The 55,275-nt window shown below is 36.8% G+C and overlaps 2 protein-coding genes across 8 annotated transcripts; one reads left to right on the top strand and one right to left on the bottom strand.

The window, feature by feature from the left end:
* Positions 1 to 4,545: 4,545 nt before the first annotated feature.
* On the top strand, positions 4,546 to 11,882 carry LOC143463533 (F-box only protein 16-like). The gene is made up of 13 exons (XM_076962048.1): positions 4,546 to 4,657; positions 4,738 to 5,053; positions 5,312 to 5,347; positions 7,391 to 7,478; positions 7,717 to 7,835; positions 8,072 to 8,236; positions 8,538 to 8,758; positions 8,836 to 8,941; positions 9,050 to 9,304; positions 9,503 to 9,626; positions 10,750 to 10,809; positions 10,894 to 11,028; positions 11,112 to 11,882. Exons 2-13 carry the CDS (start codon positions 4,961 to 4,963, stop codon positions 11,171 to 11,173), a joined length of 1,464 nt encoding a protein of 487 aa, XP_076818163.1. The 5' UTR covers positions 4,546 to 4,657; positions 4,738 to 4,960; the 3' UTR covers positions 11,174 to 11,882.
* Positions 11,883 to 12,250: 368 nt separating this feature from the next.
* On the bottom strand, positions 12,251 to 52,642 carry LOC143463532 (ryanodine receptor 2-like). 7 transcript variants are annotated; one of them, XM_076962042.1, is made up of 114 exons: positions 52,464 to 52,642; positions 51,022 to 51,135; positions 50,867 to 50,956; positions 50,573 to 50,629; positions 49,843 to 49,920; positions 49,652 to 49,730; positions 49,407 to 49,519; positions 47,074 to 47,270; positions 46,370 to 46,503; positions 46,016 to 46,113; positions 45,713 to 45,832; positions 45,565 to 45,609; positions 45,341 to 45,462; positions 45,047 to 45,241; positions 44,607 to 44,860; positions 44,407 to 44,525; positions 44,104 to 44,237; positions 43,654 to 43,895; positions 43,384 to 43,576; positions 43,105 to 43,315; positions 42,892 to 42,996; positions 42,636 to 42,823; positions 42,377 to 42,536; positions 42,182 to 42,255; positions 41,989 to 42,077; positions 41,805 to 41,899; positions 41,511 to 41,615; positions 41,294 to 41,390; positions 41,008 to 41,144; positions 40,847 to 40,911; positions 40,634 to 40,738; positions 39,302 to 39,433; positions 39,144 to 39,196; positions 37,699 to 37,842; positions 37,434 to 37,588; positions 37,108 to 37,286; positions 36,819 to 37,002; positions 36,628 to 36,714; positions 36,327 to 36,537; positions 36,093 to 36,252; positions 35,724 to 35,843; positions 35,478 to 35,639; positions 35,241 to 35,393; positions 34,962 to 35,092; positions 34,590 to 34,753; positions 34,370 to 34,488; positions 34,061 to 34,193; positions 33,754 to 33,984; positions 33,225 to 33,373; positions 32,774 to 32,898; positions 32,530 to 32,667; positions 32,307 to 32,410; positions 32,096 to 32,231; positions 31,745 to 31,925; positions 31,504 to 31,627; positions 31,304 to 31,412; positions 30,911 to 31,086; positions 30,584 to 30,804; positions 30,398 to 30,488; positions 30,085 to 30,225; positions 29,804 to 29,967; positions 29,489 to 29,657; positions 29,230 to 29,376; positions 28,857 to 29,150; positions 28,603 to 28,716; positions 28,194 to 28,340; positions 27,524 to 27,645; positions 27,349 to 27,398; positions 27,193 to 27,253; positions 26,832 to 26,933; positions 26,593 to 26,726; positions 26,434 to 26,515; positions 26,183 to 26,242; positions 25,747 to 25,877; positions 25,525 to 25,675; positions 25,098 to 25,309; positions 24,857 to 24,972; positions 24,663 to 24,704; positions 24,229 to 24,356; positions 24,067 to 24,154; positions 23,821 to 23,925; positions 23,459 to 23,683; positions 23,276 to 23,386; positions 23,083 to 23,195; positions 22,807 to 22,900; positions 21,888 to 21,997; positions 21,650 to 21,776; positions 21,356 to 21,535; positions 21,166 to 21,242; positions 20,952 to 21,028; positions 19,813 to 19,893; positions 18,913 to 19,058; positions 18,690 to 18,761; positions 18,177 to 18,366; positions 17,780 to 17,996; positions 17,490 to 17,651; positions 17,177 to 17,302; positions 16,876 to 17,005; positions 16,701 to 16,795; positions 16,471 to 16,531; positions 16,260 to 16,366; positions 15,992 to 16,124; positions 15,800 to 15,900; positions 15,443 to 15,659; positions 15,092 to 15,370; positions 14,832 to 14,918; positions 14,555 to 14,743; positions 14,243 to 14,416; positions 14,034 to 14,158; positions 13,737 to 13,944; positions 13,383 to 13,517; positions 13,083 to 13,239; positions 12,840 to 13,005; positions 12,251 to 12,720 (listed from the first exon to the last, which is right to left on the bottom strand). In XM_076962042.1, the coding sequence occupies exons 1-114, from the start codon at positions 52,512 to 52,514 to the stop codon at positions 12,570 to 12,572; spliced, it is 15,321 nt and encodes a 5,106-aa protein (XP_076818157.1). In that variant the 5' UTR covers positions 52,515 to 52,642; the 3' UTR covers positions 12,251 to 12,569. The 7 variants fall into 7 exon arrangements, with proteins under 7 accessions (XP_076818157.1, XP_076818155.1, XP_076818159.1 ...); XM_076962040.1 differs by lacking the exon at positions 22,807 to 22,900 and adding an exon at positions 22,550 to 22,649; XM_076962044.1 differs by lacking the exon at positions 22,807 to 22,900 and adding an exon at positions 22,550 to 22,649 and having other exon boundaries at positions 15,092 to 15,322.
* Between the last annotated feature and the right edge of the window lie 2,633 nt (positions 52,643 to 55,275).

Here is a 55,275-nt window from a genome sequence, read left to right as displayed (position 1 = left end):
ACATCCATTCACATACGTGAAACAAATACTGTACGATAATTATAAACATAGTTCATAGAAATAAATACTTTCGCGATAAACTACGAATGCGTTCACGCATTGCAAACGTGTACACCTTTTATGAACCTTTCTACTAGGCAAAATATCATGAATACGCGTACGCGATTACTGGGATAACATTAGCGGGCTGAATTTTTCTCTCAACTAAAAAATTTAGAATTCATGTTTTGTCTCTTTGCCGAACTCAGTATTTTAGTCTGTGTCGTGTTTTCTTTTCCTAAACGGCAATACTCATACGATGTCTTTTTATGACACAAAAGAGATCTCTTTCAAACAAGGTAAGTGTGCCGAGCGCTGAATCATTGCATGTAGAGTGCTATACTAATTGCGCTCGGGCAGCATCAAGTGGCCAACTGTGATTTTGGCTCAATGCAGTTCTATGCATTATACCAGTGGTGGGCAAACTGCGGCTCTCCGGCATGTTTTTTGTGGCTCTTCTAGTCGAATCGTAAAATTCCAAAAAAATTGTAAAGGTTGCCAAGAGTACTGTTTATGAACGTTTCTCTTTTTTTCTTTTCTTAATTTAGGTCAGCATTTTGTTTAACGTAACAATAGACATAGAATCCGAAGAGTTAGTTAACAGCAAGTCAACGCAATTTCATTGCTAAGACAGTAAGGTTTACCTCAGTTTAGTCTACTTAAATACACTGCAAAACGAAAACGATGACATCTAATGCTAATGCATTATTTACCGTTTTTGTATTGAAATAATTTTGAGGCTCTCTGGTACTTGTATTTTCTGCAAATGGCTCTTCCATTGAATACATTTTCCCACCTCTGCATTATACTATTCACAGAGCCTAGGAGCGGTATTATCGTTAAAGCTTTAACGCAAAGTACTGAGTTACTATAAAGTGATTATTAGCCAATCATCATCACGGTATGAATTTGGAGGAAAAAGCTAATATAATTACGTAATAACTCATTGACTATAAATTCCTAAGTTTGGTATTATTCGCTCTCTTCGGCCCTTGGTCTATGTCTATAAATCTATTCTAATGTACTAATTCGGTGTGTTTCAATCATTCAAGTTCAAGTGGGGTGCTGTGTGATAATATAAGGTATATCATGTTGATCAGAGATTAATGTTGTGATGTATTACTAGAGGTAGGCTACTATAGCTACGAGGGCAATCAATACTTTGAGTCATATATTTATATCAGCAAATATCGTATCCTTCCGATGAAGTATTTGTAAAGTTTAGATCAGGGGTGGGGAACCTAATCAGTACTGCGGTGCCGCGTGAATTGCACTACATTTCGAGCGGGATGTTGATTATATAAATGGCGAATAATGTCAATGTCATCTCAAGGAAATTTGTACGTAACCATTTAATATGTTTGATGCTATGTTGTATACTTTAACAAAATCCTGACAGGGCTATATTAAATAGGCAAGTGGGCCGCAGGTTACCCACCCCCGGTTTAGTATAGTTGCTGCAATATAAAAGATGAATCTATTTTTGATGATTAATCCGATTTTAATTTTGATTTTTCACAAATTGTGTTACGAAGAGAAACAACCCATATAAATTGAAGGATCATAGAGACAACACTGTCAATACTCGATTAACACCCTGCTTTGAAGAGTTTCTTTTGGCTTATGAAGGTATCTTAACTTAATTTACCTGTTCAATTATTATCTGACTCTGTTGTAGCGTGCAATTAGAATACTCTAAACTTTTTGTCGGCCGAAAGGTTTTAATATTAAAACAGAAATAATTTACAAGAAAAGGTTTTTGTTGTAGGGGCATTTTCTTAATATTACGAATAACCAAGTACAGAAGTACAGTAATACTACCGCGTGTAAGATGTCTAATTGGCTGCAATCACCATTGCTAGCTTAGACGACTCATCTGTTGATTTCGATGATTCTCTCGGCTAAGTCTGTTCGCCGGTAGAAGTGCGAGCTTATCTTATCACAATAGATGTTAGAAAACAAACTGGGAACGTACTAAAAGGAGTGTTCATACGAAATTATTCAGAGTAAATTTCCAAATATCAATCGACAGTTGAAGTATTTAACTAAAAACAAATTTATTCAAACTTCAATCAATAACTAGAAAACATTTTTCCAAGAAATGATGTAATAGTATTAAAAATAACACCCAGGCCGCTGCAGGTCAAGTGCTACTGCTAGTCGACGTCACTTTTATCCATACAATGTCCGATAGACCAGACGTTACCAAACGTTTTTCACAAAGTCAGATAAGTATTAGAACAGAAAATATCGCGGATCGCATTTCCGCTTTGTTTAGTACCATACAATGCCATGAGCTTATTCGTGGCACAGTGAGGCGAGCCGGACCAACTAATCTCGCGGATCGTAGTTTGGTGACCCCTGTAATAGACAGTTGCCGAGTGGTTTAAGCGCTAGTCTCGTAGCCTAATAATGTGGTTCGTGTTCCATTTTCGATGTTCAGTGGCGCTATTTTTGTAATGCTCTTGGGCAAGGCGTTAACGTTAGGCCTGATCGACGGTTATAAATTCGGGCAATACAGTTTAAACAAAAAAAGCAAAATAAAAAGTGTGTAACAATCGGAACTTGCACAATCGTCAATCAGAACTAGCTTGGTAACCGGGGCTCGAGTGGTGAAAAATCTTCGCTGAGTTTAAGCCGTCAAATACTTTCCTCAGATCAAGGATAAAAACTACTTTTTCTTTATTTTGATTTTACTATTTTCGCCCACAGTAAAAAACTGTTATTTTAAAAATAGAAAAAGGATATAGTTTGGCCCTCTTAAGGTTAACTGTATAAAGTTACTTTCAGAATAAGCTACACCTGAAGAAGCAAGCTTATGCTTGCGAAAGCCCTTGTCGAAAAATATAACATTAACCTTAAGAGTGCCAAACAATATCCTGTTTCTTATTTTACTTTAAAATTTGGTTAACACGGTTCAGACAATGTCAACTTTAAAAATAGATTTATATTTGGGGATTTCTCAAACATGCTTGATAATACAGTATATTAATTAAAATTATTTACTGGAAAATAAAAACGTTTAGCCCTGATTTTGCTTTTACACAGTACTTTCGTTTCGTTATTTATCTGACACGTTTAAGTTGACTATTCTTATAAATAATTGAGTGTCATAGCTATTACGTATCGATGTAGGTACTATGTTTTGATTATTGGATAACGATGCCGTTATACATACTAAAAGTACTGTATATTATTGATTGAATTATGCTGATGTATGATTGAAGCACAATAACAGCTTGATTTAACATACTTTAAAATTCGTTTTGCTCACTCTACCATTGAAAAAAACTAGTGATGAATCTATCGGCATTGAACTACTGTATTTTGAGTTGTGTTATTTATTTTTCGCCATTATAACTGTGCGTAGGGAAAGTTAGGATGCTAACCGTTGTAATTATAGCACAATAAAGCACATGCCGACGAATAATTAACGCGCAAGAAAAAGTGGCAAAGCCCAAGGGCTTAAAACATGCAAGATAGCAATAAGAGGATCTTGAGTGTGCCAAATAAATAAAAATGACAAGTGCTGTACGCAAATTATCAGACGTAATAAAATTGTGCACTTAGGTGTGCAATTACACAGTAATGCACACGATCTGACCTAATGCGCTAATGAAAAGCAGTATTGAGTGTGGATATGGCAAAGTCTGCAGTCTGACATTTTAGCATTGAAGTGTGGTAATTAGTAAAAGCCGGATGACCGGATCTCCCAGAGGTAGGAATAAATGTACACATGATTGCATTTTAACCGAGCATGCTATGGGGTTGTGCTTGAATAGCAGTGGAACACAAGATTATTGAGTATTAAAAATTGAGAATGCAAAACCTAAAGCTTTCCAAGCTATTGTTTGTGCTTGTTGCCATCAGCTATATGAACCTGCCCGGATCCGGATTTTGCAGATTGAATCACACACACAGTAAACCTAAGCAGACTGTGCAGGCTTTTTAAGCCCCTGTTTATTACGTCCTGCACTATTGAGCTGCATAGACGTCATACTCTGACAGTACGAAACAACAAAATGTGTTTTACTCTACAGTAGGGCTTCTTAAACTGTGAGTTACGACCCTGTTTGGGGTCGCAAAATGTAATTTTAAAGTCGTGAAACAAATTTAATTTTATAAATTGATTTTTTTTGTTTATTTTTTATTCGGTTTACTGTTCCCATTATGAGATTCTTTTATTACTGTAGACTAAAGTTACTATACTTCGGTGGATTGTTGCCACTTGTATGATTTTGCCAGAGACAAAAATACCACTTGAGATTTGTATATTGTATTATCATCATTAACGTGTAGGCTACCCCTCAAGGGGTCGCATAGAAACTTTTTTTCTAAATTGGGGTCACAGAACCAAAAAGTTTGAGAAGCCTTGCTCTACAGTATGTCCCTGTCAGCAGATTGCTACAAAATCAAGCAGTTTTGCAACGAAGTTGTTTGTTCTATTTCCTATTTTTTGCCATACTAATTTCTTTTCAAAATTATTGGATCAGTTATATATTAGATCATTATTTTATACAGTACTGGTATTATATACATAAGTCAGAAACAAGTTTATTATAATTGTTACATCTCCCAAGGACTGGAGAACTTAACCATTATAACAGAGCTGTTACAGGTAAGGTTGAATGCATTAAAAGAATAGTTCTATCCGAACCTGTATTTTCATCTGACCTATGTGATTTATATGTTGTATAGGCTTCCATTATATGCGAAGTCTACTGTATAAGAAAATCGAGTTGTATCATCGGAAAACAGTTGCCAATAAGTCAAACGCATACCATTGTTAAGCAGCTAAGCTATGTGATGTGTTAAGTTTCTTAGCATGTGATTAGTTAATAAAATGTTAATTTAATGTTTATTATTCCTTAGTACTACCTAATCGTGCATTTCATATCAAAAATAATAAAATTTGGCGAAAATGGCCTTTGCTCCTCCAATGAAAACCAAAGCCACAACCAATCTTGCAAAAAGCACATGGACTCCCATGAACCATCCTGAAGCAAATCTTCAAGTAAGCTAACATTTGATGAAAAATTTTGCATGTGGCCTCAGGGGTCCTCAGATCAAGACCTAGAAAATTTTTTCTAGAAAGCTTAGCCTGAAATGCAGAAATTTATTAATTTTCAGTTAAATTTGGATATTGTGTGGCTTTATTTTAGGATAGTTTTAGGAAATAGTTTGTATATTGTATTGATGAAGAAGTTGAAAAAATTTTTCTTTTTGATCATAATTATAAGTCATTTAGTTCCTAATTTGTTTCTTGTTTCAGGTTTTTGAAGAAAGAAGAGAGATCATAAAGAAATGGGTAAGTAATTCGGGTTTTGTTTGCTGCACTGGATTCGGATAGTTATTTGCATGGTTTGAAATACAGAATAGTTTTTGTACTATTCTTCCATTAATCTAATTACCTATCGTTGAAAGCATGTTGATTGGGTGACCTTTTAGATAACCATTTTAAACGAGAAAGTTGTGTTACACTGTTATAGTTAAATTGTTACAGAAAGCCGCCTCCTGTAGTGCTTTCTACTTCTTTGTCTGTTCTTTTTTCTTGGCTGTTTTCAAAGCAAGCACAAGTGTTACTTTCTTTCCCTCGTTTCATTTTGTACCTGTTGGATTCTCGAATTGGAATTGCACCATGGGTGTGCATAACATTTATCAATGGTACAATTATTGCAAACTGGCAAAAAGAGATGCAAAAACAATTCCAAGCAGGAACCGCCGATGAAATAAAACTGCAATAATTATAGCAATAAACATCTGCAAATCCACTGGTGTTTGGCGAGCGTTGACTTTAAACAAACAATCTCTCGTGTGTACATTAATTAGATCAAAGTTTATCTGGAAGCTAGCGTGTGGCACTAAAAGTACCCTCAGTTCACCTGAATTTTGTACTTGGAGAGACAAGGCATTCTTGTCCCCCCCCCCCCGGGAATCGACGCCAGTAGTGGACATCCAACTTCTGTTATTTTGTTTACACACTTCAACATGTCAGTATTTTTATGTGGAGTTGTTAAACTAAAATTATCAAATGGATTCCAATGCAATATTTCTAATTCACCAACTACTATGGTACTTACACATGTACAAACCTTGATGATTTAGACGCAATTTTCAACTAATAAAAATATGGACAGCTTTTGCATGGAATTTTAGATGTAAATTTTTCTTTACTTCTCCCCACATTTAAAATGTCTTTTTTGGTTAAATTCTTGGCCTTTTTCGTGTGAGCATTTTTTATGACCAATCTTGTACAAAAATGCGATTAGCCTATGCAATCGATGTTTTCTTGCGTAAAATGTCTTTTTGTCTATTCTAAGCACTGCAACGTTTCTTGGCAATAAAATGCAATATTTTACTGAATCAAATGATGCTAATTGTAGTTGCTGTTATGACATTAAAATGCAAAAAACTTATCAGAGAGAAACACAATGCAATGCCTAAATTATCACAAAACATAAAGGTTTATGGCCCTTTAACACACATGTAGAAATACTTTAAACTTAGGCCGCAAGCATGCCACACTATGTGGCATGAAGATTTGTGCCTGCCACTGACAACCATGTAATTGAACGCTAAGCAAGATGGACGTCATAAAGGCGAAGATGGTTTGATTTGTGACATTGATGTCTTGTTATCATATTAATTATAATGCTAGTAGTGTGACAGCTTGATCAAATCGACTTGTAAGGCTAGACCAGTGCTTGATTCACAGCTGTTTGGTACTAGGTATCATGATATGTTAGCAACTATTAGTTTGTATGCTACTTGTAGCTGACTTGAATTAATCAGTATGGTACTTGAAACTGACTACACAGTCTAAGACAGTATTCCCTTATTAATCCCTTTCATGTGTGTAATACAAGAATTAGTGGCAATCAGTCAATTTTACTGTTATATCAGTGGTTCAGAAAGCATGGGTCGTGACCCAAACCAATGGCGCAAAGAGTCAAAAAATGGGTCGCATCGAGGCAATGCAAATAATTATGTTTCTAATAAAGTATTTTGTTTCATAATGAGCGAACCACACTACCACGGCTTGTCTGTGTCTGCCTGTATTATAGGTACTTAAGAAAAGAGTTGATTGCTGACACTGAAAACAAGTTTTGCAAGTTACTGCCAAAAATCATCCATGCAATCAATTTTTTTGTGTTAAAATATGCTGTTTGAGGCTTGGGTTGCGAGATGTTCACCAAACTCAGAGTTGGGTGGCATTAAAAAAAAATTTAGGAACCGCTGTGTTCCCTAACTACAGGATCTACAAGATATTTACAGGACTTAACCAGATTCGACTGCTAGAAATACATTTTCCCAACTGACCCATTCTTTGTTTTACACAATATGTATACAGTTTCAGAAATGGCAAGATACTCAGAAGCGCATAATTGTTGATGACATTTTACGAAACTTGTCAACTAAACATTTGGTGTCTTTGAATGGTAAATATGTAACAATCAATGCATGTTATCTTAGGATAATATATATTATGCGGCATGTGTATATTATTATACAGTAAACACAGTGTTAATATATTATATAAGATATTATGTTATACTGTATCATATATGTAAATGTAATCAACCTTGATTTTGACCCATATTTTGTGTGCTAATCTTTATTCTTCTGTGTTTGTTAAATCTGTTTGTGCGCATATTCTAAGTTTTTAGCTCTCTCTAGAAACACTAAATGCCAAATTTCCACAAGAGAAGTTTGATTTTACTAGGATCATGCCTCGGGTGCTGACACTTTACATATTTTCTTTTCTTGATCCCAGAACATTGTGTCGCTGTGCACAGGTTAGCAATGGCTTGAATGTGTATTTTTTATCAAGTTACCATAAGTATTTCTAATTACAGTGCCAGGAAATATGTGTTATAATTACAGAAATTCCTTACGAGTGCTATCAATTAATGGAATTTCAAAATGCAGAGTTAAAATAGCAAAACCTTCTGAATTTTAACTCAGTGCGGTTAAAATTCATTTTTACTTTGTACGTTAATGAATCATTATTTTAATCAGGCAGTTGTTACAGGTCTCCTGGTACTGGAACTATCTGACAGAATTAGATTGTCTGTGGAGACCAAAGTGTTTAAAATTTGGGTGGTATCCTACTTACCAACCATCTCCATTTGAAGAGAAAATATGGAAAAGGTTTTATGTCAACACTGTGCATGAACTGAACTATGTGAAAGTAAAGGTGTGCATCTTATTTTGATCTGACAGTAACAAAAATCCATTAAATCATAAAACATACATCATGGCAAATCTGGTACTTTGTAAAATATATCTACTATAAGTGTAGTATTATTGTGCTGTCTATATTGTGTAATCAATAGCATGATTGCTGAACATGATACTTTTTTTCAATTTCATGTTAGTACTTTTTGAGTATACCTGCTAGGTTGCTTTGAATATACTTTTAGTATCTACATATTGTTTAAAGTAGAAGGATATCAAACTATTTACCATAAGTATAAATGAACATCACTGTGCATTAGGCTGTTGAAGCACAAAACCAGCTTTCACTTGAGGATACTAAACGACCAGACACTGCTAGAAGTAATATGAGCAAAATATCTGTGGCAAGGTCAAGTGCTTCGTCAATGTTAGGAATAAAGAAAGGACCAACAACTCCATCTTCAAAGAAACCATTGTCAGGACCTAAATGGCAACCACCACCATGGAAGGGTTCTGATCCACATCCGATAGATACAATGCGGTGAGTGCTACAGTGGAGTACATGTATTTCTTTCTGTGCATTGTGGATAAATGTAAATTTTAAATCATTGTTTGCAGATACAATTATCTGGACAACATGTCCAAGGGTAGAAAGAAGAAACCTTCAGGATTGCCTGATAGCAGACCATCTTCTAAGCAGAGTAAAAGACCTCAATCGGCCACAGTAATTTTTAATATATCATTGATGATGTAATGGTGCTAAATACAGTAACTTAAACTGTAAAATACTTCAACAATGATCTCAGTTTAGTTTCTTTTTTGTTTGTTGCAGGGCTCTGCTCAGCATAGCGGAAACAAAACAGAATCAATTTCGGTACATAATGGGGAAGCAAACCGTATGAACTGCAGCACAGACTTCAATATAACCTCGGTGTTTCCTGCCAAGTTAACAACTAATCACAGCATTGCTGGTGGCATTCCATCACCAAGGCTTAATCGCGATTTTCATCTTCCACAGTATAATGGACCTGATACTAATCGTTCAGCACGATTAACTGCATCTTCAGCCTTTAATCAAACATCACAGGTAGAACTACCAGATAAGTGCAAGTAGTATATGTTGTGCATATGTTTTTGTACTTAATTTTCTTAATGTTGGTTATAATAGAAAGGTTAAACAAAACTGATTAACAAAATGATTTGTTTTAAATGTTTCCTTGCTTAATGTTTATATCACTTTGTGTCTGCATATATGCAAATTAGTAAATTTATATTATTTTTGGAGTATGGAACAACTATAGCCAGCCAAGTAAATCGGCCCAATGCAAGATCATCTTATGATCCCAATATGACTGTCATTACTACAACTCAACCTGAACCTTCTTACACAAGACAATCAATTGATAAAGGTATCAAGCATTTGACTGACTTACTAACTTTATAGTGCATTTTTCCTGAAATAAGGCCTATCTCAAAAGTAAGGTTAGAAGGATTCTTAAACGAATAGATTGGCAGACAGATAGATTGATAGATAGATTGACATAGATTGTGAAAGTAATCTGCATTACCTTTGCTGAGGTCTGCACTTTTCTGAATGGTTTCGGTTATGTTTAGTTTGAGTTTGCAGTATTACTCCCTAAAGTATGGCTGTGATGATTACTATTACTATTTTAATTTATACTGTAAAGTATTTAAACACATAAAGTGTATTATTATTATTAGCAAGTGACGAGTAAAGGTTTAGTTTACAATGTTAAAAGCAAACAAAGATTTACTTAAGAATTCCAGTTAAATTTTAGGGGGACCCCCTTTAGCAGGTGGTGGCCCCTGGGCTGTAGCCCATAACGTTCTTGCCTAATTCTAATTTGAGTTTCATTACTTGACCATGCCTACTACAGTGCACAAACAATGTTAATGCTTAGTAGCTTAACTGATACAATTTTCACAACAGTGTTCAAAAGAAGCATTCTGTTTAAAACATACTTTTAAATAAGAATAACATACTTTAATGGGCAATTTCGCCAATCCTGTTGTTCATGAATGCATTTAAATAATTTCACTGTACCCACCACAATATTCTAATGGTGCCTCCCTCCACTGATCAACACTGACTTAAACCCAAACCGCAGAGTGAATTGTGAGTGATAATAGTAAATGGGACTGTCTATCATAGAGTCACTAAAATTTAGTTTTTGTGGTACAGTTTCAGATGTGATTTTGGTAAACACAAACAGATATTAGAGTAAAACTTGCTAAATGTATTATTTTTGCTTAACTCAAGGAACTTCACTTAGTCAGAGTTTAGTTTCACTGTCAGGATTTTGACATAAACTAGAATTGATATTGGTATTTCAATATTGTTTTTGTACTTTTGCTTTTTGCTGAAATAAATAGTTTCTACTGTAAGCTCCCAGTTTTATTGCCAAGAGTTTAATGGTGCTCGGTCTCATTTTAGCAAAACAACTTTGTGACTAAGATTTTACTTTTGCCAAGTGAGTTGTTGAATATGTATTTTGTTTTTTTCCACTCAAGCACCAGTATCTCAATCCTCAAAAACTGCTCCTGATATGACGCAGCTATCTATAGATGCTGGTAAGTGGTAAGGCCTTACGTTATGTGAAAAATGCGTTTTAACACAAGCCCTTTATGTACTAATATTTCCATACTTCTTTTCAGGAACTCGACCACAACCTGTGGCAAGACATTCTCTTGAAAAACGAAAGAGAGTGAAAGATGTCAAAGTAGAGTCAGAATCACCTGAAATTATCCCTGCAAAGAGCAGTGAAGCAATTTCAACATCCGATGCAAACGGTAAAAATGTAATGTAAAATGTCATGAAAAAAGCAATTGAAATGTTCTTGGCATTTCTCAATGTTAGAAATTTATTTTGGCAGATCTGAAAGGGAACAAATGGGTTGCTCCAAACAATTCCAACTCAGACGACGATGACAACTAGTCATTTTAAACTCATTAAAACACGCTGGTTACGATTATTGCTTAGTTGCTTTAGAAGTTGTTTACGAGAGAAGATCGATGTGATCATTCATTGTGTTAGAGCAGCGTTTCTCAAAGTTACCCATGTTATGCAGCCTTGAGGGACCCAATGGTCTTTTGTCGATCGCTAACAATTTAGATCACAGGGAAACGATTAAATATTTTCTTTTATTTCTGATTTAGTTTTAATCTCCAATTTAGTAATTACGCAATGGTGTGCAGCCTAACATGGCTTATCATTGTCATTGATAGTTGTAAATGCAATTGGAATAAATATTTACATAGATAAAAATGCTTGTGGAGCCCGCAGACGACTCTCCGCGGGGACCACTCGGAGAAACGTTGTTTTATATTATAATGCAATGTAGACCATAATATAGTTTCACTTTTTTCATTCTTCCTATTTCAGATACGCAGTAACTACTAAAAGCTGCTATTTTTTGTATTTTTCATTCTTTTTGGTTCTCGACGTACTAGTGCATTTGATTGGCATTTTCATTTTTCATGTACAAACCATTAGTGTGCGTCAATTGCAGCAAGTTACCAGTGTTGGATGACTGAGCGGTATATATTATATAAATTATTATTAAAGGTGAAATCCGGGCAAAATTCATACTAAAAGCATATCACTTGTACAATTGGGAGTATAATTGAACAATCACTGCTTTTTTTTTAAAATGTGCTTGTCTGTGTATGTGTCATTTTTTAAATATTTTCCCATTTTAATAATACCCAAGATGGCGGCGGGCATGTTTATATGATAATTATGTCTTCCTGCTGAATGCGATGGTGGCCCGCCGTTTTTATTGTACTGTAGCTAGTAAAATATATTTTGTAGGTTATATAAACCATACATTTGCTAATAATTTACCTTTTAATAATGAGTACTTTTCTGTTAATACATGATTTTTTATTTTCTATAAATGACTAAATATTTGCACTACAGTAAGTCGTGTTTTGTTTTTGTTTCTATCACTTTTTTAGAAAATAAAGCTTGTGAAAATGTAGTATTATCAAACGTAAAATATAATTACTTAAATGCTAAACAGATGAGGACACCTATTAGGTGAATAACCTTTATTTGGCTACGAGACAATTCGAATCTTTTGAATTGCTGCTATGAAAATACATAAGACTTTAAAATTACATTACACAACATGCTAATCTTTGACACAAAACAAGCAATAAACTATGATAATATAATTTTAGTAGTTAATTCATTCTAACATTCCCTTATATCAGGTACCTAGTGACTTCCAAACGAATACACATGATTCCTTTCCAAAAGCATTTTTAAGTACAGTACACTTAACTTTTGGGGATCTACAACCACACAAATATGCAGACATTGTGTTAAATTATCCAGCTAATTCGTTTTCATATTGTTTTCTGAAACAGTCTCCAGCTGGGAAAAATTCCCAACATCGTTCCTGATACTGCTGCCACACGTACGTCTCTTGACCAGTGTATTCCGTCTCATCTTTGTTAATTAAATGCATCAAGAAAAACCTAAAATGACCAATAATTATTATTATATGCAAATGTCATTTCACTTGTTGGGACCGCAACTAGGTGTTTTCTAAAGCCGGTTGAAATAAAGCATTTCTTTGCAAATTTTATAGGCTTACATGTAATTGGCTAAGTTATGTTCTTGTGTAGTGTGCGTTTCAAAGCCATGCGGTGTCTGATCGAAGTAATCTATTCCGATGGTGCATATGAAGCATTTCGTGTCCATGTCTTCTTTCACTTGTTCTTGCTGATCACGAAGCTCTCCAAAGGCGTCAATGATCAAACCTGATCACCAAAAACTTATACTTTACAGAAAGTCTATGGTATCCAACTCACGCATAGCTCAATTAAAATGCACTTACCCTGTATAATGGCCAATAGGATGACAACCACAAAGAAGAAAAACGATATATCAAACGCGATGCGGTAGAACTCGTAATCATCTCCAGATGGATCATCCAACTCATCACCAATTCCACCGCCGGCACGTACACCGGCGTAAAAGTGAAACTGGAAGCACTGTGAGAACCAACCTCAAGTTAAGTATTGACATAGCTGACGTTGTCGGCTTTCGTACGAATAGACGTCGACTCCGAAATGGCATCGAAAAAAATGAGCAACATAAACAATTAATTGTACAATGAAACTCAATAAAATCATACCGAAAACATGTCGTGGCATTTCCAATCTTCGTCGCCATCACTCTCGCCTTTGTTGTAAAACTTTTTGAAGAAATTGAAAGCTAGCACAGTGTAAAGATATACCACCACCGTAAGAAGGCCAATTGTCAGTAAAAGCTGGAAAAGAAGGAACGCGATAACAACGACTAGACTATAGTAGTTTAGTGGTTGCGATATGAACAAAATCGACAAGAGCTACTAATTTTGCATTTCCAGTAGCAGAGGGCCTACCACAATTTATAAAGAATATCCAGCACAGGATCGAAACTGTAGGCTACTTTCGAACTCAGGCGGTAGGTCTACCAATTTTGCTCTTACTACTTAGTATTATTATACCTGCTTGCCGTTATGGGTTACTGATGTCAAAATTGTCCTTAACCCTTTGGAACACATGGCTATGTCGAGAAGATGAAGAGAAAAGAAGAAGCGGTTATACTGTCCCAGAACTGACATGACGAAGTACCAGAGGAGGTAGAGAAATGATTGGTCATTAAACATAGCGCCCATTTTCCATATAGTATATCTCAGATCTAGATTTCCCACACTAAAGAAATGGTATTATCTGTCAAACGATTTATGATTTGTCATTTCATAATCCGAAGCAATGCAAATGCATGACCTAAGCAGACTTACAGCTGCAGTAATAAGCTTTCCGGAGGTTTTTCATTTTCAAACAAAAAGCTGGTGCTAGACCTGTCCATTCCCAAAAGTTCCTGAACCTTTTCCTGACCGACTTGTGGACCGAATTTGTCCAATACCTGAAATATATAATAAGCAATTTTCTGTTTTACACTGCCATTAACCAGATGGAAATGCGTCGTCAAACGAGGTCCAATGCATGCCTTTTTCTTTATGAATTTGTCCCAGTAGTTCGACGGAAAAGATGGGCAGGAAATGACTAGCCTGTCCCACTGACCAGCAACGTCATTATCACTAGGCTCTTCGATAACATACAATCCATCAAACTCCAACTTACGTGCGATTTCTTTCTCGCGTTTGAAAATAACCAACGGCACCTGATAAAGTCAAAATAATTGGAAATATTCAACTAAAAGTGCTTGTGGTTTGTACAATGTAACAAAAGCAGTTTTATAGTTAACCAGAACTACGCATGAAAGGTAAACAAAGCAATAACTGTAACTTGATTAATGCACCTTTAATCTGTAGTAGGATATCAACATAGACAAGCTTAATATGACATGACCGATTGCAAGAATCATGAGTCCCGGCTTCATGTAACCGGTATCTTCCTCCAAAACTATCTGTTCATTTGCCTCATCATTGATTTCCATGTCATTTGCAACATCTTCGTCGCCGGCTAAATCTTCGTTTAGAGCTTGCCACTAATTAACATGAAAATCGATTGTTTCTTTTTGACTAGTAAAAGTTGTCATCAGATACCCGATCTGAGAATTTAAACGTTGCACAAACCTTGCAGAATAGTAGAATAAAGTTTATTATAAATGTTACGGCCAATGCAAGAATCTTGAAATTGTAAAAGTTTCTGGCAAACATCCCCTGAAAATTGACATATAGGATTATGATGGAAATGTATACGTCTGACTACCACATGCTGCATAACAATCAGACGTCACAACTTTTCACAACATTGTTGTTCTTCGTACAACTTGCAGCATACTTTCGTCACCTGCAACCAAGACTTTCACGCATCATGATCAGCAAATACATACCATAATTCCATTGTTAAAATTATTGACTTGATCCCAAAATGCAGCCACTTTGTCATCAACTTTCTCCTGTGTTGTATAGCGTTGTGGGCGCCCGCATAACTGCATGCAATGCCTCCATGGTGATACCGCATCAGGTTCCCAGTCTATGCTCTGTGATCTGGCCATGTCAAATGACATGCTTTTGATGTCGTTAAGAGGTTGAGCATGGTGAGATCGATCGCCAGAAAGGGTCTGGACAAATTTTGTTTGAATCTCAGAAATTTCAAAAGTTGACTTTAGCTGAAATTTTATTTTGGATTTAAGTATGCTCGATGGAATCAATATATTAAACGACTAATTTTTAAAAATTACCTCAGCTCTACTTATGTGATGAGTGCGTTCAATCGTTTTACTTCTGGTCAACGTCTTACGCCTTTTCTGGGATGAATCGATACTCGGAGTAGAATATCCGCTCTCAATATCTGAAGCAAGCATGCTAAATGTATTGGCAGCTTCATCCACGCTGAAATCGCCAAACCCTGCATCTTTCTTCTTGTGCGCAACCGCTTTTATTAAATCGTTGCCTTTTCTGGAAAAGTTTGACAAAACGTTAATAAGTTATGTTAATAATAACAAAATAACTAGTACTTCGAATAACCTAATCACAGATTTCAGGAAACCAGCGGATATAGCCTACTGTTTTGTATGAAGGAAAATGCAAGTTCATACTTAATGTTAACGCCAAATATATTCGTAATGAGCTCATCTTTGTCACCAGCAGCCATATCTCTTTGAGAGTAGTTTCTTTCGTGTTTATTTGATGAATGTGTCTGCATTATATAGATGACGACAGGAAGACATATTGGTCAAAGAGTTGCAAAAGTTTTGTAAAACACTTAAAATCGCAACAATCCAACTTACAGTGATTTCTTCTTCAACTCCTTCCTGAGTTGGATGAGGCATATCTGCCAGTATTTCGTACATTGTAGCTTTCTTAGCGGCGACTACAAGCGAATTTGAGAAAAAAAGACTTTTGATCAAATTTCCACAGCCCCTGTACAAAAGTCGAGCACTGTAAATGTTGGTAAATAGCCGGCATCCAATTTCATGCATTTTAGCATGAAAAATGGCCTTAAGTCCAATAAAAAATGAATTGTTAAATCAGGGTGTCGTAGCTACATTAACATACTTGACAAGTACAACTGTCACTTTGAAAGACGTTGTAAAGAGAGCAAAGATTAACCAGACTAATGAAAAGACAATCTCCATCCAAGACATTGACCTTAAAACCTTCGCCTAAGAAAAACCATATAAACAAGGACGATCAGAAATAGGGGTGGACATATTGCGAAATTGCTTATAATGTAAGGAAATTATGCAAATATTAAGGAATTCCATACCCTTTTCTTGATATTTTTGTAACTGAAAGAACTTGCAATATTTCCAATAACGTCGTCTGGGCTGAAAAAACATAAATTGACATCATTTACCTTAACGCTGAGGTGATGATTGAGATATAGCAAACGACATAGTAGTTCGATGCTTACAAAAGTCACTGCCAGGAGCAGTAAAGCTTTTTAAGTGTTCAAAATGCGGCAAATAAAAATAGATCGTATACTGCATAGCTTACTCTGTGAGAGCCGGTTCTTCATCTTCTTCTTGGCTGTTATTTCCTTCTTGTAAACTACCGAATCCAGCTTCACTAATTTCTGCCGCTAATTGCATCTGTTATAAGCGTACAGATTTGAAAACATCTAACAGCTAATCAGTACCCGCCTTTCCATGGATCTACTTGTAGGACTTACCTCAAAAATAGTGTCCTCGCAAAAATTAATGAACTCCTCCATGCGTCCTTTGTCTCCATCTTCATTGATGACGTCAAAGAAAAACTGACGCTTCGACTCTTGAACCTGGGGTTTCTGCCACTGCTGCAGGCTGGATGGACCACATTATGTAAAACAGAAAAATTAATTAAAAGCTACAAAAGTTAAATACTTTTAGTTCAAACTTTTTTTACCCAACCCCTGTTGGTTAAGTAAATTATTTTACGTAGTGCGTATATTCTAAACATTTTTGTGGATATTTTTGATCATTTGGAAATATTACCTTGAGTCTCGGATATTAAAATAAACCCGCTCAATTCGTTTTGCTCCGCCGAGAATCTCTATGCGTCCCAGATTTGGCTTAAAATAATCCAACATTGCTTCCGCCATCTCCAAAAATTGTTTCAATCTACAAAAAAGCTTTTTTATTTCAAGGTAATGTAGACCTTTCTCCGCAGACAAAGCTAAATTAAATATCTGGGCTACTTCGTATAGTTTGTTGTGATTGCAATCTCCGATTGAGCTTGTTAACGCAGCAAAAACTCAATCCAAAGAGTCATATTTCGAAACTAGAAGTATGATTCATTTGCAAAGACCTGCTATCTTGAGGCATATGTTCGGAAAGGTTGGTTAGTAACACAGCCATATTAAAACCAATATCAGCGGCGGGTTCGTGAAATCTTTCCGTAAATTCCTTGTAGTTCAGATAATCTTCATCCGGGGAAAGGCCGCAGCTCAACAGGAATTCTATTTCTTTGCTGTAAAGCAAGGAACCCATAACAGACCAATGTCTTTGGTTAAATTTAGTTTCGATGCCCTCGTCCTTGTCTGTTAACAACGAATACAGATTTGTAATAATATTATGACAGTAATTTCGGCCGAATACCTTGTATAAACTTTGGATGCCACCATTGCCCTTTGAAAATCTCTCCTCGAAACGATTCCTTTATTTTCTGGGTCGTATTCAGTAAACCGTTCGGAAGACGTGATGTCCTTAAGGCGGAGAAACATGTTGAAAAATCGAAGGATGAGTCCAACATTGTGCGATGACTCAATCAAGGTGTCGACCAACTGACGTCCAATTGTCCCATCGACCACGTTACCTAAAATACCAATTGGAATACTTGACCATGCCACTATTCGGCCCTAAGTTATTATCAAATTATAAGTTAGTTATTACAGTATACTGTGCAGTAATTACAGTATGGTATACTATTAGCGTTGTATGCTTTGTATGAAAGATTATCCGGACCATAAAGCCGACAACAGGTAGGGGCATATACCTTCCAGCATGGAGAGAAGCATGACGACCATATCTTGTTGCAAGTCAAGCAGTTCTTTCAGCAGGGAAAGTTGTCGACCGGAATCTTGGGACAGTTTCATTTGCATGTTAGCAAATACATGAAGAAATCCTACAACTGCATCCCATAAGCGGCTGTGTGCAAGTGCTTGTTGATTACCTTCGCAGGGTCCCTGTGTTCAGCGAAAAGCATTACTGGTTTGCAAGAAGCGTACAATAGAACACCCGAAAAACACACGGACGCAAGGTTTACTGCTGCGCAAGAACGTGTTTAAAATAACAACGTAACAACATCTGCAATAACATCAATACTCAATACCCATCAGAAAACTATAATGAGAAAGGTAGTAGGATAACACAGAAAGCGACTTAACATGCATCAGATTTACCTATAGGCTAAATACGTGAAACATTTTCGTATCGTATAGTATTAACTGAAATTCTCATTTCAGCCCAGAACAGTAGAGTCTAATCGAACTAATTTTGAATGACTTACCTGTATATATTCAGTGAGGGAATTAAAGACCTGTTTTGCAACCGCGATTGCCTTGGAAAAGTTTTCCTGACCCTGTACATAGAAGTATGTTGTTATCCGAACAACATGTGTAGCATAAGCATTATACTTTGGATATTTTCTGCCGCATTCAATATTAAAGAAACTTTGCTACATATAGAGACTAGAAAATCGAGCAAAATCCTGGTGTAAAAATACGTCTTACTGGTGCATCAATGGTTTCCTTTCCAGAATAATACCAGTAAAAATCGCTGATGGACTCCTGTAAGCGCAGGAGATAATCGACAGTTGATACGATGATATTAACTGTGTGATTGTTTCCCGCTTGAGAACGAAGGTAATTTTGAAAAGCTGGATAAAAAAGGAACAGATGGTCACAAAGCAAGCTTTTTTCGTTTAAACTATAGCCTAACAATAATTGGTACTTAAATTATCCTTTTATCAGGCATTTATCCAACTGGCTTGATGTTGTTAGCATTCGTTATTCATATAGTTTAGATTTAGAGCAGGGGTGTCCAACCTTTTTGGCCAAAGGGCCACATGCGATTTACGAATGATTGCGCGGGCCACTTGAGTGTTTACTGCTAATTTCTAATTAAAACCCACGCACCAAAATTCTAATCTTAGAAATACGTATTATCCTCTTTTACAATTATAAGAACAATAAACATACTAAGATATAGTAAAGTCAACAAAGTTTTTACTACACGTCGACTTTTCAATGTGAAGTTTAGCACTATTTTCTCTAACAAGTTCGGCAATATTCGGCGAGATGGACGATGTAGCAATGGGAAGCGAGTTTTCCATATGGCTGTCAGAAAGTAGTAAACAAACAATAAATGCCAAATTCTCGGAATGTAAGTTCGCCATAAATTACGTCATTTCGAAAAATACCGCGCGGGCCACTGAGAACATTCCCGCGGGCCAAATGTGGCCCGCGGGCCCCGGGTTGGACACCCCTGTAGAGCGACTTCTGACAACATTCTATGACGTTACATTTAGAACAAAAGATACAAACTACCATGTTTTGGAATAGTGGTATATTGTAGAAAGGTTCAATATAAAATGATCGGCTAGCTAACCCAGGTGAAAATCTTCGAAATACCTTCATTATGGCCTTCACACAGCAATTGGAGAAAACGGAAGAGGGCACAGGTCAATTCATCATCATGCATTGTTTTGATTCCTGGTGATATATGACATACCAAGATATAAATAACATATTTTTATAGTTTCTTTACATTCACATCAATGAGACTAAATAGGACGCACTGTTTATGGCAACTATTTGTCGCAATACAGCGTTTCTTTGCTGTGCATGAGCGCCAATAAAGAAACGAAAAGAATCTATATTGAAATTAAAAAAATTGTGGACAAAAATTTAAAGAAACAAAAAAATTCAATCGCATTGAAATCAAGTAATTCTATAATAATCAATCATTTTAATCAAGCAATTGGATACATTAAGCTAAATCGGAATGAGGTCATCAAAATGTGAAATAAAAATAACACCGTATATTCATAGTTCAGTATGAAAAAGCTACGACAACTTGATTGCGTTGATGGAGTTATTTCGGACGTTTTGAACTTATCACAGCGATCTCATTCAAATTCTCTTCTTGATATAAAAAAACTCGTCCCTGATTAATTTTTATGCATTGCATTCTACTTACAAGTAAAGAATCACACGCCTGTATCAGGATCATATGTAAGGGGATGTTACGTCACAAATCCTTTGCAACTGTTTAGTGGCCCTTGAAATTCACGTCGGACTGTACACATTTTTATACGCATAAATCGCAGCCTGATCAAAGCCGTAGCCAGGGTTAAATTTTTATGGACGTAAATACGGTAATTATTCCCGATTAGGCATGTTGTTAAATGCAGCTTGGCACTTAAAAATGTTAAGAGCCAGAATTCTAAAAAAAACTTACGTAGGGAAGTGTCTCAATGTAGCTAGGCTATACGATATAGCTAATGTATGGTTAATGGTATGTGACGTCTTATGTCCTATATAGGGTATAAGAATACGCGCTGGTTCCGTACTATAGGCCTATGAACAGTAGATTACTGTACTTGTAAAGTGGAATAAGATAAATATGTTGGAAATTCGCGATGCTCGTTATGATCATCACACAACATCTTAGTGATTTAGTCAATATAGTGCATCACCATGACGCATCGTTTAGGATCCTCTTCTTTATGGCGATATCGTTAAATTAACACACAACACATCAAACCTACCAGCAGCATTTCCATCACTGACTGTTCCCATATTTTCTGCTTTCATGCATCTCTCATAGGCATTTAAATCCAACACACTGTAACGTTGTACATGAGCCGTATTAAATAATTTATAGCGGCTTCAAAAAGCATGGCAAAAATCACATATTTAGTTTGTTATCTTTTGGCTAACTAGGCATCTAAAACGTAAAAACCAACACGTATATGTCTTCACCTGCATTGATTCATCAAACCTGCAACACTTGCAAAGAAACTGGAATCTTTCTTTGTTTGCAAGTGTTCGAGCATTATCTAAACAAGATATAGACGACATTTCAGCACAAAATGCGAACTTCTATGAAGGCGTATTTGATTGAACTTCAACCCATTGAAAACATTTATCTTTAGGGCTGCATGAGGCTTACTTTTTGAACCAGTTGATTTCCCCCAGTAAGCAAAGCAATGCCAAGCTGTAATGTTGCCATTATTGTCTCCGACACTTCGCCACCACTGGCGCTCACAGTGTGTAATACCATCTCAGCCGCACCGCGTATCGCCAAACGTTTTTGTTCATAGAGCAAGCGCTGTTTTTCCTTTTCTTTTTCCTACAAGTAATCACAATTTAATGCGTATGATAATTATAAACGGATATGATTGTATCTGCGGCTTCTTCAACACAATGTGAGGTAGTCACACAACCAAATCAAAACACAATTGACCTTGAAAGATTTTCCTGCATCTGCATCTTCTTCTTTCTCAACTTCATCTGTCTCATCATCTCCCGTATGACAACTCTGCGCCATGAGATCGGCGTATGACAAATACAGTTCGTCATCTTTTAACCGACTGTAATACAAATCTTTGTTACTATAATGTAAAACAATTGTGGTATGATTTTTTTGTGAAATCTAGTAACCAGCAGCCGATTTGCTGAGGGATGAGCTAGCATAGGCCTACCCATGAGCTGTGACGGCGCCTATGTTGAAAACTAAGATCAGTTGCTGCAGAGGATCCCGTTGGGATGAATTAGCAATTTTGTTGTTGTCATTTTCTTCCATTCCTGCAGGCTGTAAAGTAGGAAGAAAGTTTTCTTTTTGAGTTGTCATTGATTGCGCAATGATCAGTTTCCCATCAAGCATGACATGCACGACAAAACCTTCATATTCATGATCAGTTCAGTATATTTCGTTTAGGCGTATACGTTAGGGAAAACAGTAGAAATTATATACGACATGCAAATGTGCAACAAAGTTTTAGTGCTGTGAATGACATAATGGTGCACAAGTTAATTATTGCTAAACGTTATGATTATAAAGTTAAATTTTTGTGCCGCATGCTGACTGTGCAAAGCCAGTTGAAACAAGACTAAGCTGGTAAACTATTCTATTGCAGTATACGTGAGTCACAAACCGATTTAACAAACGACAGAAGGGCATTTACACCGTGAAATGAGCCTATTTTGATCTATGTTGCAAAATTTTGTAGTAAATGCAGCGAATATTAGGTATCCTCCTTTGACTTCATAACAAAATCAAAAGCGTCAGTAATGATGCAAAGTGTGGAGCCCAGTGTGAGATTTGACAGTGAGGTGGCGAAAAACTGTAGCAAAGGCAGACTACCTTACAAATGTTCATAAACATTTCTTGCGCAAAGTTTCTGTTTTCACTTGCAACCCAATACTGACCATATGACGGTGTAAACTCCGAAATTGCCTTGTGCCTAACACAAAACACACAAATATAACACACGTTTCAAAACACACAGAAAAGTGAGAAAATAACAATACCGACTTCAGTTAGGGACAAGCACATGTTTTGAGCTGTCAAGGATGCAAAACTCGTGCTTTACAGGAACATTTCATGGACATCAGGTTTACCGTTATTATATTAATCATCTGGCACTTGTTTTGTTCTTCGGTAAGGAGCCAAATGTCCTTGTAATTTATTAAGAAGCAATTGGAAACGCGGTGCCTGTTTCAAGTTTTGCTGAAGTTGAATTTGTCAATTTCCTGTCCTTATCACTTAAGCTTAATTACCGGTATTTTCAGATAACTTTAAGTTGTTCATTGCTTGTTCGACTGCTGCTACACTTACAGTCTATAAATATGAATAACTAGCAAGCTGTATACATCGATGTAGTTTAGCAGACTCACAGTGGTAAATTGTAAAGCGGTACCATTCGGAAGCAAGACACCACAGCACGTTTTCTTTGCTTTGACATCAGTTTTTTCCAAACAGCACGACGGGACTTAGGAGGGTGTTCAACCTGCGGCACCAACTTATTTGTGCTACTGTATAATTCACAACATCATTTGTGAACATAAAAATTTGTTTTCAGGTGCTTACCGTATGCAAATGGTATTGAACACGTGACATTTCTAAAAGCCAATCGACCCGCTTATTTACATTAGAATCCAAGGCTGGAATTGGATTTATACTTGAGTTGTTGTTGTTATCCTGTGGAACATGAGAAGAAATTTCAAGCAGATGTTTGTTGGCGACATGTACATTCAGACGTTCCTAAGTTACCGCTGTAGTTGTGGTTTCTGCCAACACACTCGAAGTCAAGTATTCCTCGATGTCAACTTCTGTATCTCGACGAAGGAAACGATTTTTTGCCTCCAAGATAAACCTGTAATCCCCTACAACACCCATGTTGAGACCGACAGGTAGCAATCGTTTCACACACGCCACGATGAGCGAAGTTGTGGGCGAGTATCTGTCGCCACGCTTTCTTGTAAGCCTTTGGCTAGACTACAATGTAAGAGCAGAGTTATTGTTATTGAGGACAGCTGTTTCTTTTTCAGGTGAATTATTATTGGTCAGATGCACTAATGGCTATATCTACGAGTCAGCCCTATTCAAAGATATTGAAAAGCTTTTAAACTTACAAGTAAGGAGGCAGCGTTTGGTCTTGCACTTTTATCTGCAGTTAACACAGCCATGTTGTCAAGTTGATTTTGAACAACAAAGTTTTGTTCTTCCCGACGAAAGTTCTACAGGGATAAGTGTCATTTATTCAATGATAATAAATTTCAAAGCTTAAGCTATAAGCTATAAGCTATATACCTCGATAATTTTAAAGTTTTATATTTTCACTACAACAGAATTATCTTTTCACAAATCATGCAACTTACCATGGATTTGGTCCAAATGTAGAAAATCTCCGATACCAGATGGAATAGCTCCACCGCCGTTGAATTCTTTTCTTTTATCCATTGAGACCTATAGGGAAAAAGTGAAAAACGCTGAAATGTTATAAGCGATTTCGATAGATTGCGCTTTTCAAGGCCACTTACTTGCCAATGTCGATGTAACGAACCAAGAGAGGATAAAATGCATATAGATCACGTGCAATGATTGCGTAATCTTCCAACATCATCAATTCCAAATCAGAAACGTCATTTACTCTGTGATCGTACTTTACCTTTCGTGAAAAAGCATACATTATGCAAATCTTCGACTTTTTGGTTAACAGATTTCATACGGAAAAAACTAAAGTTTTTACAAAGCCACGTTAATTTATGACCTATAATTTATAACAAAATACTAAACTAAGTTAAGAATTTATTCATGCGTTGCCAGGTGTAATTAGTTGAAATGCTGAAGCGGATTTTTCAATTTATCATACAATGCAAAATACATTATACTCAATTCCTTAACATGTTTATAGGCATTACACGAGCATCATTTTAAAAAGCACATTTATAGCATTTTTTTAGTCTTTACTTACAATGTTAAGTAAATCAGCCATCGTGCCTTTGCTACCTGCCAACTGCAATAAGAATATGGACAATGACGTGTGAGTTATTAGAAAAGTTTCCATGCAATGAAAGCATATTGTGATGAAATTGAGCTTACTTTGGTCAATAATATACCGGTTGTTAGGCTGCCCTGCAAACCATCTTCCTAATAATGTTTTAGTACCTGTTCTTCCATATCACGATTTTGCCGGAGTTTTTGTAAGCTCTTTGTTAGAATGGGAAGAAAATGTGTGGCAAGTAACTTAGAATCGTCGCAGATCATGATAGGTTGTGCGTAAACTGAAAAGTAAAGAATCATTGTGTAAGATCAGAAAATCGAGTTCAGTAGTATGATGGACGGTCCATGTTAATTTATTAAACAAAATTATTTCTTCTTTGAAAACATGGAAAAGCAAAGTGGTAACCTGCTATCCTCTTCATCCACACTGCATCTTCCGTACCGAGATTATTGTTAATTAGTTTTAGAACATCTTTAAGAACATTGCTGAGTATTTCGTTTGACACGCTGGTACAAAAACTTGCAGAAACACCCTCACTCTCATCTATGTCACTTTTGCCAGTTTTTGCAATTACTCTCCCGCTGTCAGGCCCCTGCTCCAGCCATGGAGGTAAGTAACTGCAACACAAGGCTTTTCAACTGTTTGATCAACATCAGGTTGGTGTGGTAAATGGGCGGTTATTGGTCTGTTCACTTGCTATACGGTAATACATCTTTCTATTAAAATTTTGTGCTTCTTAATTTTTCTCGTAAGCCACGACATGATAAACATGTGCAGTACTACTGTAGCTTGGCAGAATAACCAAAAGGTACTTTATGGTTATGCTGCGTACTTGCATATCATGGGGAGAATGATATCGATCATTTCGGGAGCGTCTTCGTACTTGGCACCAGATTCAGCTAATCTGCTAATGTCTGCCAGAAGGGTTTTCAAGGTTGGCAACAGTGGCGTAAGCTGCTCCAATTTAGGGGGCAATCCAAGCTCTGAAATTGAAATTGAAAGAATGTACAAAAAGCTCTTTTATTGGCTAATAACTCTATCTATTCGAACTTACGTTTTCTGTCTTTAATGCTCAGGATGTTGTAGATTGAGTAACTGTTGAATTTATTCAGATTTGGTTCTAAAAACGAGACTGGGAATGAACTTGCGAAAGCAGCAAGACATTCCCCGACATGAGCACGGTGCCTGAAATCGTGAGATAGGTTAGTTTAAGTAAAGCAAAAATTAAAAAGACATATATTAAAACCAATATGATTAATCACGTTCTAAAGCACGATAACGACTCAGTTCAAAACAATCAACCACTGTTGATAGCAAACCGCAGTCAGATAGCTTATAATAAGGCGACAAGATGTAATGTAATGACGAAAAACGCATTCAAAAAATGAAACCGATTTTTCAAGAGTGAGACAACGGCTCATAAACGCTTGATAAAACCAACATAGTTTTTCAACACATACTTGCTCTTTAGTGGAAACGAAAACACTTACTCTTCAAATATCGTTTGAGTGGCTTGGATCGAGATTCGGCGACGACCGTTTTCATCCAGACTGATCATATTAATGACAATACAAATGATACTGACGTTAGATGGCAATGATATCAGCAAATTTATGTTAGCAGAGGTGAATATGAAGCGATTAAATGGAAAATGTACCGATAACAAATGCCAGGGTCGTCAATAGGACTTGTTTACAATTTTAAATTAATCGCTACTACGCAATACAAAAAATTTTTTTACCTGTTCACAAATGCACCTTTGCCTGTACCCAGACTATAAAGACCGTTTAGGATCTTATAGCAAGAAACTTGAATCTCGTCCACTAAGATAAATATCAAAACAAGCAACGTCAGCAAACCAAAAAGAGCGCTTGCAGGGGGAAAATACAAAGAAACTCACGCAGTAAATCTTGCCCATAACGGTGACGTCCTAGATGACGAAACAAAGTTGTCAGAACCGGAAGTAAACAGTAAGTGACGTAATTCGTATTCTGTGCACCAATCATGATAGAGCCCAACTGATTCTTGCGACCACTGCAAAATTAAGTCAAAGTAAAATACTCTAAAACGAATTACTTCAAGTTGCAACGGGGATTTATTTTGCTTGTAAGTGACCAGTAACAGAGATTATGAGAAAACCTGCTAATATGTTCTAGCATCCGTTTCAGGTCTTCAGCGGCATTGTTAAAGAAAGTGATGAGAGATTGTTTGATGTGTTCCGGACAAGATTTTGTAACCGTACTTCATAAAAATGATAGTGAAATACATGGTATTGAAACACCGTTTTTTTATTAAGGTACCAGTATCCTTGCTGTTAACCTATGTAGCACTACACGTCATGAATTTGATTTTGAAAATTCGTTTCTACAAAAATTATAGATTGTCTAATTTGAACAAAATTGTTAAACTGAATATTGCTCAACAACGGAAGATCACATTAAGCTTGTTACGCTTTGCCGGGTCACAAAAACACAGCAGTAAGAACCTAAATCAAACTTACGAAGCATCGATGCATTCAGCAAGAGCCTTCAAACAACTTATACCACAAGCAGCATCAACACCTTTAAAGCAATTGAAAAAATAGATTTAGGAAATCATGTATATTTAGGTAAATGCTAAGGTTTCGTATACTGTTTCTATAAACTACAGCTCTTACCAAACAAGCTAGTGTTTTGCCTCAACAAAAGTGACATCTTGCAAAATAACCTAAAACATAAAAGGGGTAAATGTCTTAATACAAAACATACTTATTATATATGGGATAAAACAAACACTCTACTAAAAAGATTTACTGTAATTGCAGACGCTGAAACCATTATGTCTTTACGTACATGGTCACCAATTCTTTTTCCTTGTTAGAAGCTGTTGCCATTCCTTCATTTAAACTTCCTTCCAAAGACACATAATAAATTTTTTGTGTCTTGAAATACGACTCCATGAAAGGCAAACAGATCTATAACAAAGACAAGACAATAGTTATAGGCCTAATATCCAAACTCAAATTTTAGCTTTCTTTTGTCCAAACAAAAATAATGTTAGACAATATCAAAAGTATTGTCTAACATCATTTACACCAAAGATGGAAGTCGGGGATACGACTTAAATTTGTGAAAATTAGAGTCTGTATTACTTTTCGTTGCAGTTCAGCAACAACTTTTTTTCAATAAAAACAAAAAATCCACAGTGTAAGGTTGTGACTTCAACCACAGCAGGGTCTCAATTGAAGTATTTTTATTTTGTTGCGCCTTTATCCCAAGGTTCGACTTTACGGTCTTCAGGTAGTCCAAGATGACTATAGATTTTGCGGTAGGGAAGCAAGTCAAAGACAAAGGCAATTTTTTGACTTTTGACTAACGAAGTTCCAAATACCGGTCCAAAGACATATCTTAACTCAGCTAGCTTATTTTCCAACTGCAAAATCTCAGAGAGCTCGAGCATATTTTTGACTCATTCGTTAAATTAAACTTTCGAACCTTTTCGATCTTAATCGGGCTTACTCACCTTCGCAAAGAACTTGACATCGTCGGACGGTGTGTGATCTGTCAGCCTATCTGAGTTGTGCGAACCAGCCCCAGTAACCATGCACTCCACTCGCTTCTGTTTTACAGCATCGATCGCCTGTGTAAGTGTGTTGACGTAGATGTTTGCCTATACAAATATGGGTTAGCAAAAATTTGCGAATATTCAAATTGCAATTAATGTCATTTTTTTACAAAAACTTTAAGTGATCCAGTGCAATGAAAAAGAAACGAAAACCATTCATACAAAATTGCCCAAACAACTGCTGCAACTTAGAAACACATGAGTTTACAAGAAGGTCCGGAAGTACACCTTTAAATGTTATACTTTACCAACTTGAAAGGTATGCGTCATAATAACATAAATGTAAAGCAGTGCCATCATTGTTAACCTGATCAACATAGCTAAGCAGACGAGCTAGAACCATCGATGAGAAACGCCTTTCAACTGAAGATTTTATTTCCGTGTCATCTTCCTCTTCTTTAGTTAGAACGTAATTATGGAACTGCAGTGCGTAATAAGTTTGGTTTGGTATTATTTTCGCTTACTGAATAATGAGCATGCAATGTTTAAACTACTTATTCAATGTTGAGGGTCCATTATCTGACACTTTGCAATTGCAATATAGAACAATATTGACAATACCTGGAGGAATTTCAGCAGATCATAAGCTTTATTTCGATCTTTCTCTTTTTCTTTTGCTGTCAATCTGTCATAAGGAACCAGCATCGCATTCTGAGAGAGTGCAGCAGTGACTTGCTGAGTGTTCATCACACCGTTTGTGGAGGCTTTTGTTTCAATTTCTAACATTTTCTTTTTAGCCCATACTAAGTGGAAGTTTTCCGCCAACATCTCAGCAGTGGTCGCCACTTCTCGGCTAAGTGTTATTCCAGTGAGGTCATGTGGTTTTGGATTATACCTTTGTCCAGTGTCAGAGTTCTAATACAGAATTACAACCTATGGCCTTAGACACGTGTTTCAATTGATTTAATTAAGGGTAAAAGTCAACATATCATACCAAATTGCTTTGAGAAACGGATCTTATTTTGTTGGGTGGTGCAACAGCGTATGGGTCCAAGGTGTCCCTGGCACGTTGGATATTCCAACCCCATGCAATGAGAGCTTTCAACCCTTCTCGCACGGTGGGGCGGTAAACGTCTTTTTCCTAAGAATAAATTTACCAATCTCTTTCATTTAACTATACGGCACTCAAGAACTCAAACATAGCAAGACCAAAACGGCTGAAAAATAAGATGCATGACTTTACTAAGACTTACTCTTTCGCTAAGAGATTTATAAGCCTTGATCAATGGATGTTGCTTGAGTTGGTCATTATACTGCGGACCATACGACCACCCTGACTGCATTTTCTCCAGAGCCCATGCATCGTGCCACTGCTCCGAATATTTTGCGACAAATATCTCCAACTTATCCGGTAATAGTATGCTAGTAACAAACACGAAAATTGCTTTGCCTTTAATTTCTATTTGTTTTACTTGCCTAACAACCCCAATTAATCATCCAATTCTTTTAACACTGGTAGGCCTAACCTCGAATGAAGGTACCTTAGCCTTTTGTGTTTTGCTACTTACTCTTTTGTGTTAACCGGTTTTGGAAGGAATTTTCCATCAGCGTCGAACGATGGCTGCTGACGCAATTTTTCGAGAGCTGGTGATAGGGCATAGTCGGATGGCAAAGCATTAGCAATGGCACAAAGACAAGGTAAAACTCTCGAGAATAAATCGGGATTATAAATCTGAAAGCATCAATTACATTGTCGGTTGGTTTTCCTTCGCTCACACAATTACTTATTTAAGCGCGATATATAAAATTAATTAATCATTGAAAAATCTACGTTATAGTGACGCAGAACCTCCTTAACAAGTGAATCAAATATTCCCCAGAAGAGAACCATCGTCAAATGTTTTTCTTCATCTGTAGCTGCTCCAAATTCTACGCATCCGTCATGTAAATAGTAATATTTCCAACATCGTGTGTAGTGTTTTGTCAGCAACTTTGTTTTAACAAACGCAAAAAAACTTAAGTTAAATTATCAATTAATTTAATTATTTACATTACTATCAACAATGTATTATGCTATTAGGTACAGAGAGTACGAACTATGCTTAATACTGCTTAAAACAGCACTGAAACAATAATGCTTCAAGTTCATCAATAGTCATCACCCTGATAGGCACAAAAGTATCCTCGGTTAGCGTTGGAACGTCAAACGTCAGTTTTTTGAGGAGGCTCTGTAGTAAGAACGGTCGCAAAACGCTGCAGAGATGAAGGCAAAATGAAACACATTAAGATGTAAAACTGTATGTTTGATACCTGAACTTGAGAAAAGAGATTCTTGAGCTGTGAAATACCTTGCTACGGCGACTAAACATCCACTTATCATTTCCTTTTGTGCTTTAGTAAGAGCTTTCGCACGAGACATACGGTAGATGGTGTGCAAGAGCTGGTCAAGCAAATTGACTCTGTTTTGGCAACTTTGGAGTAATTCGACATGTTTTACTATAAGGGGCAGCACGCTATGGCACATACATCTGTTGAGCGCCAAAGCCATGTCGGTGTCACTTAGATAAGGCTGGTAAAACAAAAGAAAATTCAGAAAATATCTGCCTGTGTCGGTTATTAAAAAGTTGAACGTGGTCACAATACGTTGGTGATTTAACTGCGTTGCCTGCGGGTACCGTGTCAAGTTGAGCTGCAGCCTTCATATCAGGAAGCAAACCGACTTCTAGTAATCTTAGAAAAAGCTGCGAATTGTCAATGCCATATACACGTTCAAGAAATAATATCATGGCAGCCTTGTGGTCGGGGATAAAGCAAGCTGACAGATCTGGCTCTCTAACATGACTTGAACCTTCTGCATCAATCAAAAGCACATATTTAGCTCGGGTAGAGCTTTGCTTACGTAGTAATTTACTTTACCGCATTTAAACTACTAAGATTGCTTAGTCAGATCGAGTAAGAAGTCTATATCAAGCTGGCAGCACTACAAATAAAGAATCAAATATGCGACAGAACTTCCTGATTAATTATTACTGGTAACTCAGTAACAAGGACTTTGAATTTTTATATACCTCTTTCAAGACGAGGTAATTCAAATGACAGACTTATTACTCCCAACAAATCTTCTAGTGGAACTAAGCTCCTCAAAATGCTTCGAATGCGGATAGCCTCACTTTTACCCTGGAAAAAGAATTTAACTATGATTTCTACATTCACAATTCTACTCGACGACATCGACTTCATTGTAACCTAAGACGAGTCTATACGTTACCTGCAATATTAAATTTTGTTCAGGAGCACATCGCCCAAGAAGATCTATCAGAGCAGAGTAAAATGCCAAAATGACAAATCCCATATGGACTTCTTCATCTTCTTCCTCATCAGCGTCATCAAACCTGTAAAACAAGAAATTAGTAGTTTTGAACAGAACAATATTTCACAGGATGAGTTACTGTACAATGCACATGACAACAAGTTGGCATTAACAAAACGAACAACTTGTTTTAGTTTACCGATGACGATAAAGATTCGGATCTGGCCCATCTCTAGTAGGATCGTGACAAATCTGAAGAGCTTCCGTGATGCCTGCAAGAAGTCCTCGGCCACCTTCTCCACGCAAACTCGGACCTAAGCACTCTGGCCTTCGGATTAGAAGACGAACCACAAGATTGGCATTTTCTTCAACGCTTTCACCTTTAAAATGCAAATTTATTACTATAATGTATAAGATATTTTTTCTGAATGACATTTCAGAAAAGTATTTTAAACGGCAAATATTTTGGACTTTTAAGTATTCCTGGAATTATTTAAAACTATTTATTTTATCCAACCAATTCAAACCATTCATCAGACGAATACTTTACCGTTAACAAATACTGCGTGCTTCAAAAAGTCCAAGTAACGTTCTCCTTCGAGCGGATTCCATCCAATATCGGGGTATCCTCTTCGCAGGAGAATATTAGAGCTTTGGACACCACATACAGCAAGATTCTCCACCAGCTGATAATGGAACAGCAGTAAAAATAAAATTGAAGAGAAAAGAGAAAATTGATCTTCTGAAAAAATTTTAACAACCTTTTCTAGATCGTTTTCTCGCAGAGCAAGTGCCAGTTCGTTGTTATCCATCACGGAGGCAGCTGCAACGTCCAGAGGTGTTGAGCCTCGCATCGAAGGAGATGCTAGAAATATTTTAGCAAATTAAAAAAGATAAAAAGTATGCATGTCAGGCAAACGATGATATAACAAACTGCTTTTCAGTTTTAATGGTTGTATATTGCCGTTCAGTGGCCATACCTACCTAAACCGACAAAACCGTGTTCAAGAAGGAATTGCAAATGTTCAAACAATGCCCCCTGGTTCTTGCGACTGATACGACAAAAATAGCAGAGAAACCTGCAACAAGCTGCCACCATGCGTGGAAACTGCACTTCCGGACCTATGCACAATGCACATGTTCCCAACAAGAAATTTTCAACGTCAAGATTGTCATTTTCCATATGGTCATACGAATATGCAAAGGCTGCATTTACAGTGACACATACCGCTGTTATCGTCATCGTCTTCCTTGCCAAGAACACTAACCATGACCTCCATGACTGTTTCATGCATGCATAGAATCCTCATCAGGTTTGGGTGCTGGTAGAACACCTTGTTGTTCATTATTTTACTAAAAAGCAAAATATATATGAACTAAGTTAATCAACGGGGCGTTTTGTGGGTATTAGTGTATTTATTCACATGTTTTCTGTGAAATTAAAAAGCTATTAATAAATATGGGTAATATTTTCAGAAAAGAAAACCAATTATATTTCTAAAAGTGATCTGGATCAATGTTTGGAAGTGCAGATATGTAGAGCTTCATTGGCGAAGAGTTGCACGCCCAAGTGCTTTTAGTATAAATGTCTTAAAAGTTATCAAGACAATGCTGTGACGAAGTACAAGTTACAAGAAGATTTAGATTCATATCTCGCAAAGGAAAAGAAGACGTCTTACTTGAGCTCGCTAATGATCAAGGCTTCTTCTTCTCGACCAAGCTTTACAGAAAGCAAAGAACGAAGCCGAGAAAGAGCATGTAGCAATCCCATCGTATCTTGCTCCGAAACCTCGCTGATACAATAAGACCTCATAAGAGCTTCATGTAGCTGCAAGTTAATAACTTGATTTAAAGATAACTAATAGCTGAAATGTGTTCCTTCTTTTAGTACTTTACAGTTGAAAATTCGGTTTATAGTCCTCCTTATTTTTTTTTATTTTTTTATTAAGCGGTCTTAAACGGCGTCAAGGCACACTTAATATAGAAGTAATAAAAAAGAATGATCGTAAAAGGTTCGGAGAGGAGGCAAAGTATTTTCAAAGACAGTACATTTCGTAATTAAGAACTGAAAATCGTTTTAGATCAGGAAGCACAAGGTTTATAGGAAGGAAGGTTTATAGTTCTCCTTATTTTATAATAACGTTAAAGACATGCGCTTAAAAGCAGTCTTCCCTGATCTAAGCATCTTATTTATACTGCACATCCCACCTCTCCAATGCCGTTGTACTGCCGATATAAAAGACGGAATATCTCACGAACAAGGGTCGGATCTTCCACTCTTTTTTCTTGCGCCCAAGTTACCATTGTATTTTGAATAATTTCCCTAAAATATGTTGGGGCGGTTGGTCCTTTGTCATTCGATGAAACACCAGAATGTTCTGTTTTTCTGAAGCTGGTTACCTTCCCCACAAACGTCACCAACCGCTTTCTCCAAGAAGGCTTAAATAATTACCCAGAAGTTACTTTTTATTTCATCATGCAACGTGGTATTAGCCTGAGAGTCAACGCTACTAACCTTTTCTTCCTTTGCTGATTCATCTGCAATCTGTTCGCCACAGTTTCGTAACAAATCCAAATGAAAATTCCATAGTAAAGAACGAATTTCGTCCGGCAGCGGGCAGTCCATCTCTTTTTCTTCTGACTTAAAACTAACACATAACAAATAACCGATTGGACGCTCATCAAAGTTACGATCATTCAAATACTTCAAACAAAGTTTTAACAAGTCGATAAGTACGGTAACCCGCATTTTGGAAAATGTCAAAACTCAGGGTAAGATTTAATGACATTTTAAAAATAATAACATTAGTTGTTGTATATATACCTCATCAGAAGTGTCATTTGATCAGTAGGAGGTGACCTAAATTCCTTGGTCATTTTGGCTGTCGTTACTGCTGACATATTTAAAGCTTCCATGACGTTTTGATATCTGTCTTTTTGGTCCTAAATCCACAGCCAAATAATATGTTCAACAAACATAGAATTTAAAATACTAATTGATGTCAGTTAATGGTGGTATTGACTCGTAGCAGAATGCAATTTACCTGCTGCATTTTAGCCACGATCAATGTTGAGAATGATACTAATGCTTCTACACGATGGCGCAGTTCCATATCAACGAGGTACTCAAGTAAACGACACATTTCAAGTTTAACCGATTCGACAAGTGTCATATGAAGTAAACCGGTACCAATATTTTGCATGAGCTCTAAAAACGTAACCACTTTTTAAAAAAAATCTGTTGAAATCTTAATCTACTGTAATCTACATGAATGTATTGTTGTTTTAATTACAGTCAAAGACTAATTGCAGTTATATATATTACAAAGTTTTATATTTTAATAACAATTAATCTCTTTGATTCAGTTTGAAATTGAAACATTCTGTGTAAAAAAGCAACTACAGTAAACAGTCACCTTCAACTCCATCAAGGTCTGTGACGTAGGTTCCAAAATAGCTCGGGTCAAGTATTACTAATAGCCGTTTGACGTCATCATCCACAAATACTCCCATAGTTAACAAGGTCACAGTCAATCGAAGCAAAGGTCTATTTAAAAGCCTTTGATAACAACATTTCATTTTGGCCTACACTTATTAATAGCAATGATGGCGAGTGTTAAACGTAAGACTAACATTGAGTAAGTAATATTAAACAAAGAAGCATAGAATTATATACAAGTTTACAGAAGACTTACACAAATACACATTCCTGCGCCTGCCCCATCACATCAACATATTTATGTTTGCATGACCTCACTATGTCTTCCAACTGCTGGATAACATGTCGCCTTAGTTCGTCCAACGGAAACTCCGGAACCTCGAGTGATCGATTGGCTATTAGCATTGGGCTGAAAGGAACAAGCTTACATAGATTAGATGATTGCGTATTCTCTATTAAGTTATTGCCAAAACATTTTTAAGCAACGACATACTGGGTTACAAAGTCAATGGGGGACCAATGCGTAGTAGGCCTTAAGGCGGAAAAGGGTCCAACACCTGGAAGAGCCACCTCTTTTGCATCCTGGTCAGCAAAGAGTCCGATAGATTTTGTTTGATCATTAAGTGGGAAGATGTATTCGTTTTTGGTGTTTTTGCTAAACAATAAGGTGAAATTAAGATATGATAGGACGTTGCGGTGTGCTAATTATGTGAATCTAGTAAACATGTCTGACACGAACCGTGCATGGGCGTGGGGCGCTAGATGCATCTCAATAAGAAGGTCATGTATAACTGCCCTCATGGGACCAACTAAAGAGGAACTTCTCAACGCGTACAACATCAGACGTTGATCAACATAACTAAAAAGCGCTGTCGGTTGGAGTTGGAACATAAATACAACTTCTTACATAAGCAAAGTCTTCCTATATCTTGGTTTACAAAAGGCTTTTTAGTTGCTTGCTGAGAGGTTCCAATAGTATGGTATACTTAAGAGCTCAGTTGCATACTTAGCGAAACTGTAAGTACCTGTATTACTTTAACGGTCGGCATAGCATTAGATTTCTCGACAAAATGATATAAACAAGGCAATATCGTTTATGTTGATTAACCTGCATAGTGCATGAGCCACTCGATGGTTACCAAGAGCGCACATGGAACAGTACAACTTGAGAGTTTTTTCATGAAACTTCATTAACTCGTTGTTTTCACTCAGTTCAAGCAAGTCTATCGAACGGTTTTCTTCCGGAATATAAAGAATCGCCATGTTATCTGCAAATAAAAAAAGCAGTATAATTGTCCATAAAAACCGCCTAATTTGTCGAAAAAATGAAAGTTAAGCTTACGTAAGTCCGGGGATTGCGCATTTCTTCTCATTTCCGATGTCCAGCCCTTCGACCGATCCAATTCACGACGACATTCAGGGTTAGACAAGAAACTTGGCATACGAGTCCACGTAACGCTGGCCATGGACTGGACGTTTAGTCGTGGAGGGCACTGTGGTATTACATTCTTTCTTTCATATTCAAATATGGCCGCTGAGAGTGGCATTGTAATCTGGAGATTTTTGAGAAAAAAATACCAGTAAGTATATATCCACAGTCAAAAAAACTTTCTCGAAACTGGTAAATAAGAAACTAGCCCAACCTTAGATCGACCTAGTTCAAATTGAAACATGTTGGCAGAAGTAGGCAGAGCAAACACAGCAGGATACAATTTCACGTCCGGTTCCACCTAATTAAAAAACAGAACGTCATTATAACGTCGAATGATCGTCTCATACCGGGCATTTTTTTAATAGTAAAAAACTATAATGCTGAAAGTAGCGAATACAAAACCTGGTAAAAAGTACGAATATCTTTTCCATTGGCAGTAAATGTTAGTAAGCCAGCGGCCAAGTCGGCGATACAGTTTATCAGTATTCCCGATTGAGCGTGGGGAGGAGTAGTTTGAGAACGAGCTACTGTCAACTGTTGACTTAACTCACCACAAGAAATAACAAAGCAGTTTGACCGTTTCACGCTAAACAACATATTTCATGTTACAGCTTTTTAACACTGCAGGCTCACACACAGTATAAGTTAATGTAACAGCAAAATTCATATCAATTGCAAGATTATATCTCACCTTTCGCTTACTTTTCCATGGTCGTCACCGAGAGTAACTGTTGTCGACGGAATAGATTCTGGTTTAAATTTTTCTGCATTCCAATGAAAATCAGACTTAACCCAGCCGACATAAACGGCACCGGCCTCTTGCTCAGGAAATATTCGGACAGAAAACGAATATTGTGTTGATTGCAGCAGCTTTTCATAAAAAAACATTGTGTTGCGTAAGTACTCCATTTGCTACCTGACAAACCATACGAAAGCTAATGTCACTATACTTCATTACTAACGTTCTGCAAACGCAACATTCTTACCAAGATCCAAGTTGGAAAACGCTCTAGTTACCTGATCAACCTCGTCCTTAAATAATACGTCGTTGTACTGGTCTGGCAGCACCTCCTCGGTAAGCCTCGACTTGGCAGGGGTGCTGCCACCGGTCAAGGCTGCAGTTGCAGCAGTTGCCTTCGACTTACTGAAGTGGAACTTGGCACTTTTGATTCCTACATAGATACAATCGTTTGAAATATTTTCAAATAATGTTGTTTTATTTTTCGAGATTTTTTTCGAAATACAGCAGCAAGATAATCAGTATACAGTAGCTCCATAATACCTGAAATTGGTAGAATAGTGGGACTTAAATGGTGATGATGGTGGTTGCCATGTTGAACATGACGATTATGATCAGCTTTTAAATCATGAGGTGAGGTTCCGCCACGAGCAGTTTTTCTCAACACTTCGAAGTCTCCATCAACATCTTTTAAAAGAAGAGTCGATGTTACATGTTAAACGGAAAATATTTAGTTTAGAAATTCCCATGGGCTATTAATATCATTTCTAATAACGTTTTTAAGGCTTAAATTTAAAGATTTTTTATGCCCTATGATACCAAATTAAGACGGAATAAATTTATGGTCAAAGTGGTGGTCGAAGGACAGTAATATCAAGCCACATATTACTAAGTTAGACAGTGTTTAATCACAAAATTTTAAATGTGTCTGACCAGAAAAAAAAAATTATTTGTTCATGTTCGGTTTTGACTTATAGTAAAATAAATCGACCCTTGTTTTTTAATAAAGAAGTTTGAAAGCCTGACGAAAATGCTGATTTTACTGCAATTTTAAGTCATGCCACGGATATTAAGAAACCTTCTAATCTAAAGACCGATTTTAGGTATACGACTAACCTTTACGAGTGAGTGTTATTGATAAGAAAAAAACAGCAAAAATACTCCTTCAAGGAAAAGAATTTGGTAACAACCGTTGTCAACTACTATGTTTTCAAGTTGAACAGACGTCCTAACAACATCATAAACATTGTTGCACGTTTTAAGCTCTCGGGGCTTTTTCGCTTTTTACCTGTTCATTTGTTATGGTCCTTCAACTATATACGTGTTATGTTATATATCTGCGGACTACTGTAAGCCAAACTATGTACTGTAGCCTGTTGTATAAATCGCGTTGGCCGTAGGGTATGTTTTGAATTAATTATTATTCGTGCGTTTGTGTATCGATAGAGCACTCGTAAAATGCACTGCTAAGGACGTATATTTGTGCTTCAACCACATGTTTTAGTTTTTGTTGTATGCCTTACGTTTTCTTATTCGTATGGTGTATAGAACTGTTTCGAAGCCCATTCACACCTTCATTTCTCCGAAGCATGGGCGGCCGCAAATTTCGAATCTTAATTAGCTAGGTAGTCAGCTGAGCGATAGTTTGATTCTACTTTATTTTCATTCTACTTGTGGTGACGGTTGTGACTGTCGCTTTTAGTCTGTAAAAAATGAACGCATTTGGGAAGTGTTATGACTGGCTACAGTGACTAGCTCTTATAGCGGGAAGTTTCCTTGACCCAGAAATTTAGCTAGACATCACATTGCATTATAATACTTCACATCACATGTTATTACAGCAACAGCAAGTTTTCCAAACTAAATCCCTCATCCCTACATGTTCATGTGAATAAATATCATTTACCAACACTAAAAACAGCCAACGTTACAGTGAACATTTAAATTTGTGGCAACGTGTTAGCAAGTTAGTGACATTATTTCCTTACCGTCTTCCACAATCGAATCGTTTTCCGTGAAGATATTGATCACATGACCACAACTAATCCGGAAATAAGAAAGCAAGAAAAAAGAACATGTTATAGAGAAAAGAGCAGATTTCGAAGCGACGAGGAGAAAAGATGCAGCTAATTATAACACCAGTCACCTTTTTGTGAAGACGGAATGCATTGTGATTGGCATATTAAGTCGGGTGTAAATCCAATCTAAAAGGCGTTCCCGACGAGCCAAGCCATCAGCCCATTTGTGAGTCACCTTCAGACGTGGAGGGCGGTGTTTGCTATAACAACTCAGAATCAAGTTCGATGACGGTCGATAGTATTAGGAAAATGTCACAGCCGCATACAAAATTGAACGTAAAGCTATGCCTCATAATTAGAGGGAATCACTTCCAAAAACACCCAAAATAATGAAGCTTGGAAACTCCTAAACCTTGGATAAAAATCGTTTTCACAACATTCAAGGCGTTTTTATTAAAGTTATTGTAGCTCAAAAGTCTATATTCTAAACTTTGAGTCCAACTTTAGCAAATTTGGGCATCAATCTGACCTTCCTGCCTAAGTAGTGCAGACGCAAAGGACAGAAGTTTCAGGCCATCACATATAATACTAAATAATATTTGATCGCAAAATTCAATATATGCGTCTGATGAAAAGACGATTATTTGTTTTGCACCAGCTAAGTTGTCATTCATTTGGTAAAACATAGACGCTTTTTCGACAAAAACATCCAAACGTTTGACAAAAACATTGATTTTAGTACATTTAGTGAAATTTTGCCAAGATAGAATAAAGTTTTCTTATCATGGATTTAAAATGGGTACAAATTGTCCAATGCTCATTTCGTATAGGTCCAAAAATCCAAGGTTTTTGGTGGTTAAAAAAACTCTCCTATTTATTTCCAGGAGTTTAAATAAGATTCATCGGTGGGCCGTACCGCGGTACTATACTATCGAATTACTGTACCGCGGTACTTTTTCAGTAGCGATACCGATACCGTCGGTACTTTTGAAAAAAGTACCGAATCTCTGTAGTCTGCACCGAATTATTCTTTTCAAGAAATCGGAAAAAATTCAATCGGTCCCGGTACTCGGCACTTTTCACGTGATAATTTCAAAATTTTAACAAGTGAGTTTTCAAAAATACATGTTAGTTAATCCTTAATACTAATTTTAGCAACTGTTGATCTTTTTTAATCTTGAAATGTCAAGTAAAATTGCAAGCGATTAACGTCACATGTGTTTGACCTGGAGTAACCTTTACCGAGAACATAATTGTTCCAAACATTGCATTTATATAGCATCTTTTACACAAAAAGTACCGGTAATAAAGTAACGAACTGTTTTTTAAAATACTACTGAATACCGGAACGGTGGGTACATTTTTTGCCAAGTACCGGTACCGTTACCGACGGTACTTTTAAAGTACCGACTGCCCACCTCTGATAAGATTGTATTACTTATTACCAAAATAGTATTTACCTGGCTGGTATCCGCGAAACTTCTACATCAGCGTTAGACTCATTCACTGTTTCAAAGCAAGGCTGATTTTTCGTAAACCAAATTGCTACAGGAAAGCGCATGTCCCTGTTTTTATAAAATATGTAAATGATAAATTAACATATACAACGTTTAGGAAAAAATTATTCTAAATAGTATAGTGCTTGCAAAATAGGGAAATGTAGTCATACTCACTTTGCAAAGGGCTGAAAACCTTCTTTTTGACCCATTGTAGAATAAAATTTGAAAGTTGAAGAGTTCTAAACAAGAAAGTATACAAACCACACAATTTTCATACTAAAACAAATTGGAAAAATGAAGTTTAACGCAAATTCAACAAGCTTCAGATGACCCACCCGGCCGAGATTCAAAATCCCTCGCTGTCCAACATTCAGTGCCACTGCGGGAAGTAATGATATATCTGGTGGAAGGTTTCGAAATGCCTGTTCCTGCCCATTTTTATCTAACAACGCTTCTCCATTAAGAGTAAAAGCTGCAATCGAAAGAAAATTATATTTTCAACGAAACATTAGACTTTTTATTTACCTTCCATCTACAGTTTATCAAATGATGTACGTAACTCTGGCAGGTAGAAGCTTATACCAGATTCAATTAAAAAGTTAAGAGAAAGGAGCACCTTACCAATAAGTCTTTCGTTAAAATCAAGCAAGCAACCAACAACATCTCCAACTTTCCAGCGCTGTCCGAAATTCTCAGCACCATTATTCCATTTCAAAGCCTATAGCACGTCAATAATATTGATCAAAATAGTTCAATAAAACATTAAAATTCTGCAAGTGCGGCTCGAATTGTGTTCTCAGCCAGAGTAAGAACTCGTCAAAATTATTCAATGTCTCACATTTACTCCGTCAAAGACGTACGCTCTATCATCTGCGCCGAGGTCAACGGATGCAAAGCAATCTGGTCTGACCCAACCTACCCGGATATCACCTTTGCATTCCACCTGGAAATTTTGATAAATACAGGTTTAATTAACAATAAAGAAAGAATAGCTACAATTCTTCTATTGGGAGTATATGTAATTTCTCAACATATGATTATTCTACTTATAATTTTCATAAACTTAAAAAGGCCAAGTTGATTAATAACAGCACTAACGGTGTACAGTGTACACTGTCAAACCACTGCATACCGTGAATTCGAAATACCACTTGTCCTTGTGCACTGCGTGGGTTTTCTCTGCTCGAAACACGCGCATTTTGTTCGACTGAACCTGACGTTTGCGGCCTAAAAATAAACAATCAGTTTTTATTAATAAATGTAAGATTTAAAAACTGAAACCATTTATAGCGCAAAAAATATTCTTGCCAGCATACTATTGTCTACTTCCTTCAGTCGATCATCGGGTGGTTCGACCATGTACCCATGACCAATAAGAGTGCGCACAAGTTCTCGAATCGAGTTTCTGAGAAAACATCATTCATGGTATCATTGTATGCACATAGCCTACATTGCAAACAAGATTTTGAAGTAAACATGCATTTTATAGTAAATGTTAATGCAAAGGACCTATTGCTTTGTTTTGCCAGATCATCCAGTAAAGAGAAAGGAACCAGACGTGGATTTCTTTTCTTACCGACATCCTGAAAATGATGCGCAAGAAAATTAATTCCAGTCGTGCTATACGGTATGCTTAAGCAGAAGAAAAACAACATTCTTAAATCTTCAATGCAAGATTCATCATTTTAGCTATAAGTATATTACCAAGTTTACTCCATAAGTCCAACCCTGCTTTACGCGTTCTCTTGCCCACACGTTATGGGCGTTATCCGCCAATCGTTCGACCAAATCCTCCATTTGCTGTGTAAGTTTGAGATGGGAAAGATCCAAAGGAGATGGCTTATATCCGCTAGCCATCATATAGCTACAAGGTAACAACAGAACCTCGCAATTAATGTGACCACCGCTTTTTTGATTTACTTGAAGTTTAATTAATTAATATTTACCGCAACATAAAAAATACCTGCGTGGAAGTTTTAACTTCCTGAGTTTATACTCAGCGTCCTCGTCAGCAATACCGATGTGATATCCCAGTGCTATGATGGTTCTTAATGTTTCATAAGACATCGTAAGGTTAAAACTTCGTTCTTGTTCTGGTAGTCGTGCGAATTCCACCAAACACGGATTTTGTTTTTTAGCGTCGTCCCTCGCCTGCATTGAATATCATGACTTATATAATTACCAACTGAGACAATGTAAATTACTCTCAAATAATTTACTGTTCCATAGCTCCAGCCGCCCTGAATGCGTGTCATTGCCCACAATTCGTGAATGCTCTCAGCAAGCTTTGGCACAACTGCTTGCAAATAAGGGGACAAAACCACCTGTAAAGATTTGAAAAGATGCGACTTTTGTTTTTCTTTACACAAAATTGTCAAAACACAAGTATACATATAGTGCTTTTCATATCGTGTATATAAGGAATATGGTACGTTTTGGGTGTTTACGGCGTCTGGAACAAAAGCGCTTTGTTCCAGAGCAGATCCTGGTCCCATTAGATGCCCTCTCGCTAGGTTTCCGTATGTCTTGCATGGAGACAGAAACAGGCGGCGTCCTGGCAAAAGGGCCTCGTATGCCGGGGCATATCCCACGGGAGGTAAAAATCTAAATTCACCGTGTTGGCCGCCGAACAGAAAACGGACCCTATGAAAAACGCTTAGTTAGAGTTTCTTAAACCAACGTGATATTTTTACCGAAAACCTTCTTCTTACTTTACACCAGCGGAAAAGCTGACGACAGGAAAGAATAGCCCAGACAGATTGAAATTCTCGAACATTCCCTGAACAGGCTGCCCGTTGATGCGGAATGAGATACTCGGCACACTCAAATCCATGCAACAACTCACGATATCGTTTACGCCAAGAATATGACGTCCAGGCGAGCCCACTAAGGATGACTTGTGCCCTTTTAACGTTTCATTTAAATGACAAAACTGATTATTCTGAAGTTGTTTCAAAGGAGGGAGCATGAGATCATCTTACCATTCCACAAGCATAAACCGTCGTATGCAAAAGAATACATGTCGTCACCAACTCCGTTTGAACCAAAGTAATCCCCACCAACAGGATACGGGGAAAAACCAGATGTATTCGCCCATCCAACACGTAAATGTGGAGCACGATTGTTGTAGTCGTTGTCCACTTTTTCTACTAGTAGTTCATAGTACCACTTCTTATATTGCGCGCAGGAATCGCTCACACCCATGTATATGTTGGGTTGAACGCTGTTAGTAAGCAAAAAAAAAACTAAAAACAGAACAATATGATAATACAGCCATGAACAATAGAATCTGACTTTCTTCACTTGTATTAATAAACAAAAAGAACCCCATATAATGAAAAGATGCACGTGAGAGTAATTCAAATATTTCTTTAATTTCTTTAAATGAATTCTTATTTAATTTGTTGCTTAGGTTGAACCTGTATACCTACTTGTTAACATAATCGACAATAGTTGTTTGTAGGAGGATATCACGGCCGGGAAGAAGAGTTTGGCAGATTAGGTTCTGATTCGATCTCACAGCGACTTCGTCACAAACACACAAAGAGCACAAAACTTCAAGTACCTGCATAGAAAGACACCACCGTATAAGTATATATACATAACTTAACATATAGTGCATACATTTCTTCACATAACTTTAAGTAAGATTTAACATTTAAGCAATCCGAAAAGTAAGATGAGAATACATGTATAATTGTACGGTATATACAGATGACACACATCATGTTTACTTTTGAGTTTCTTCCGTGTTTTTCCAGCAGCGAAACAATTGACTGAATGTGTTCAGCCTTCATCATGTTCAATGCTTCGTGGCTATCAACTAAAACAGCACCCAGAACTTCCAGTATGCCTGTAGCAACCAGAAAAATTGTTTAAATGTAACCTTAAACTTTAACCCAACCAGACTATCGTTAATGCAACCAAAGCTTACCAAAAGCGGCTTGCTGGGAGTCAAGCTGACTCACCAACCAGTCCAAATGCTTTGCAAACTTGGCACAGTTTGCACGATTGCTGCGAACTGTGGCAGCAAGCAAAATATAAAAAGAATTAAGAAGCTGCTCCCACATAGTACCCGCATCATTTCCGAAGATATTTGCAAAACTGGACGCATCTCCATAAGCACTGAGTTTTGCAATGCATTGCAAAATTAAAGCAATTGCACCTTCCTCTTGAAAAAGGTCTTGCCTGAAAATTATAAGAGACAAAAAAGACAAGTCAACACATGGATATATTGGTGAACACATGACAAAAGATCTATTCGAAATTATGTAAAAAATGTTGAGCCTTATGTTGATGGGAAATTAATAGCCACCAAATCACAAAACTGTGATTAAACCTAACTAAACAAAATAAACACCGATTACCACAAACCTATTTTTGAGCAGTTGGATTTTGTTCTGCTTTTTTTCGTGATCGACATCTTCATCTTTCCCATTTTCTTTATGCCAAGCGTCTTGATCTTCGTTAAAGTATTCTATTAGGTCTTCAACGCACTGTTCTACTTCTTCAAGATGAGGCTGCTTAGGACGAAAACCGACTTTCTTGCTTTGGTGCGATTCTAGAGCACTGCGTTAAAATTAAAGCATAATTACGAGATCAGAAAAACAATTACTACAAACATAACGGTTACGGAATTTTATCTCCATTGCCAGGTATGTAACTTACGCAATGAAATTACAAAATATTTGTCCAGTTCTTCTAATCACGGTGGCTGTTCGGGATTCAACAGCCTGCGCACGGGACAAAGTCAACCCATCGTCCATGTGACCCTCCAGATGAACTATGGCCTGCAAAATTACAAATGCTGAAAAAGAGCCTTTCCCAAACGGTTCAAGCGCGAATGTCAATTCAATATTTTTCTTTATAACGCAAAACAATGGAAAATGTACCTTTCTTTGTTTTGGACCAGCGCGACCAGCTTTTGCTTCCACATTCTGAAACAAATTGGTTTTTATTTTGTCATACAATTTCGGCACTTTTTCAAAAATTATTGAAAACTGTATCAAACAGAGGAGAAAAAACTTAAAAATTGCATACCAAATATGTGACCCAAAGTCCAGACGAAACATGTTGAAGATAACAAACGGAATCGCCATATTTTATTTCAGCGCTCCCCATTCCTTCTATTTCTTGTTCATTAATGGGCTCCAGTTTATCCTAAATGAAAAAACAACACATTAGCGCAGTAAACGTACAAAACAACTTATCTTTATAGGTTTATATACAGTTAGACCTGCTATAGCCACAAGCACATGACAAGACAATACTCCAGGTCGAAATGTAATGAGTTTCCGTCGGAGGTTATGCGCTATTAATTATTATGATCTATCTTCCAAGCACCTTTGAAGGTTGCCAACAAAATGCTGACGTTGTGTAATTTGCCGCGTCAGCACTCATACACACCAGAGTTCGATCATCGATCGTGCATAAGTATTGTCCTAAAATAAAACAAAATCTCCAAATAGTAACTTACTCAGTTCAAAGTAATTCACAAAATTTAAGTTTAATACGCGAAACATTTTGTCGGTTTATTCACTTCGGCTCTATATTATCTACGATGTTGAAGCCTATACTTCAAATATTTTGAATTGACAGTATAACACTACAGTAAATAATTTTAATTGATTGCATTCAAGCAGAGTCGTTGCAATATACGATTCCTAAATATCAAAGCAAGCGTTAGATTGAACTCACCTGTGGTGATATGACGCAAACGAAAAGGACATCCCCAGGATAAGTGAGAGCCGTACCACTTGATACTGAGTTGCTCAAGGCGCCAGAGTGACTTTGCATGGGCTCCAGCACCACCAGATTCATACACAATTGCTCTTATAAAAGCGTAGATAATATTACTGGGGTTTCCTTCAGAGATGGAAACGGTTGAACCCGTAATATAATTTTGAAGCCCAATTTAATTAGATCTCAGAAAGGTCGAAAGTTAAATTCATCAAATCAGTCAAATATGTGGAGTGTAGGCACAACAAAATAAACAAGGCTGAATGATTCAAAATTGATAATAATAATCATAATATATGATAAACTTTAGCGTTTTAATATTACATTTTATTACGTTCTTGGTATAGTAAACATGTTTATATCGAGGCCCGAATTTAGCCGAAAAATTTCGCAGACTTAAGGCGAAATCCGACCCGAAATAAGCCCGGCCCAACTTTTATGTCCGGTTTACATAGCAAAGTGTTGCATAGACATATAAAAAAAAGTTGCAAGACGCAAACAACGCAAAATATCAAAGTTATTGCAAATAAAAGATTTATGCCAAAAGGAAAAATTCCGTTTTAGGAAAATGCAAGCACTGATCACTTTTTATTAGGCGAGGTTCATGTCATTGCAATACTTTCGAGTTTCTTATGCACACTTTTACAGCAAAATGGCCCAACCTCATTACAGCTTCTTTGTCTTCGGTTGGAGCAATAGTTAGACAGTCATCCATGTGTCCATGAAACAAGCGCACTGCATCTCCACCGGTCAGGTAGCCTTGTGTTTTACCACCTCCACCTGCCACTGGACCAACTGTCCACATCGTTTGCTGGAAGGACGCCTCAACAGAGAGCTCATCCCCACTTGTTGATAAATGCTGTTGAACAAATAGCATGAACAAAACAAGCGTAATTTTTTCCTTGTCCTTTATACTGTATATAAGAAACAAGTTCGAGTGAGTTGGAGGCATTGTCCGAACCAACGCCAGTAGTTCGTCAATACAGCATACACAGGATACAGAATACCCTAGTCAATACAAAATACAGATAAATGTATTGACTATGGGCACAAAAAAACAAATTTCTTTAATTCACCAACAACGTGACAAACTATATGTATATGTATGGTTCGTTTGCTCGTCATTAGTTATTTCGTAAAGCTGAAAATCAGTAGATTCAGATTTGCAGAAATACCAAAACCTATTATTGGTGTTCCTGAGCACGAATTCAACTTTTTGCTGACTTGACACGAGGTTTTATTAATGCTAAAACGCTGCAGTTAATTACCAGTTCTAAAACAATATAAATAATTCGTCATCATGTTGTTCAAGACATGAATTTGAACGATACGAGCTATTTTTTTCAGAAGCAGGAACACAAGGACGCAATTTTTGTGTTAAGTAAACCATATGGCATATGTCATCCAAATGCCATTAGTCTGTTAACGGCAATAGCTTCAGAATTAACCTATGTTAAACCACGAAATAACTGTCTGTCAAGAATCTCCAAGTTTTTGCCAGAATGTTGTCCTTTTGATGCGAAAAGTAAATAATGGTTTGGATCGTATTAACGTTTAAAATTATGCTACAAATACGACAACGTTTTTATGTTTTCAGGCGAAATTACAGGCGTTAGTTTACCATTTCCTGTTCCAAAACCAAACAAAGGTAGTTATGACGTTATAACTTTATTGCTCCATGACAGCCTGTGAATGATTTCACGCAAGTCGACGTTTGAATGTGTGCAGAACCTAACTGACTGATACAAGAAAATACTAGACGTTAAATTTCTTGTAAAGAACAGACAAACTCTATTTAACACCAGAATTAAGTCGTTTCTGTTGATATATGAGTACGTGTTTTTCAATTCACGGGACCCCTAGATTTAGAGGGCCACCGGCTGCAGCCCAGTCAGCCGCCTCCTTAATCCGCCACTGCGTAAGGACTCCAAGAAGGTGGAGTTATGAGTTCAGAATAACATCTGGAACTATATTCATGAATGCGTTGAGTAAGATTCAGTGCGGAATAAAAGGGGTACCGTGACCAGCGGTAGCGAAATCACACTCGATAGGATATTTGGTTCAGGTATTCAAGTTAAAAATTTAATAGTATAATAAATGCTAAACTCCGGAGGAGTTACATAAATGCCTCACGTTTTAATCGTTATTCAAAAGTTTAAAATCTTTATCTAAGGCTCCAAATTAAAATATTACTGCACCATAAAATACAGGGAATTTAAAATCCTTTGTTTAAGAGCTACCTGTTGGAATGTAAAAACAAAACAAATCTCATCAGTAGGGCGATTATTTTTTGACTTGTCAAAAAAAGTCAAAAATTTGTCAAATTTACAGCATTAGGTCAAAAATGTCAAATTTGTTTACAAAGTCAAAATTTTTTACCAAGTCAAAATTGTTTACAAACTGCATTTTCGTGGTGTCTTAGAGGTTGCACTGTAGGTGAACTTGTCATTTTACATTGTACACCTTGTAGCCTACTTTATACTTTTGTAAATGGCCCATTGTCTACTTATTGTGAATCAGCTCTTGCTTCGGTTTTGCTTTAGATAGTTCAATAACTTCATGTATCTTTAGTTTAGACAAATGTATTGAACAGTTTTTATTGAGTCTTAGTTGCAGTTTTTTTGGCAGTGATTTGTAATTAGCTCATTTCCTTTTTCAGAATAGGCTAGGTCTGTGTTCACATTTTTGCGCTTATTTACTACAATAAATTTGAACTTTTTGTACAATAATGCGTAATTTAACTACTTGAGCTCTTCATATGTCAAAATTTGTCAAAAAAAGTTTTTTAATGTCAAAATTTGTCAAAATTTTCAATTTTTAGGTCAAAAAATAATCGCCCTACTCATCAGCAATGGAAAAACATGAAGCAATTTGCTTAAAATATTAAATTGATGTAAAAATTCTGAAACAACCACTTCATTTTCAAATGAGCTACAAAATATCTAAACTTCAAAATTTAACGATTTAAAGATAAATTAAGAGAAACCTAACGTACCAGATATCGTTCAGAGGAGATACTGATGAGGATGAGATCATCTCCGATTCGAACTTTTTCTCCTTCGGATCTTTGCTTAGATGTTGGATGTACTGTCCACCAAGTTTGTTCCCCTTGGAATTAAAAGGTTCAACAAAGCTAAGAGTTAAGTACGCAACTTTGCTAAATTTATATGTATGCAAGCTATATATGGTAATGCAAAACCATATCTACTTCCAAACTAAAAGTTTCTAAAATCAAATTACCGCATTCCTCTTCATTTAAACCAACGTCAAAAGCGAGCTTATCTGTAGCGGAGCTGGAGGTGTTCATGCAGGTAAGATACTATAAAGTTTTATAAAACCAGTAAAGTTAGAAATGGCAAGCTTTATTTCCCTTACAGTAGCGTCTATATGACAAGGTTAGGCTATATTTATTTTATTCTAACCAGACCTACCATTCCGCTCAGTTGGTGCTTCAGCTGTACTGCGTTTCCGTATAACAATGTTCGACTGTGACGCGAACCAGAGTCGGCCTGCACAATACAGGTATAATACAAGTAAATACTGTAGTTATAAACAATTTGACAAACTCTACTATACAGAATCATAAATGCTACTCACGAATCGCTAGCAATCGTTAATTTGCCCTTTCAATCCAAACATGTGAGCATTAGTAAAAATCTTTTTCAAAAAATTGTTGTCAATTAATGTATTCTGCTGTAATTATGATAACCACAATAAACCTATCAAGTGGTCCAAATTTGTAAACAGATTTATCAGAAGTCGTATCTATTGCAAATAACGATAAATTTACACCCAATTGTTCAGAATCCATTGCACTATATTCTGGATACAATTGAGTTTACTTTTTTATTGTGCGTGATGTTCAGAATTCGGAACATGTGAGACGTTAGTAGTAAAATTTGTCTTGTACTCGTAATTTCTGATCTAATCACCACACCATTACTTTATGTTGCCATACCACCTGCAGCAGTTTTGTACGAGCTGCTGCCTTGAAGATTGGATTAAATAAACACAAAGGGAAAAAACAAATTCCTACATGTATGAGTGAAAATACTTTTCTTCGTTCTTATGACAATATAAAACACTACATGCACGTGCACATTCCGTTCAAATACTAAAAACATTTATAACATGCAGTAAAAATGAACAGGTTGAGCTCGCCTCTTCGTCTGCGCTGAGCAATGAGCATTTGACTTCGCAATCTTCTTCCCAGTCGTCCTTTAACATTACAACAAGACAATACACGAATAGGTTACACGGTGTGCAGCGGTGATATAGGCAGTGATATAAGAAACAGTGACAGTGATGATTACGACCAATTCGATATTACATACGTCATGCTTGAAAGTTTTTTTTAGTTGTACTACCGCCGCAATGTCTTCAATAATAAGACTTCAAATTGCGACAGGTTAACAATTTATTCCGATCCTAGCGTTCTAAATACTATACCCATACCTCGTCATTTCCTAAAAGTTCCTGCAATGCTCTAACCGACAAAGCTTGCGCCAATACAAACACGCACCTCGGAGTATCGGTAGGTTGATCCTGCACGATACAATGGGTTATTACAAAATCAAACTATTAATATATTGCATGCTGTAAACACTTACCCGGCTATCTGTTGTTAGTTCGGCGTAGCATAACCTGTTTCCAAAACCTTCCGCAGCCAAACACATTTTCGACTGCTCCGCTTGTGATACGCATTGCAAGAAAATCTCGTCCTCCTAGATTACAATTACAATCATCAGTAATTTTCTATTAACGATATTGTGACATGTAAAATTTGAAGAAATAAAACAAAATGAAAAACAAAACAAAATTAATAGGAAGCTCGACTACTTCCGAGTACGAAACAAGTACGTTAAACAGTAACAAATAAACAACTAATAGCCGTCCAATGATAGATTTTCAAGTATAGAACACACATTGACAAGTGACAACGCTTACTCTGCAGCCATTCTTGGAAGGCAGTTTGGTTGTGTCATATAATTAAGATTTCGCCTGATTTACACGAATAGAGAACTGTTAAAATGACGCAACGTAATCATAAATCATACCATGCGTTTATAACCTATCGTGATACCAGTAAATACCAAGGAACTGGATTATATATAAAAGAAGTTTACTGCATAAATAAAATAAGTTCGAGCCTGTAATGGGTTTTACCATGTTCATAAACTGCATTCCAAATTCAGAACTCCACTAGTAAAGACTAAAAACGACTGCTGGATTACCTAGAAATTATTATACAACGCTGTTCAACAAGAGTTCCACGGAACCCAATAGTATTCAGCGAAACGTTTAGAGGGGTTCCATGAGTCTTAAGGATTCCTCCTCGTATAGTAGGGGAAATGATTTCTTCTGATTTATGAACAAATTACCAGTAAGTTATAACAATATTTAGGATGGTGTTTCAGTGTATTGTTCTAATTTCTTGGAATAGTTTTTTTTGAGCGTCTAATAACGAAGTATTTGTTTTTCATAATAGTTATACTACTTTGAAAAGCTTTTAATAATAGGAGGGGGGCTTCAATGACATTTGCCAAAATATGCCGGGGGTAAGGGGCTCTATGACGCCAAAAAGGTGGAAGGAATATCATGCAAAAGTCGCTAATGAATCTGCCAATATAAGATTAAACTATTTGCAACTACAATTGCAGATAGAGAGCGCAATAGATGTAGAAAACGGAGGGGTCAAACTCTATTTGTAAACAGCTTCAATGGGAGATATTCACTTTTAGAAATCACGTAGCTCCGCAAAAGTTCTCTTTATGTAACAACGATTAATTTCCCGCAGGACTTGCAGATCTTTCGTTTTTTAAAATAGACGAGGTCAATGCTGTCAACACAACCGTAGAAAAGAACTCAAAGGTACATTCCCTTAGCAACACAATTCAGACGTAAAGAATGCAGGCCACCTTTTATGCAGGAAACATTAACTAATTCGGAGTATAGTAGGCAAATTAATGGAAGGTAAGTTAAAGCAATTCTGCAGAAGCTACAAAAATTAACAATACGGCACCGCTGGTTGTATACGACAATAAAAACTTACTGTCCGGAGAAAATGCACGCCGTCTTCGCCGTCAGTACCCTCTGCTACCATGCTATGTGAAATCTTTGCCTTCTAAAGATCGAAAACCGCTTGTTCAAATCAGGTGCCTTATATTTCAACATTGGCAGCAGTACTTGAATTTTTTGTAGAATTACTCCAAATTATGCACGTACTATGACCTGTCCTACAAAGCATATTTGCATTGGAAATAATTAACGTGATTGCCTATACTATTGCCAATACTACTATTGCCTATTAGTAAATGGCCTATTATACAGTAGGCAATAGTATAGACCAGGGCTTCCCAAACTGGGGGTCGCGACCCCGCAAGGGGTCGCGTAACGAACTTCAGGGGTCGCAGAGCGTATACCAATTTTACACGAAGTACAAAATACAATCGAAACAAAATATCGTTCCAGCCTAATCAACATTGAAACCGCCTTGAGACCAGCATTAACAGATATTGAGCCACGGCTGGACTTGCTTTGTAGCAGAAAGCAGTCGCATCAATCACACTGAATAAATGTGTGTGCTTTTTTGTTTCCAGTAGCCTATATATGTGTAAAGTAGTAAGTAGACTTTGAGTACTGGTTGCTTGAATTCAGTCTTTACTCTTTGCATCTCAATAAATTTCACTAATGACTAATGTATGTTTCGCACTGCTAATTTAATCAATTTAAACGTGAAGGGTCGTGGAAAACTTCAGAAGTTTGAAAGGGGTCGCGAGCAAAAAAGTTTGGGAAGCCCTGGTATAGACCCTATACTATTGTTTACGCCCTACAGTATATTAGAAGCAGGGACCTAGTTTGCTAGAAAACTTTGTAGGGGACAAATTTGGTGTGATAGCCTATGCATTGGCAATTACAGAATACAGTTCCAATTGTGATAAGCTATGAATCTATGATAGTTGTTCAAAAGTTGGAGGACATGTCCCCTCGTTCCCCTTGAAACGAGGTCCCGGATTGGAAGGTTTTCTCCAAGCTTAATCCTCTATTTTACACTACTGGACCTAATTACATTTTTTTCTAATATCTAATCTTGTTAGTTTTTTGTATAGTTTTTACCGGTTCCTGGTACTCATACCTGTCATGCTACTTCGATTTTTCCAGACTCACTTCTCAATCTTAATACAAGAACAATTACTGTCCCGTATTAGCAAAGGCATTGCTATCTTTTGCGCAAGGCTTCGTTTTGTAACGTCATAATGTACTCATACCGAATCGACTCTCTTTGCCTTGTTTTGTTGGCCTTGTACAGTACCATATGCTTTACACTGAGTTTTTACAAGAAATTATAACGACCTTTTACCGAAAAGCTAAGAAACTCTTGTACTAGGCCAAATCAAAGTTTAAACATTTTGTGGTTTATTACTTGCAAAATCGGTAAATTGTTGTGCTGGTTTTAAACGCTAAATTGTGTAGCTGCACAGTATATTCAAAGCTTTACAGTAATTAACAGTTCTGCTGTTTTTAATTGAAAACCGCTAATTCAGACTTCGCCCATAATAAACTATGGATTAAAATAAGTTTATGTCTTCAAGTTACGAAACTTGCAATATATTACTTTTTTAACAAATTTTAGTCGGTCTAGGTATTTTTAAAGTGATTATTCCAAGGATTTTCAAAAAGTCTACTTTAGCTAAGCCTTGACACCAACTTTTAGCGTTCGCTGTTCTTTTTTAACCTACACGTTTCTAATAAAGTCGCAAAGCGTGAAGCCAAATATATTTTGACCGGGGTAACCAGAAGCTGGTCCATATCAAGGGCAAAAATTGAACTTGCAGCAGGATTCGTTACACAAGAAGTAACTGCACAGAAAATCAACAAAGTATCGGACTACTTCTTTAAAACAATAATGAATGTACGTGCCGTCAATACATCTTTTACCAAGTACTGGTACCGACTGCCCACCTCGAACTACAAGTCTTGTGCCCAAACTTAAAACACTAAACGCCAAGATATAAAAACTAACGCAAAGTTTCTAGTAAAGATAAGTGTAACTTCCAAGAAGTACTTTATGGCAGTAAAGTTAATGCATATTTCTTTGCTTCTGTTTGAGTCACCGCAAACCTTACTATATAAGTTATTATGCCCAATTTACTATTATAAATTAGCCAATCCGAACTTCTAGTTTGCCACTATTTGACCGGAAAAAATTGAGCGTTCAAAGTTATTTTTCACAGTTTTGTGTTAAGCTAACGTTAATGTTATAAGTTATAACACAATTACCTAAACCTTACCTAAGTCTTCCTTCCAATCTAAATATAATTCCAATTAAACGCAAAGGTTTAAACAATTAAAATGAAGTTTTTACATACCAACTCTGCTAATTTAACCGCCCTTTCTTTAACTATGGTCAGCGTAACCTTCCTTCGGTGAAATAGTCATTCTCTAACTAGTATCATGCTTCTATATTCTGTACTATTAATCCTTTCAGTGCACTAATACACAGTACATGTATTATTATGTTTCTGAAGTTCATATTACAGCCTAATAGCTTCTGCAGACGTATAACTAGGCGCCTCTCTTTCGCCTATCATTTGGCTTATCTTTTTTGAAACTGTTCGCGACTTTGCGTTCTACCATTAAGCAGCTCACCGGCTGTGCATCAATGTCTACTCCAGACTATAGAAGGATGTTAGAGAACAAATCTGGCACTCTTTCTAAAGAAGCGAAACCGTAAACGGCCGTATCAAACCCGGTTTGGTCCCAACTATAGACGAATGTCAGTGTTGAATCGATAACCCGAAAAAAGCCAGGCAGTTTAACGTCACGTGACGTCACAGCTGGCGCTTTCCGTCAGCACGCACAAC

The sequence above is a fragment of the Clavelina lepadiformis genome, chromosome 6 (genome assembly GCF_947623445.1).
Source record: "Clavelina lepadiformis chromosome 6, kaClaLepa1.1, whole genome shotgun sequence".
Lineage (NCBI taxonomy): Eukaryota > Metazoa > Chordata > Ascidiacea > Aplousobranchia > Clavelinidae > Clavelina > Clavelina lepadiformis.
This window is presented reverse-complemented; position numbering and strand designations above follow the sequence as displayed.

What these genes read in the sequence shown, in the direction of transcription:
- LOC143463532 (XM_076962040.1), bottom strand. Translation starts at nt 52,514, where the DNA reads ATGGTAGCAGAGGGTACTGACGGCGAAGACGGCGTGCATTTTCTCCGG. An exon ending in ATTCTCCCCATGATATGCAA is followed by an intron (nt 25,310 to 25,524) that starts GTACGCAGCATA and finishes CTTGTGTTGCAG; the next exon opens with TTACTTACCTCCATGGCTGG. An exon ending in TTCAATACCATTTGCATACG is followed by an intron (nt 23,196 to 23,275) that starts GTAAGCACCTGA and finishes TTGGTGCCGCAG; the next exon opens with GTTGAACACCCTCCTAAGTC.
- LOC143463533 (XM_076962048.1), top strand. Translation starts at nt 4,961, where the DNA reads ATGGCCTTTGCTCCTCCAATGAAAACCAAAGCCACAACCAATCTTGCA. An exon ending in CATTGTGTCGCTGTGCACAG is followed by an intron (nt 7,836 to 8,071) that starts GTTAGCAATGGC and finishes CAGTTGTTACAG; the next exon opens with GTCTCCTGGTACTGGAACTA. An exon ending in TGAACTATGTGAAAGTAAAG is followed by an intron (nt 8,237 to 8,537) that starts GTGTGCATCTTA and finishes ACTGTGCATTAG; the next exon opens with GCTGTTGAAGCACAAAACCA.